This window comes from Salvelinus alpinus, chromosome 15 (assembly GCF_045679555.1).
Source record: "Salvelinus alpinus chromosome 15, SLU_Salpinus.1, whole genome shotgun sequence".
NCBI classification, from domain to species: domain Eukaryota; kingdom Metazoa; phylum Chordata; class Actinopteri; order Salmoniformes; family Salmonidae; genus Salvelinus; species Salvelinus alpinus.
The window spans coordinates 22,230,243-22,302,165 of NC_092100.1; the positions used below are offsets into that span (position 1 = coordinate 22,230,243).

General features: G+C 43.4%; 3 protein-coding genes across 26 annotated transcripts; 1 reads left to right on the forward strand and 2 right to left on the reverse strand.

The window, feature by feature from the left end:
- Window positions 1-12,245: 12,245 nt before the first annotated feature.
- Window positions 12,246-17,198, forward strand: LOC139539296 (duodenase-1-like). Its single transcript, XM_071342137.1, has 5 exons — window positions 12,246-12,300; window positions 13,109-13,271; window positions 14,584-14,692; window positions 14,915-15,142; window positions 15,861-17,198. The coding sequence occupies exons 1-5, from the start codon at window positions 12,246-12,248 to the stop codon at window positions 15,993-15,995; spliced, it is 690 nt and encodes a 229-aa protein (XP_071198238.1). The 3' UTR covers window positions 15,996-17,198.
- A 1,751-nt stretch (window positions 17,199-18,949) lies between these two features.
- On the reverse strand, window positions 18,950-24,023 carry LOC139539734 (cold-inducible RNA-binding protein B-like). Of its 10 annotated transcripts, none has more exons than XR_011668003.1 (9): window positions 23,914-23,932; window positions 23,753-23,843; window positions 22,769-22,883; window positions 22,491-22,597; window positions 22,208-22,379; window positions 21,679-21,769; window positions 21,343-21,407; window positions 20,574-20,682; window positions 18,950-20,013 (listed from the first exon to the last, which is right to left on the reverse strand). XR_011668003.1 is itself a non-coding variant. In XM_071342951.1 (8 exons), exons 3-8 carry the CDS (start codon window positions 22,866-22,868, stop codon window positions 19,994-19,996), a joined length of 525 nt encoding a protein of 174 aa, XP_071199052.1. In that variant the 5' UTR covers window positions 22,869-22,883; window positions 23,753-23,843; window positions 23,914-23,928; the 3' UTR covers window positions 18,950-19,993. The 10 variants fall into 10 exon arrangements, 6 of the variants coding, with proteins under 6 accessions (XP_071199052.1, XP_071199053.1, XP_071199050.1 ...); XR_011668005.1 differs by having other exon boundaries at window positions 22,229-22,379; window positions 23,914-23,930; XR_011668004.1 differs by lacking the exon at window positions 23,753-23,843 and having other exon boundaries at window positions 22,229-22,379; window positions 23,914-24,023.
- A 307-nt stretch (window positions 24,024-24,330) lies between these two features.
- Window positions 24,331-30,130, reverse strand: LOC139539732 (cold-inducible RNA-binding protein B-like). Of its 15 annotated transcripts, none has more exons than XR_011667995.1 (9): window positions 30,018-30,130; window positions 28,857-28,965; window positions 28,633-28,739; window positions 28,406-28,547; window positions 28,081-28,261; window positions 27,841-27,908; window positions 25,593-25,684; window positions 25,128-25,214; window positions 24,331-24,638 (listed from the first exon to the last, which is right to left on the reverse strand). XR_011667995.1 is itself a non-coding variant. In XM_071342945.1 (7 exons), exons 2-7 carry the CDS (start codon window positions 28,954-28,956, stop codon window positions 27,409-27,411), a joined length of 612 nt encoding a protein of 203 aa, XP_071199046.1. In that variant the 5' UTR covers window positions 28,957-28,965; window positions 30,018-30,130; the 3' UTR covers window positions 26,507-27,408. The 15 variants fall into 15 exon arrangements, 4 of the variants coding, with proteins under 4 accessions (XP_071199046.1, XP_071199045.1, XP_071199044.1 ...); XR_011667994.1 differs by having other exon boundaries at window positions 28,382-28,547; XR_011667992.1 differs by lacking the exon at window positions 30,018-30,130 and adding an exon at window positions 29,786-29,815 and having other exon boundaries at window positions 28,382-28,547.
- Window positions 30,131-71,923: the final 41,793 nt, after the last annotated feature.

Here is a 71,923-nt window from a genome sequence, read left to right on the forward strand (position 1 = left end):
AATTCTAAATAAATCACTGACAGTGTCACCAGCAAAGCACCCCCACAACATCACACCTCCTCTTCCATGCTTCACGGTGGGAACCACACATGCGGAGATCATCTGTTCTCCTACTCTGTGTCTCACGAAGACACGGTGGGTGGAACCAAAAATCTCAAATTTGGACTCTAGACCAAAGGACAGATTTCCACCGGTCTAATGTCCATTGCTCGTGTTCCTTGGCCCAAGCAAGTCTCTTCTTCTTATTGGTGTCCTTTAGTTGTGGTTTCTTTGCAGAAATTCGACCATGAAGGCCTGATTCACGGAGTCTGCTCTGAACAGTTGATGTTGAGATGTGTCTGTTACTTGAACTCTGTGAAGCATTTATTTGGGCTGCAATTTCTGAGGCTGGTAACTCTAATGAACTTATCCTCTGCAGCGGAGGTAACTCTGGGTCTTCCTTTCCTGTGGCGGTCCTCATGAGAGCCAGTTTCATCATAGCGCTTGATGGTTTTTGCGACTGCACTTGAAACTTTCAAAGTTCTTGAAATTTTCCGTAATGACTGACCTTCATGTTTTAAAGTAATGATGGACTGTCATTTCTCTTTGATTATTTGAGCTGTTCTTACCATAATATGGACTTGGTCTTTTACCAAATAGGGCTATCTTCTGTATACCACCTCTACCTTGTCACAACACAACTGATTGGCTCAAACGCATTAAGGAAAGAAATTCCACAAATTAACTTTTAACAAGGCACACCTGTTAATTGAAATGCTTTCATGAAGGTGGTTGAGAGAATGCCAAGAGTGCGCAAAGCTGGAATGATTTGTTAATCCCTTTTTTGGTTACTACATGACTCCATATGTGTTATTTCATAGTTTTGATGTCTTCACTATTATTTTACAATGTAAAAAAAAGTGTAAAAATAAAGAAAAATCCTTGAATGAGTAGGTGTGTCCAAACTTTTGACCTTTAGTGTAAATATGAAATATCAAAACCAAATGGAAATCCCTTTGTTAATATGTTTTGGCAATAATTCACTTAATGGTGAGGCATGGAATAATATATATTTTGCGTATTGTTTATTAAAGATCAAATAAAATCCTACAAAATACCAACATGTAAAGTGTTGGGCCCATGTTTCATGAGCTGAAATTAAATATCCCAGAAATGTTCCATACAAAAAGCTTATTTCTCTAAAATGTTGTTCACAAATTTGTTTACATCCTTGTAACTATTTGTCCTTTGCCAAGATAATCCATCCACCTGACAAGTATGGCATATCAAGAAGATGATTATACAGCATGATCATTACACAGGTGCACCTTGTGCTGGAGACAAAAGGCCACTCTAAAATGTGTAGTTTTGTCACATAACACAATGCCACAGATGTCTCAAGTTTTGAGGGAGTGTGCAATTGGCATGCTGACTGCAGGAATGTCCACCAGAGCTGTTGCCAGAGAATTTAATGTTAATTTGTCTACCATAAGCCACCTCCAACATCGTTTAGAGAATTTGGCAGTACGTTCAACCGGCCATACGACCTCAGACCACGTGTAACCACGCCAGCCCAGGATCTCAAATCCGGCTTCTTTAAAAAACAATTTTTTATTTAACCTTTATTTAACTAGTCAAGTCATTTAAGAACAAATTCTTATTCACAATGACGGTCTACCCCGGCGAAACCCTAACCTGGATGACGCTGGGCCAATTGTGCCCGCCCTATGGGACTCCCAATCATGGCCGGTTGTGATACAACCTGGAATCAAACCAGGGTCTGTAGTGACGCTTCTAGAACTGAGATGCAGCGCCTTAGACTGCTGCGCCACTCACACTGAGACGAGCTACCCGGACAGCTGATGAAACTGTGGGTTTGCACAACCGAAGAATTTCTGCACAAACTGTCAGAAATCATCTCAGGGAAGCTCATCTGCATGCTCGTCGTCCTCACGAGTGTCTTGACCTGACTGCAGTATGGCATCGTAACCGACAAATGCTCACCTTCAATGGCCACTGGCACGCTGGAGAAGTGTGCTCTTCACGGATGAATCCCGGTTTCAACTGTACCACCATCACCTCATGTTTCAGCATGGTAATGCACCCATTGAGCACGTTGTGGATGCTCTGGATCGACGTGTACGACAGCGTGTTCCAGTTACCGACAATATCCAGCAACTTTGCACAGCCATTGAAGGAGTGAGACAACATTCCATAGGCCACAATCAGCAGCCTGATCAACTCTATGCAAAGGAGATGTGTCACGCTGTATGAGGTAAATGGTGTTCACTCCAGATATTGACTGATTTTCTGATCCACGTCCCTACTTTTTTTTTTTAAAGCACCCGTGACCATCCATAGATTTGTTTTTAATCACTTTACAGCATGTCAATTGACTTATTTCTTTATATGAACATACCATCCAGACAGTCTCGGAGGTAGCGGGGTGGCTTGGCTCATCTCCTGGTTTCTGACATATTGTAGGGGTGAGCGAATCATCACTGGTTCATACACACACACAGGGACATAGAGCCATAGAAACTGTTGCGGCCGCTAAGCGCCTTCACAACCCTCGCGGTGTTACCATGGTGAGGAGCAGAGATCTAGCTGACTCGGCTGAGTGGGTCTGGCACAAAGGCAGGTGGATTGGAGAGTTTATCACAGATAAGCTTTGGAACTATTGCCTCTGCCAATTCCTTTACTTCATTATTTTCTTGACAGTGTTTGTAAATAATTTCAATGAATATACGATGTGTTGTAGTGCAGCCCGTAAACTCGTCACAATAAATGTTTAAAGTGGATGGCTCTTTTACAATGACACTTCCTAAGTGTATTACTCATCCGAATGCTTACAGATACTGAGGATGTACAGTATATTGCTTGCTGTGTGGTCCTGTCAGATAGAAAAACATAACGAGAGCACTAATGGTTTGAAATGACTTAAAATCATTTACAAACAAATTCCATTTGTGTTTGAGTGTATTGAGCCATGTGCATTATGGTTACATGACAGAATATACAGATATAAATATAGTTTATATATTTAGGAAGAGTAAGGCTTAAAGGCAGAAAGTGTTAAAAAAAATGTATCATGAAGATATACAGATATCAGCAAATGGTCAGTTCACATCAGAAGACATGCTTGGGTAACACTTCCTTTTAAGGGGTTCTTATTATAGCATTGTAATTAATTCTAATAATTCATAGTTACACTGAAATAACATGTAAATGGTAGTAATTGCAGTATGTAATTGCACAGGTGTATTAACAAATGCTAGTTACCATGCTTGTTACAAATGTTAAAGTTTCCGATAGCATCCCAACGCACAATATTTCAGCCTGCACAAGTTTTAGCAAATTGGAAACTGACCAACTCATTGACACAACTCTGCAATAAAGGGCTCTGGAGTCTAATTACATTGTACTTATGCAGATATAACATGTACTCTGTGGGATACTAGTGCGTTTATCCTCCCAATTGGATGGTACGTCCGGAAGCCTTAATTAGGGCCAGGTTGTCAGGATGGCTAATGTACTATATAAGAACATATTCATTACAAGTAAGTAATTACACTGAAATAAGGACCCCTTAAATTTAAGTGATACTGAAACTTGTTTTTGAGCGCAGTGCAGCTCACCAGTCCCAGATATTATATGATGCTTCTGTTCAGTTCAAACATTCAAAACAGTTCTGTGGACTAACCCTAACGCAGCAATGATTGCGTGGCGTGAGGAAGATAGAAGATCTACATTTGGCCTCGACATGTGAAAAGAATCACAGGGGACCATATGTTGCATAAGTTTTATGTTGGCAGGTATGACTATTTAGAGGTGTCAATTTCGTTTTTTGCCGCTGTCATAAAAGGCTCATAAAAAATATCACAAATCAAATTCGGCTTGTCACCAAAAACACTCACAAACTTCTACAGATGCACAATCGAGAGCATCCTATCGGACTGTATCAACGCCTGGTACGGCAACTGCTCCGCCCACAATCGTAAGGCTCTCCAGAGGGTAGTGAGGTCTGCACAACACATCACCGGGTGCAAACTACCTGCCCTCCAGGACACCTACACCACCCGATGTCACAGAAAGGCCAAAAAGATAATCAAGGACAACAACCACCCGAGCCACTGCCTGTTCACCCCACTATCATCCAGAAGGCGAGGTCAGTACAGGTGCATCAAAGCTGTGACCGAGAGACTGAAAAGCAGCTTCTATCACAAGGCCATCAGACTGTTAAACAGCATTCACTAACATAAATACATACTGACTTTCACTTTAATAATAAAAAAATTGATGTAATAAATGTCTCACTAGCCACTTTAAACAATGCCTCTTTATATAATGTTTACATACCCTACATTACTCATCTCATATGTATATACTGTACTCTATACCATCCACTGCATCTTGCCTATGCCGTTCGGCCATCGCTCATCCATATATTTTTATGTACATATTCTTATTCATTCCTTTACACTTGTGGGTATAAGGTAGTTGTTGTGAAATTGTTAGATTACTTGTAGATATTACTGCATGGTCGGAACTAGAAGCACAATCATTTCACTACACTCGCATTAAGATCTGCTAACCATGTGTATGTGACAAATAAAATTTGATTTGATTTGGTTCGAGTCCTGAATGCTGATTGGCTGACAGTCGTGGTATATCAAACCATATACCACAGGTATGACAAAACATTTATTTTTACTGCTCTACTTACGTTGGTAACCAGTTTATAATAGCAATAAGGCACCTTGGGTGTTTGTGGTATATGGCCAATATACCACGGCTAAGGGCTGTATCCAGGCACTCCGTGTTGTGTCGTTCGTATACCTTGTGCCTTATTGCTTAAATATACAATGGCTGTCACCCAATCAGCATTCAGGGCTGGAACCACCAAGTTTATAATCCAGTGTATGTGCCTTATAGAATGTTGACCAATGTTTCTCCCCCCTCTTCTAAATAACAGCATCTAGACTTTAGATATTAATTGTATGTCTCTTGATTTTTACTTTCTCAACCATGAATCCCATAGACAACACAGCTGTCACGTGAACAGCTTCAGAGAGCACGCTTGACAAGTGTTTTGAGGATTACTTCTATAATGAACATTGCATGGTGTCAGACAGAGGCTGGAGGCATTGTAGCTAGTTATCTGGACAGACCTATCAGAAAGGAGCTGATGGAGGACTCAGGAAGTCAGCCTTTAGTTCCCCTCCATCCTATCAACACAGATCCAATCATGTGTTTCTGGGTGTAGACTTCTTTATGACATGATCATACCACAGAAATAACGCCACATATATTCCCCCCCAAGCAGACACATAGATGGCCCTGAACGAACTTTATCTGACTCTTTGTAAACTGGAAACCACACACCCTGAGGCTGCATTCATTGTAGCTGGGGATTTTAACAAGGCTAATCTGAAAACAAAACTCCCTAAATTCTATCAGCATATCGATTGTGCTACCAGGGCTGGTAAAACCTTGGATCATTGTTATACTAACTTCCGCGACGCATATAAGGCCCTCCCCCGCCCTCCTTTCGGAAAAGCTGACCACGACTCCATTTTGTTGCTTCCAGCCTACAAACAGAAACTAAAACAACAAGCTCCCTCGCTCAGGTCTGTTCAACGCTGGTCCAACCAATCTGATTCCACGCTTCAAGACTGCTTCGATCACGTGGATTGGGATATGTTCCGCATTGCGTCCAACAACAATATTGACAAATACGCTGATTCGGTGAGCGAGTTCATTAGAAAGTGCATTGACGATGTCGTACCCACAGCAACGATTAAAACATTCCCAAACCAGAAACCGTGGATTGATGGCAGCCTTCGCGTGAAACTGAAAGCGCGAACCACTGCTTTTAACCAGGGCAAGGTGACCGGAAACATGACCGAATACAAACAGTGTAGCTATTCTCTCCGCAAGGCAATCAAACAAGCTAAGTCCCAGTATAGAGACAAAGTAGAGTCGCAATTCAACAGCTCAGACACAAGAGGTATGTGGCAGGGTCTACAGTCAATCACGGATTACAAAAAGAAAACCAGCCCCGTCACGGACCAGGATGTCTTGCTCCCAGACAGGCTAAATAACTTTTTTGCTCGCTTTGAGGACAATACAGTGCCACTGACACGGCCCGCTACCAAAACCTGCAGGCTCTCCTGAACTGCAGCCGAGGTGAGTAAAACATTTAAACGTGTTAACCCTCGCAAGGCTGCAGGCCCAGACGGCATTCCCAGCCGCGTCCTCAGAGCATGCGCAGACCAGCTGGCTGGTGTGTTTAAGGACATATTCAATCAATCCTTATCCCAGTCTGCTGTTCCCACATGCTTCAAGAGGGCCACCATTGTTCCTGTTCCCAAGAAAGCTAAGGTAACTGAGCTAAACGACTACCGCCCCGTAGCACTCACTTCCGTCATCATGAAGTGCTTTGAGAGACTAGTCAAGGACCATATCACCTCCACCCTACCTGACACCCTAGACCCACTCCAATTTGCTTAACGACCCAATAGGTCCACAGACGACGCAATCGCAACCACACTGCACACTGCCCTAACCCATCTGGACAAGAGGAATACCTATGTGAGAATGCTGTTCATCGACTACAGCTCAGCATTTAACACCATAGTACCCTCCAAACTCGTCATCAAGATCGAGACCCTGGGTCTCGACCCCGCCCTGTGCAACTGGGTCCTGGACTTCCTGACGGGCCGCCCCCAGGTGGTGAGGGTAGGTAACAACATCTCCACCCCGCTGATCCTCAACACCGGGGCCCCACAAGGGTGCGTTCCGTTCTGAGCCCTCTCCTGTACTCCCTGTTCACCCACGACTGCGTGGCCATGCACGCCTCCAACTCAATCATCAAGTTTGCGGACGACACTACAGTGGTAGGCTTGATTACCAACAACGACGAGACGGCCTACAGGGAGGAGGTGAGGGCCCTCGGAGTGTGGTGTCAGGAAAATAACCTCACACTCAACGTCAACAAAACAAAGGAGATGATTGTGGACTTCAGGAAACAGCAGAGGGAGCACCCCCCTATCCACATCGACGGGACAGTAGTGGAGAAGGTGGAAAGTTTTAAGTTCCTTGGTGTACACATCACGGACAAACTGAATTGGTCCACCCACACAGACAGCGTTGTGAAGAAGGCGCAGCAGCGCCTCTTCAACCTCAGGAGGCTGAAGAAATCCGTCTTGTCACCAAAAGCACTCACAAACTTCTACAGATGCACAATCGAGAGCATCCTGTCGGGCTGTATCACCGCCTGTGACGGCAACTGCTCCGCCCACAACCGTAAGGCTCTCCAGAGGGTAGTGAGGTCTGCACAACGCATCACCGTGGGCAAACTACCTGCCCTCCAGGACACCTACACCACCCGATGTCACAGGAAGGCCATAAAGATCATCAAGGACAACAACCACCCAAGCCACTGCCTGTTCACCCCGCTATCATCCAGAAGGCGAGGTCAGTACAGGTGCATCAAAGCAGGGACCGAGAGACTGAAAAACAGCTTCTATCTCAAGGCCATCAGACTGTTAAACAGCCACCACTAACATTTAGTGGCCGCTGCCAACATACTGACTCAACTCCAGCCACTTTAATAATGGGAATTGATGGAAATTATGTAAAAATGTACCACTAGCCACTTTAAACAATGCCACTTAATATAATGTTTACATACCCTACATTACTCATCTCATATGTATATACTGTACTCTATGATCTGTGATCTGTACTCTATACCATCTACTGCATCTTGCCTATGCCGTTCTGTACCATCACTCATTCATATATCTTTATGTACATATTCTTTATCCCTTTACACTTGTGTGTATAAGGTAGTAGTTGTGGAATTGTTAGGTTAGATTACTTGTTGGTTATTACTGCATTGTCGGAACTAGAAGCACAAGCATTTCGCTACACTCGCATTAACATCTGCTAACCATGTGTATGTGACAAATAAAATTTGATTTGATTTGACATCCACCGACTATACAGTAGACAATGAATGAACCCCCGGCCTACCACTGTTACGTTCGTTGATGGAAGGATCGGACCAAGGTGCAGCGTGGTAGGCGTACATTTTAATTTATTAAATGAACACCGAAAAAACAACAAATACAAAACGTAACGTCTAGTAGGGCTAAACAGCACAGTACCAAAAACAAGATCCCACAATCTACAGGTGGAAAAAGGCTGCCTAAGTATGATCCCCAATCAGAGACAACGATAGACAGCTACCTCTGATTGGGAACCATACCCGGCCAACAAAGAAATAGAAAACATAGATTGCACACCCTAGTCACACCCTGACCTAACCAAAGAGAGAATTTAAAGGATCTCTAAGGTCAGGGTGTGACAACCACATATGTGATTTCGAATTCACCGTGATGTGCGACACAATGATCAAGGTCCTCCTTTTATTGTTGTCATTTTCCTTTCTTCTTAATAAACATGTAATTTTAGCCATTATTGATGGATTTTTATGACTATCATTACTTTCCCCTGCTTTCTACCGCAATGGCTGATGGCTAAACCGGGCGGCGCTCAATCCCCGCAGTCCCAATAAAGCTGACAAGCTGACGATAAAGGCCTCTCCTGCTGGGCTTCCTCTCTGTTCAGTTCCTCTCTGCCTCCTGTGATTCCCATTACGTCATCACACAGCTCCCAGAGACCATTCACTTCTCTTATTCGCTTTCCTTCTCACAAAACCCACTGTTGCACACTATTCCAATCAATTAGAATAAAAGGCTTGTGGTTCAGGTATGAAAGGGGGCATTATTCAGTCTAGACTCTGGAAGGTATGTAATAGACATACCTGGGGCTACGCGGTCAGTTTATATGCTTACCAAAAACAAAGGGGTACCCCTTTTTAGCCAAGGGAAATAGGTTGTTTCTGGTTTGTAGGTTTTATACACCCCATGAAGGAATATATCTTGAGCAGTTTAACTCACCCCATGATGTTGACATCTGATATGAGGACAAGAAAGGTAGACAGGAGGGTCACATAAGGAGAAAGGAGGGTCATCTGGTGAGAAAGTATCAGAAAGCAGACCTTTGGTTTAGGTTTGCATGGTAAACAGGAAGCAGCATCCCTTTGTGTGGGTGTGAGACAGCCGACTAATAGATGTAGATATGTTCACACAGGCCATAGGGAGAAGAGAAGCCAACTGTTTCATTGCTTTGTTGGTATATATAAATATATTTTTTACCTTTATTTAACTAGGCAAGTCAGTTAAGAACAAATTCTAATTTACAATGACAGCCTCCCGGGGAACAGTGGGTTAAGGGGCAGAACGACAGATTTTTACCTTGTCAACTCAGGGATTCAATCCAGCAACCTTTCGGTTACTGGCCCAATGGTCTAACCACATGCCGCCTGCTATTATTATGTTTTGAACTGAAATCTACTGAAGTAAGTAGAAACAAATTGCACTATGCAGAAAGGGGAGAAATGCAAAATGTGTAAGATTAATGGTGGTGGGTCGTGTTTCAGAGGACGCATAGCTCTCGACCTTCGCCTCTCCCGAGTCCATACGGGAGTTGCAGAGATGGGACAAGACTGTAACTACCAATTGGATATCACGAATTTGTGGAGAAAAAAGGGGTAAAAGTAAATAAATAAAAAATGGAAATTCCTCAAAGTGATTTAGACTTAAATCCTTGAGTCAGAATGCTCTGATACTTGTGTGACAGTCCATGATCCAATCATTGACCCTGAAGTTCAATTACAATCCAAAATTACTTTTCCACTTGAATAAATTGTACATCAACCTCCAAAGATGATTTTAAAAAAGAATACAGATGTTGAGCGATGGTATTTTACGACAGAGGGTACCCATAACTTTCAAGTCAGTTTCTCCTTTTGCCAACCCGAAAAGAGCCTTTTAGAACCCACAAGCTTCCAAGATACATCATTATCTGATTTTGAGATATGCCTCACATGAATGTCTAATAGTGGTATCATTTTATTTCCATTTTTGGTTGAAGTAGATTGACTGACCATGATGATGAATTGATGAATTGTAAATGCTTTTTAAATCAGGTGTGTGTGCTGGCAGTAGAGGGCAGTGTTTAGCTATATTTGTTATTGTCTTTGTCTACAGATTCACTCCTACCTGATGCATCTTATTGCCTGTTCATTGTAAAAGGGAATGTGTTCTCAATAAACTACCTGATAATACATGAACTCTTATGGTCAGTTTGAGTGGTTCTGAAGCCTGGACGTACTTTACTTCTGACATGACACTGTCGTCTGTGCAGGTTAATATAATATAAGAGAGTCTAGTCACTTGATCCTTTAGTTTTCTTCCCAAAGGACTTTAATGCCTTCCCCATACCAGACAAACCTATCGGATCACAAAGCACTGGGTACAATGAACCCTAAAACCAAACAATTCCTATTTCGATACTCTCTTGACTGGGGTTAAGTTTAAATAACGTTATCTGGGGTCCGATGGCAGAAAAAGAGACTTGTAAGAGCCATGACCTTGAACAGGGAATGAGAATCTTCAAGGCTGTCTGCTGTTTTTACATGAGAGGCATTAGATTGTACATTTTGACAGATGTACAGTATGTGCATCACAGGCCACCATATGGCTTGATTTATGCTAAATTATGCACCAGTAGACTAAATTACGAGTCAGCCTTGGGTCACACACAAGAAGCGACTTTCACATCATATAAATCTTCAAAAGATAAATCACAGGATATTTGTTCAATGTCACCCAAAGGCATTTATGTTCTTTCCTTTCAGTTCCATGATGCTCTGAAAGACCCCTACAGTCCATAACTAGCCTAGCTATAGTTTCAACATTACTACTATTGGTGTCTTGCTTGTAGTGCTTCGAAGGCAGTAAATGCAAATATATCAACCTCAAATAAATGACATGCACACAAAGGGAAAGGGTTTAAGCTCTGTCATTCATCACTCTCAGTGTCAATCACTCAAAATATATGCATAGATGATTAGTTCCTGGTCTCCTTCAAGGCCTATTTAAAGCTGAAATGTAAGAGGAGACAGTGAATGACATTTCTCACAGGTCTCCAATCACATCAATTGCTCAGCTGAAGTCCATTCACTATGGGCATTCCATTGAACCTTGGTACTCTGCTCCTGATACTCCTCTTCTACACACAAGGTAAAAAAAAAAAAAAATACCTAGACTGCACATGTACAGTGAGCTCCAAAAGTATTGGGACATTTGTTGTTGTGGCTCTACTCCAGCGCTTTTGATTTGAAATTATACAATGACTATGGAGGTTAAAGTGCAGACTGTCAGCTTTAATTTGAGGGTATTTTCATCCATATCGGGTGAACCGTTTACAGCACTGTTTACAGAGACCCCCAATAAAAATGAATGGAAAATAATGTATTGTGTCATTTTGGAGTCACTTTTATTGTAAATGAGAGTAGAATGTTTCTAAACACTTCCACATGAATGTGGATGCTACCGTGACTATGGATAATCCTGACTGAATTGTGAATAATGATGAGTGAGACAGAGGCATAAACATATTCTATTTTTATTTACAATAAAAGTGACTCCAAAATGACACAATACATTCTTAACCATTCATTTCTATTGGGCACAAAATAATCAGAAACAACCAAAACAAACAGCAGATGCTTCCAACAAATGTGTAGTCACAAGCTTGATGTAGTACTTGCGTGCTATGAATATGGGACCAAATACTTTAAGTAGTAAAGTTACGGTAAATTTGTCCCAATACTTTTTCTCCCTTAAGTGCTGTAATTTTTAAATGGTTCACCTGATATAAACTACCGTTCAAAAGTTTGGGGTCACTTAAATGTACTTGCTAATGAAAGAAAAGCAAATTTTTTGTCCATTAAAACAACATCAAATTGATCAGAAACACAGTGTAGACATTGCTAATGTTGTAAATTACTATTGTAGCTGGAAACGGCTGATTTTTATGGAATATCTACATAGGCGTACAGAGGCCCATTATCAGCAACCATCACTCCTGTGTTCCAATGGCACGTTGTGTTAGATAATACATGTTTATAATTTTAAAAGACTAATTGATCATTAGAAAACCATTTTGCAAATATGTTAGCACAGTTCTGGTTCTGATTAAAGAAGCATTAAAACTGGCCTTCTTTAGACTAGTTGAGTATCTGGAGCATCAGCATTTGTGGGTCCGATTACAGGCTCAAAATGGCCAGAAACAAATAACTTTCTTCTGAAACTCAGTCTATTCTTGTTCTCAGAAATGAAGGCTATTCCATGCAAGAAATTGCCAAGAAAGTGAAGATCTGGTACAACGCTGTGTACTACTCAGGTTCACAGAGCAGCGCAAACTGGCTCTAACCAGAATAGAAAGAGTGGGAGGCCCTGGTGCACAACTGAGCAAGAGGACAAGTACATTAGAGTGTCTAGTTTCAGAAACAGACGCCTCATAAGTCCTCAACTGGCAGCTTCATTAAATAGTACCCGCAAAACACTAGTCTCAACGTGAACAGCAAAGAGGCGACTCCGGGATGCTGGCCTTCTGGCAGAGTTGCAAAGAAAAAGCCATATCTCAGACTGGCCAATAAGAAGAAAAGATTAAGATGGGCAAAAGAACACAGACACTGGACAGAGGAACTCTGCCTAGAAGGCCAGCATCCTGGAGTCGCCTCTTCACTGTTGACTTGGAGACTGGTGTTTTTTGCAGGTACTATTTAATGAAACTGATAATGGGCATCTGTACGCCTTTGTTGATATTCCATTATCAATCAATTTTATTTTATTTCAATGCACTAAAAAAAGAGCTTTTCTTTCAAAACAAGGACTTTTCTAAGTGACCCCAAACATTTGAATGGTAGTGGAGATGGAAATACCCTCAAATTAAAGCTGACAGTTTGCAATTTAACCTCATAGTCATTGTATCATTTCAAATCCAGAGCCAAAATAACAAAAGAATGTGTCCGTCCCAATACTTTGAGCACACTGTATGCATTGATTCAGGGTCTTGTACTTTTGCAGTCTACTACTACTAATCCAATCAGGTATTATGCAAGGTGGTATCAAATAAGAAAAATCCACAACATTTGGTGTTTTAGATATTATGGGTTGAGAGTGGATCCTGATTGCTGATGTTGTCACAGTGCACGCAGGGCGTATCTATGGGGGCAAGGAGGCTGTGCCCCACAGCAGACCCTACATGGTTCTCCTGGAGAAAGCTGTCGCCAACAACCTGAAGCCAGGAAGCTGCTGTGGTTTTCTAGTGAGAGAGGACTTTGTGATGACTGCCGCCCACTGCAATGGGGGGTCAGTAATGTCTGCTTATCTAGTGAGGGAAAACCAATAGAAAATATGTGTGGAGCCCATTGGCCTCCATTATCTGCCCTATAAATGCTTCAACTGTTTCTCCTTGATACTCACTACCTTATAGCTCTATGCCTAGAATTAGAATGCATGCTGGTCAAACTACTCTTTCAATTGGATTTTTCCTGCAATCTCACCAACAACATTTTAATAGGGTACCATTTCAATGTCTCTAGGTTTTTCACACTTGAATATCTTTACTGTTTTTAGCCTAGGGCTATCCTACCCCATGCTTCACATAGCTCTTCCTAATGTTGTATTTACACATTTTAACAATGTATTTCTAACGTCCCCTTTGGAGCATTTAGACGTGAAACACAGCTTAGCCCAGGGCTAAGACCTCCAATAACCAAAGGCTGAGATAAAAGGTGCAGTATGGAGAACCTACCAATAAATGTAGTCATGCACCATTAAGATATATTGCAGAAAAAACATGAAATCATGTGAAACGTGTTTTTGGAACACTTTATGTGTGTCACGTTGAATAAATGATTGGAGACAGGCACAGTAATAAGGGGGGGGGGGGGTTAATACACCACCCAACATATACAACATGCCATGAATAGGCATGGGGACGAAGCCCAAAACAAACACGTATCCAAAAATATTGAGCTGTAACCCAAACCAAAGAGTGAGGTAAAACCTCTAATAAATACACGGGGCGAGACCCGTAATAACAAATGCACAATAGCAATGCACAAATGCACGCAGCATGAAAGCCGAAATAACAACGCAGAGGTACTCCCAGACCAACAGACATGGGAACAATAACCAACAAAACAATGGTGAACAGAGGGCGCATATATAAAATTACTAATCAGGAATATTGTAATCAAGTGTGCGTAATGAAACAGTTCAGTGACGCCTAGAGGCCGGTGACATAGACCTCCGGAACTGGTGCCCAGAAGGAGCAGCAGTACCGGGAAGAATCCGTGACAACATGTTTTCACGTGTAGTTTCATGTTATCACATGTTGCTTTACATGTTGTCACATTAACTTCCCATAAGATCACATGATCACATGAAAACGTGTTTTCGGAACACTTCACATGTGATCACGTGAAATTAATGTGGTTTTTCTGTAAGGGAAATGTCAGTGCACATGTTGAACCAAGCGGGAATCAAAGGATATACGGTAGATTGACATTACGTTTTCAATCAGTGTCTGAGTTAGTCCACTACGGTCAGTTGCAGATATGTGTAAGACTACAGTATATTCCATTGCGTTGTGCCTCTGTCTGTGTGTATGTTACAGATCCATTAAGGTCAGGAAATGTCAGGAAGGTCAGGAAATGCTTGTGAAACAGGCATTTCCGCATCCAAATTATGATGAAGAATATAATAATGATATCATGCTACTCAAGGTAAAACTCCATGCTAGGAGCTAAAGCTGCACATATTGTTTTTATTTTTACCTACACAGGTGAAATTGTGCATGCACATTGTCACTACAATGTCAAAGTATGAAATTGATTGGTAAAAAACAGTTAACCACCATTAAATTAACTACCAGGCTTGCTGAATGGACTATAGAACCAACGATGTAAGTTGTAACATTCAACAAACCTGCTCTCTCTGCCTCAAAGCTGGAGGAGATTGCCGTTTTCACCGACCATGTGAGACCCATTGGCCTCCCGCTGACAAAAGATGAGGAGGTGCCCAAGGAATGTCTGGTGTCAGGCTGGGGACACACTATCAGGAATCTAAAGCAAGGCTCCCCTGTGCTTCAGGACCTCAATGTGACACTGGATGAGAATCAACTTTGCTCTGACAACCATCAAGTCTGCTCATCAGGACTAAATGGACCTGCTCAGGTAAGTGGCGTCTGAAAGTATGTCATGTTAAAGGGGAAATAACATGAGAGGAATGAAAGGAAATTATAATTTTGCTTTGGTTTGAGGACATGAATCATTCCAAAGGAAATGTGCCTTTTCATTTGCCTGGCTACCTAAACTCCTTGCTTTGGCCAAACGCTACGCCACGCACACAGACGTTAATTTGTTCTCGGGGAGGTACTCCGTAATGAGTAGCTCCCCGATGATTTCTAAAACGCAAATACATTCTAATCGTTCTGATTGGTCCTAGAAAACGATGGGTTGAGCTAAAACACACGTGGGTAAAGAGGTGTTTTGAATACCCGGAATTAGCTGTGATACTCAAATTCAGTGTTTCTTAATCCTGGTCCTGGGGAACCAAATGGGTGCACATCTTTGTTTTTGCCCTAGCACTACACAACTGATTCAAATGATCAACTCATCGTCATCTTTGATGATTTGAATCAGGTGTGTAGTGCTGAGGCAAACACAAAAATGTGCACCCCTTTGGATCCCCAGGACCAGGATTAAGAAACCAATCGCTGATGACTTTGTTTTGTACAACATTCCTAATTTTGACGTCACCACAAACAACTTCAACTATGGAAGTCTCAGACTGAAGTATGTAGTGAACGTAGAGCAGCGGAAGAATTCACTTTGAGTTGCCAGGCAACCTTTTCATTTGTTCGGTATTGTGGTCTATGTGTGTTACTTCCAGGGAGACTATGGTGGTCCATCAGTCTGTAACGGTGTGGCCTATGGGGTGGTGTCTACCAAGACTAGAAACAACACCTACATCTACATGCGCATCCCTGACTTCCTGGACTGGATCAATGACACCATGAAGAATTGATATGTCACTGACCAGAAACATTTTGTTCATTTGGTCAACCAGGTGCCTAGAACATGATTATGATACTGTGAAGAATCCTAATGTGCTTATGATGCTTTCTGATTGATTTACCAGTGCTGGTTAATGTCTTTGCCCAGAGCTGCATGTTCCTATACGGATACTTTTTTTGCTGTTTTGTTTTTGTTTGTTTTTTCAGTGGGGGTCTCAACTTACTGATGAGAGTTTGAAAAGTAGAATACACAAGGTGCCATTTTGAAATTTGGTTGTGCATCAGCAGTTTTTTTATGTCAGTCACTAACAGTCATTCAATTAACCCATGCTAGCTAAACAATTTGTATTGCTAGGTAAGGTAGGCTACCAGCTATCTAAACCTTGTAGATGGCCTTATCACCAAATTACCGACCGGGCACGTAGGGCATGCCCAGGGGCCCTGACCTCCAGGGGCCCCCATTGATTTGTTAGTCACTCTCACACAGATATCACATTTTTGTATGTGTATTTATTAGGGATCCCCATTAGCTGTTGCCAAGGCAGCAGCTACTCTTCCTGGGGTCCAAACACATTAAGGCACTTACATTACACAAAACAAAAGATAAAACAGTACTTCATATAACATTATTACACCACTACATATCTACAATATAAAATGTATAATACAACAATATTACAACGTACATGTGTGTAGAGTGCATGTGCTAGCGTTTGTGTGCATATGCGTGTCTGTACTTGTGTGTGTCTCTTCACGGTACCTGCTGTTCCAAAAGGTGTATTTTCATATATTTTTTAATCTGATTCTACTGCTTCATTTACCTGATGTGGAATAGAGTTCCATGTAGTCATGGCTCTATGTAGTACTGTGCGCCTCCCATAGTCTGTTCTGTACTTTGAGACTGTGAAGAGACCTCAGGTGGCATGTCTTGTGGGGTATGCATGTGTGTCCGAGCTGTGTGCTAGTAGTTTAAACAGACAGCTCAGTGCATTCAGCATGTCAACACTTCTTACAAAAACAAGTAGTGATGACGTCAATCTCTTCTCCACTTTGAGCCATGAGAGATTGATATGCATATTATTCATTCATGTTAGCTCTCCATGTACATTTAAGGGCCAGTCGTGCTGCCCTGTTCTGAGCCAATTGCAATTTTCCTAAGTCCCTCTTTGTGGCACCTGACCACACGACTGAACAGTAGTCCAGGTGCGACAAAACCAGGGCCTGTAGGACCTACCTTGTTAATAGTGTTGTTAAGAAGGCAGAGCAGTGCTTTATTATGGACAGACTTCTCCCCATTTTAGCCACATGCTGTATTAACATGTTTTGACCATGACAGTTTACAATCCAGGGTTACTCCAAGCAGTTAAGTCACCTCAACTTGCTCAATTTTCACATTATTCATTACAATATTTTTTCAATGATTTGTCCCAAATACAATGCTTTTAGTTTTTGAAATATTTAGGACTAACTTGTACCTTGCTACCAATTCTGATATTAACTGCAGCTCTTTGTTGAGTGTTTTTATATCAGACATGAATTATAAATCATAAACCTCATTTGCACTCACTGTATATAGACTTTTTGTTTTCTTTGTTCTACTGTATTATTGACTGTATGTTTTATTCCATGTGTAACTCTGTGTTGTTGTATGTGTCGAATTGCTATGCTTTATCTTGGCCAGGTTGCAGTTGTAAATGAGAACTTGTTCTCAACTAGCCAACCTGGTTAAATAAAGGTGAAATAAAAAAATAAAAAATATGAGACATAAATCATGGAAAAACGTGTAGAATTGCAGGAAATTAGCCATCTATGCTCCTACATGCAGTAACAATTGAAACCTCTGAATTTCCATCTGTCAAACAATGCTTTCAAGTCCTGTTCTGTGCTGCAGCAGTTTTAAATCTTCAATTATTTACTGTGGGATTAAACAGTAGAGTAGGGTGATGTTATTGGACACATGTATTTTGTGAATATCTGAGCAAACTGATAAGATGTGCTTTTATCAAGTTGTCCCTTCACCAGTAAGGCAACAATCATAGTTCTGGTAAACGGTTCATTTTATTGAGCAGTAAATTGAAAATATATAGTAAAATACATTGAACACACCAAAGATCTTTGAGACAGGACTGCCCCCTTGTGCACATCTGGATAACATACTGTCCATGTAAAATACATTAAAACAGTCTGGAATGTATTTTGAGGGCAACAGGAAAGAATGTCTCATGATGACTACTATTGAGATTACTAATATTGTGACAAATAGAAGAGATGAAAACACCTGAAGGTCAAATATGAGATTCCCTAAAAACTGGTTAGGATAATTAGGTTAAGGTTAGGATAAATAGATTAAGGTTAGGAAAAGGGTTAGAGAAAATGCTCTCCTAAACTGCTATGAAAAGTCACTTCCGGCTGTAATGAATTGGCGTTTTTATGTAGTTCCATTGTTTAATGCAGCATGATAGCAAAGCATCCCTCCCTACCTACCTAACCTACATCATTTTGAGACATTATATCAGTCCTGCCATGCCAGTCCTCTAGATCTGTTGAATACTGGCGAGTCATTGGTTTGATCGGACCACAGGTAGACGGGATACTCCTTAGTTTCAGTCTACACGTGCATTGTATTTTTCACAGAATAGAGAGCCCCCTGCTGGAATTGTTTTATACTGGCATGGCCTATAAACCCTATAGCTGTAGTTTCATCCACAACTTATTACCAGACTTTCCAGAAAATAATGATATCATGTGGGGCTGTTCCAATAGCCAGCATGACTTATATTTATATTCATTAGCAGGTGTGAGTGTACCTTAGACAATATAATTTCATTTCTACCCAGATACTCCTTTCAATATCATCTCATAAATGTATATCTATCACTTCACCTCTTTTTGAAACACATGCAACTGAGAAAAGAATATGGATATGCCTATGTAATGTGGTCAATATCAAAACCAGCACCAGAGATTTGTAAAGGTTTTTTTATTTAGGAAAAATACAACCATGAAGATACAGAATGCTTAAAAAAAAATCAAATACAAAACCAATCTGATGCTATGATGAGAACAGTTGTGAAATCACTCCATTTGTACCCTCATAAAAAGTAGGTTTGTTGAAAAGAGCTCATAAGTAGTAGTTACCTTCAAGCACTGGCCCGCTTCACATTAATTCACCGCTGTGTACTCAACTGTCATGTGACAGCTCCTTATTCAAAATGTGCAGCTAATAAAATAAAAACCGTTCTCAGTAGAAACCAAAATAAATTAGACAAGAACCTGCCATAGATAGGTCAGTCAAACAACAGATCAGTGATCCAGAAAACAATTGAGCAGGCCCTCTTCATTTACCGGAACCCACAGCGATCCTAACAAGCCCAGTGGACTAGAGAACGTCTCCACCATCCCTCCCTCTGTCAGGTAGAACAGTGCAAACATGATGGTAGTGATGGAAGGTTTCAGACCTTTGTGTACATTTCCCTCATTCAGACTCATCACCATTAATGGGTGGCAAAGCAGTCACAATCAAATCAACCAAAATAAGTGCAAGCATTTTCGTACTTTGTTACAGAGCAGAGCTTTGAAACTACAACAGCATTACCATTCTCTATCCAAGATACATTCCCTGTCTCTCAGCTTGTGCCTCTTCCGTGCACAGCCCAAAGTGAGGCAAAGGCCTACAGCACATGAGCCTTGCTCTTTCGAGCTCCCCACAAAAACTGTAAATGAAAATTTCGTTCTCTGCGGTTTTCAATAACAAATAAGGAGGATCAGAAAGTAAAAAACAAAAACTTGGAACAGACCGGTGGTGGGTGGCTCGGAGTGCAAGCCAGCCCTCCCCGCACTTATCCAGGACTGCTCTTATCTACATGGTGGGTTTCAGAAGAAGATTTAAAGTGTCGCGGAGCAGCAGGCGCTGGGCTAGGACCAGGCCAGGCCCGCCGTCATCGGGATGGGGCCGCCGGTTCGGGGTGAGGGGCCGTGCCCAGACGACAGGCATCCGGACGCCACTGTCCTACCAGCCACCCTCGTCACCTGCAGAGAAGTTGGAAAGACACACAGGTTACCTTGATTCTGTGGATGGTAGGGGGCTCATCTCTCGAAAGGGGCCCTGCTGCTACTGAACGTTAATTCCTTTTGAAGATACTTAAGAGGTGGTAGCAAATTATGCTGGAGTGAATTACATTTTCTGTGACAAATACTCTATCTGAAGGCAGGCCATCTGATTGAGAACCTTTTTGTTTCCATTTAGCAAGCGCAGTCAAACTCCGCTCGATGAAAGCAATATTACGCCGGCTTCATCCATGGATAGAAAACTTTCAACAACAAAACTACAGAGCAGACAGACAAGGCAATCCTGCTACTACTATATGCAAATGACGTCAACAAGAAAGGTGACTGGCTCCATTGTGAGTGTGTGTGCAGATCCTTGTACTGCAATGCAAAAAAGCAAAGGAAAATACACCTCTACAAAAAAGCTGCTACAAGACAGAGAGAAAAAGCTTATGACAAGAAAAGCAGGAAGTAGAGAGCTAATGCTATGACCCCTGTAGGACAGCTCACGCCAAGACAGTTGCAGACCGAGGTCAGCCTACCTTGGCTTTCTGCAGTGCTAAACTGGGCCTTCAACATATTGTTTCTTCAGTTCAACATATTTCAACTACAGGAGTCAGCCTCACTGTGCGCCACTGACAACAGCACCGCCTGTTCAGAGAAGAGAAAGCCCAGTGGTTAATGACGAGGTCCCAGGTTCTCCAACAAGGAGGGAAACACAAGTACACTAAGGCCCATCTGCAGACCCTCTCTTCCACTGATGCTCCCTAAAAAGGAATGGATGCTGAGCTGAAGTGGTATATTGAGTCTTTCCTATACCACATACCTTTAACACCAAATGACTCCTATTTTCCAAAACTAACCTGGTAGGGCATTCGTTTGTAGGAAATACCTAGTGTCCACCACTAGGTTCATTTCCAACTTCTCTTTATTCTTGAAGATGAATTATGTACCACATATTGTGAAACACCAAAAGTGTAACTTGGGAGGGTGTATTTCTCAATATGGTCAGGAAAGAATGGGAATAGGGAACCCATTTCTCCATTACACATGACTAAAGGCCTCATGCATTGAGAAAATGACTAATTTCACTGATCTTTTCATCCATCAGTTGGTCCAAGACCATAGGGAGCAACCCCGCTCTGAGAGGAGCCCATCCAGCTGCTATACAGGGCAAGAACCTGCCTCGGCACTGGTGTTGATTGGCCGATTCCAAATCTATGGTAGCTTTCAGGGATGTTGCTGTCCAGGCACCAGATTGGCTGCCTATCCTGACTCTCTACACTTGTGTAAGCTTATAAGAAGCCTCACCATAGCTATCGTAGCTGTCTCTGTACGAACCTCCTGAACGATCTCCATATCCTCCTCCTTGCGCTCTGTGGACAGAAGAAGAAATGTACATCAGTAAACAAGAATTGGACGAGCAGAAGCAAGTTGAGTAACATTAAATTTAAAATGGTCTTCCTAAAAGTGCTTGCCTACTGTCAAAATGGGCACATAGCTTCTTAAAATGCATTGTGATTTACCGATAGGATCTATACCCTTCAGCTTTCCTTTGTCTTCCCAAATTCTATCAATTGCCTAACATATAGTAGCTATACATATGCAAATGTGACTTTATGTAGCTGAGGTGGTATCACTATTCACCTGTCTTTGTTGTAGTAGCCTCTTTCTGATCCGTATGAGCCTCCACTTCTGTTGTCGTAACGTCCACCACCATATCCCCGGTCTCCACCACCTGTAATATAACGTGTGGTTAACAGCTGACTCAAAGGAATGCTAAAAGCAGCCATGCACTCATCTTATGGTTAAATGTGTTGATAAGAGAATATCGAACACCACTCTTCAGTTTGGACATGCTATCAGTAGCCCAACAGATGTCTCAATCAAACCTCTACAGCTACTAGTCAACAGCAACAGTCACTGCAAAACAAAAAGACATGGGAACATAGGAGTGGTTATTAAGGATGAGGGACCAGAAGGGAGGGTCAGAGCGCGGGGTGCACGCATACGCACTGACTACTTCTGGTTAGTTCTGCAAGCCACAGAATCCCAGGCTAGCGCAGGTGTGAGGACATCTTTGTAGGGTTGGGACTGGGGTGTCAGTCACTCCAAGGCAAACGAGGGAGGAACACTCAAAGTCAGGATGCTGTAGGATAGAAAACAACAAACTTGCCTCGTGAGAAGCCACGCCCACCTCTTCCACCACCACCACCTCTGCCTCCACGGAAGTATCCTCCTCCACCTCCTCTGCCGCCTGAAGAGCCCCCTCGGAATCCGCCTCCGGACCTGCCACCACCGCCAGATTTGCCAGCCTGGTCGACACGGATCTGTCTGCCATCAAGAGACTGACACAGAAATGGTTGGGAGAGATAAAATAAAGAATACACCATTAATATCGTCGTTGCACAGTCAAAACAGAGTTGTGTTTCAGGGCGGAGTTTAGGTTTAATTGTCACCTTGCCGTTCATGGCCAGCATAGCATCCTTGGCCTCATCTGGGTTCTCGAAGGTGACGAAACCAAAGCCCCTGGACCTCTGAGTTTCTCTGTCTTTAATTACAACAACTAGACAGAGACATTTTATTTAAAGACTATAGAGACACAAGGCAACCTTGCAAGACGTGTATCATTCAAAGCATGTTCAAATAGTGGACCACCAGATACATATATATATATATTTTTTTAAATATATAGATTTTTTACATTGCACCCAATATCCAACAGTTAGTTGCTTACCTTCAGATATTTGCCCATATTTGGAGAATACATCTTCTAATGACTGTTCATTAGTGTCAAAGCTGAGGCCACCCACAAAAAGCTTCCCTTCGTCAGACATCCTTCCTTTTCACCACTGCAGAAGGGAAGAAATAACATGTTTATTATGGTTGCAATGATTTATTTGCAATGAACTGTTAGCAGCCGGGCTGGAGATTTTTGTTTAGCTAAATCTGATTAGGTGGGCCTGGCAGTGCCTACGCCACTGGATAGCAGGTTATTATTGGATGCAACCCTCTGTTCATGTTCTATTCTTGCAATGGAGCATTTACACACGCAATAACAAAATTATTTTTAACAGTTGTTTGGCTTGATTCTGTTTTGTATTTTTACCCAATGCCAAGTATGTTGTATTACCAAAATGAAAGTAACCTAGCAAGTTTAATAAAAACCAGTCAAGTGCCAGCGAGTGAAGAACAAATGCGTATGGGGGGGCTTAGCTCATAAAGGCCCAAGACCATCCTGCCCCCTGGTAGCTAGCGCTGCCTTCTCGTCCTCTTTCCCAATATAACGCTACCGTAGCTAGCTAGTTTACGGTAGCTAGCCAATGAAATTTGCGTTTTCGCAACAAAAAGCGGTCCTCGCTCCACAAGCAGATGAGTGCGTGCGATTCAGCTCCGTTTTTAGTACAATTCAGTAAGCGACATCGTCTTCCCCGCCCCCTCATGTCCCAGGCCTAGATGTGCACCTCCCTTTGTTCAACATTGTCCAACAACCACAACGGCGCCATTTATGATAGTGCTAATGGACCCCGACTAGCCAGCTATCACTGCGTCATTGCATCGAATAACGTTACTGAGCACGCTCGCTTGTATAGTAAAATGTGGGCATAGGCATTATGGCGAATGCAAGAACGTTGGTCTGTTCCGCACACCACAATATAATTGTCCATTAATTCGGACATCGAACACAATTTAGTATCATGAGGATGTTATCGTTGGCTACCTGCTCGCTAGTTAGCTGCATCTTGAGCCACCTTCAGACTCCTCCTTGGGTGATGTCACACTCATTTAGCCTGCCACAATCTTGGTAGCTCCTGTCCCGAATTAAATAAAATACGTTTACGAACACAAACATTTATGAAAACGGTTATTACAATAGCTTACCTCCGACAAAACAGAGAATCTCTTGCGACCGACCTGCAGCAGATGGGAATGAATGAGATGCGGGGCCTCCCGGTATATGTATTGATGCGTCCCTTGCAGTTACGCCCAACTTATGAATATTAAGCAGATAAAACCCTCCACGGCTCAAGGAATAGCATTTCAGATTTTATTTTTAAGTACATTTTTCAGATAACAAATTTACTTTTTTTTTTTTTTTTTTTTTTACGTTGGAGGTTCAACTACAGCCAACTGTCTGTACATTTGCCCATATTTGGATCAATACATGCACCGACTCCAATGAGTAGTCCTGAATGAAAAGTCTATTTACCATCAGAAATATATGTTCTTGTGTGCACTGTACTACAACTAAAATAGACATTACAAGAATGTCCTATAAAATGTGCAAGAGACAACCAATATGAAAAATAGATTTAATCCACTCCATTTCCAAGACGTTCATTTGAGTACTTCAGAAAAAAATACAAATAAAAAATAAAGTGTATACTGGTAATACAGGTGCTGCATTGGCACGCCAGAATGACAACCAGTTTGGTAAACATCATGGATATATAAAATCTGGTTCAGATATGCACTCCCATTCCAAGGCAGGTCTTGACTAAACGACAAGTCCAGTTCAGCAGCACATCTCTAGTTCAGTCTTAAAGATATCTCCTGGTGACGATTTTCCAAGGAGCCGTTTCAGGGCAAACCATCCTGTGGTGAACCTGGAATAAAGTTACAATTAGTCAGAAGAAATACAGTAAAATGACAGATGAGTTTACAATTCTAGCAGTGCACTCAAGTCAGTTGTACCATACGCTACTGTTAATAGTCAGAACAGCATGCATCCCCAATTCTCACCAAGTGTGTACTTCTCCCCACATTTAAAAGCATTGGATTGGTGTACGCATATTCTGTAGGGAGTTCCCACAAGGTCGTAGACACTGGGATTGACAAAAAAAACATGTCCATCCTTTGACGGATGCAACTCTTCTGAACACGTCCAAAAGTTGACTTGTATACTGTAAATATTAACCCTTCCTTGAGTGATACCTGATCTTATCTGACTAGAGGACAGGTAAAAAGCAGGGCTCCACAACACTGCCTTCGACAATAAAATGTGTCAGATCAGTGAAGATATCATTTAAGGGGAACGCAAACAGGGCCCATGACTTCAGCTCGAAGGCATTCAGTACACATCAGAGAATACCCACCTCCAAGGAAGCACTGGAACGAAACAGTCAGCGTCGAAGTCCAACCCCGTGTTAAAGCAGGCTTTCACATCCAACGCTTAGTTTAACCTGATCGAGTAACAAGACTGTAATTAGTTGAGTACAGCTTTTGAGGGCAAGAATATGACATGCATTTGCTTATCATTATCAACATGAACTACAGATGTGCTAAACAGCATCAACTTCCAGCATTAGACAGTGTTTATCCTATCAAAGTTGATTGAACGTTAAGATGTTTACACAAAACAAATTACATAGTGATAAACTTGACAAGCAAAAGTAGAAAGGTGATAGCTGTCTAGAATTTAGGTAGATTCAGCGATATGACGCACATGCAGAAAGTGAACAGCATAGTGGGTCAATTTCCACAACTACTAGACATATTGAAGCACAAGGCGCAACAACTTCACTGTTTTGGTGCCCTGGCTAAAATGCTGTGAAGCGAACCTGTGCACAGATATTGTGTGACCAAGTAGTCTCTTGCGTCCCAATCAATGTCTGCACTTCTGCTTGTGACAACATCATTTTGCTGAGTCCACCTTTAAGATGAAGACATATTTTGCAATCACTGGGAGAACAGTACTTGTAGTTTCACAGATCAAAACTGGGAGAATCTTGTTTTACACTAGGGATACTTGAGCCATGACAACTTATGAAATTTTCAAAAGCTCAATGGTCATTTTCAGAGTCTAGTAGTCCCAATGGTCTATGGGGACAGGGTGAAAATTCAACAAAAAAAAACAGGATACGCTACTGGACGTACTCATGCAACTCAGGGTTCTGAACAGTAACGGCTAGGGCCTGAGGAAGTGACAGCGGTAGTTGGGTAAAGTTGAAGGCAGTTAAGATGGACATCAAAATGAGAACTTTGAGGGATGCGAACAGGAGAGCAAAAGTCTTTACCTCACATTACTGGCCTATTTCCACTTATGAACTAGCCAAGAGAGCAGCATTCACCAGAGCGGATTCACGTGTCGGTAGGCACAACACTTCATTCTCCAAGGACTTTGTTGAGTTCCAAAACGATAGTAGAGCTCTTGGGCGCAATGAAGCATTATAAAAGAACCAGTGCCAGCACCAGGATGACATTTCATTTCTATTCTGCTTGCAACACACCCAGGCCCCCCAACCCCGCACAATGACTAGCTTCAGGTTAGATCTTTTAGCATCTTCTGAGTATTAATTCAGCCACCCTTCCAAAATGAGATCCCACCTTTCAGAATACCCTTTCCAGCTGAGACTATGCTATCATTTCTCTCAACCCACTTACGACATCTCTCCCTACCAGACTCGCATTGCATAACATTCAGCTGGCTTAGTGTGAACAGGCTTAAGTTCTTTGAAGGCACAAGAAATCAGAGCATTTTCAACGGATTGTTTAATAGGCTTCATGAAGCCAGGATATACAAAAAAATTAGGGGTGTTTGTACACAGAACAGAGAGCACATATCCTTGTAGTAACATTGAGTGATCGTGAATGTTGAGTCCATCATTATGCACGTTTGAGAAGAGCAAAGTACCCTAGGCCAACTGCAGAAGGCTGCAAACACCTAGTATACCTTTCAATGAAATCGTTTCGCCAGTCAAAGTCATTCACTCTTTGGATACTGAGTATTTACAAATCTTTAGCAATATCAAGGTGGTCTGCTGGAAACCAGTGCTCCCACGGCATTCCTACCTTGTTACACTAAAGGAATGCATTACAGAACTGAAGGAGCACACCACAGCTTGTCAAGCTTCTAGTGTAAATTTCACAGATTTTTTTTTTTAAGTCCAGAATTCACAACGGCAGTGAAAATAAGCTTAAATGGAAACATTTTACTACTGATATTTGAGTCTTCCGATTGAGCAGGAACATGGTCAAGACTGAATTTGTCGTAGAAGCTATCAGGCTGTGTTGAACAGATAACGAGTCAACGGTGGAAACAGGTTTCATTGCAAATAAAGCCATTAATTATCAAATTTGATTCTCCCTGTGTCGACTCTTCCTGCAACACCAGAAGGGCATACTGAACTTAAGGTATTAAGATCCTTAGTGAGCGTCAAGGCTTACAATAATTAAATTAAACGCTACAGGATTACTGCCATGACAGATCCTGTAGAACACAACACAAAAAAATCTAAAGATACTGCCAAGATTGTTAAAGAAAACACTAGCACCAGATACCACAAACAGAAGAAAAAAAGTGTCTTCGAAGAGCGCATCTTTTAAAAAACAGCCAGCGAAGGGACGATCTTGCAATCAGGAAGTTTGTTTTTGTTTTTACTCGTGTGTAGCTGAGGACAAGAAGAAGCCACAAGTGTAAAGGCACTGCAGCATTCGGACATTTCTCACACAGTAGACTAGAACCTATTCATATTTTGTGCCACAGTTCTCATAAGGTTCTCATTGCAACAGTAAAGCATCAGGGCAAGGGGCATTGGATGTGAACTTATGCCTCTTCAAAAGAAAACTGACTCAGTGGAAAAAAATATTGAAATGTCTTTCTGCTTCTGGGTGGGTGGCAGAGCTGGATTTTTGAGCAGACCTGGGTATTTTAACATGCTAATCCAAGAGGGCACAGGCTTTCGGATACTGAGCAACAAGTCTTACAGGGCCATTCTGGGAGTCTATGCAATCATGTCCAGTCCGTACTAAACATTTCTAGTCCATACCAACAGTGAGATCATGGCAACTAGGCTACATCAAACGTACCATAGCTGTCATAGCTGTCTCTGTAGGATCCCCCAGAGCGGCCACCATAACCACTTTCACCACCACTCCTAAAAATGTGCACATATGAATGCTGGTTAACGGAAACCAAGGAAAAGTACATGATTATCCTAGAAAGACAACATATGAAGCTAAAAGCCTATTAATGTTACTAAAACCAGCTGACCGATCACTTAAAAGTCAACACTTTAGAGAAAATAAAAACATTAAATTAAGTCTTACCTGGCCTCTCTGTAACCTCCGCTGCCACCCCCAGAGGAGTATCCTCCACCACTCCTGTAGCTACCACCATAGCTTCTGTCTCCTCCACCACCATAGCTTCTGTCACCTCCATAGCTTCTCTCTCCTCCACCATAGCTTCGGTCACCACCATAGCTTCTGTCTCCACCACCATAGCCACCACCTACGTCAAAAATAAGAACATTTCAGTCAAAGGCCCTTCAGTTTGGAGCAAGGTAAAATAAAAAGAGGGGTGTGACTTATAGCAAACGGAAGCTAACCACTTCGCAATGCCAGCCCTTACCTCCTCCTAAATAACCATGCCCACCTCTTCCTCTGCCTCCTCTGAAGCCACCAGAACCACCCCTGAAGCCACCAGAACCACCCCTGAAGCCACCAGAACCACCACGGTCAGATCTTCCTCCCGACTTGCCAGCTTCATCCACACGGATCATCCTGCCATCAACAGACTGAAGGAGGAGGGGGGTAGAAGTTAATACCAGTGATTTATATCAGTCGAAGATCTGCATGTGTCCGTGGAAAGAATCCCCTCACCTTGCCATTCATTGCAGCCATTGCGTCTTTGGCATCTTCAGGGTTTTCAAAAGTCACAAAGCCGAACCCCCTGGACCTCCGAGTCTCTCGGTCTCTTACAACATCAACTGCGGGGGGAATTAAAAAAATAAAAAATAAAATCAACCACCCATATGGCCGAAGCCCACTTGAGGCGACAAGCAACATTGCCAAACTGCTAACCGGGTCCTGGAGATGCTACATACCTTTAGCAATGTTGCCATACTTGGAAAACGCCTCTTCCAGTGAAGTTTCATCCGTGTCAAAACACAATCCTCCAACAAAAAGCTTTCCTTCGTCAGACATCTTTATTATCTAGAGATAAAAATAATAATAAGCGCCTGGCCTACACACACTGTTTAGAAGACATTCACTGTTTTAAGAACTGAAGGAAAAACAATTGTGAGAAAAACAATTTCACATAAGGATGGCACCAGAAGCGCTAATTGCTATGAAGCCATACATTTTAGGCGATAAGGCAATTTTCTTCCACCATTAGTTTTCAAATGCGTGCAGCAGCCGTGTTTTAACCAGTGCAATAAAGTTACCTAACGTCATGCACTCGCTATAATTTAGCAGGCCAATTTACTAACGTTAGCTAAATTAACTAGTTACCTGGGAATCTATGGTAAAATTATCAACCATGGCGACTAACCAAACAGGCAAGTACCCACCATAACCTTGAGCTGATGTTAGCTAGAGAGGCGCTAGCCAAAAAACAGGCAGCACACAAAGGATTGCAAACTAGCTAAGCGTTAGCAGGCGAACTAACAATAAACGAGTCACGTTAGCCATTTCAATCCACACAGTAAACACGACCTGGCCCAGATTTGGCCTAACCTGCAACGTCAGCTAGCGTATTATCTGGTAATTCGTTTACGTTAACTAAACAGCGGCAGTAAAATAACATGTTGCCACGCCGACGTCCAAAAGATATCTAGCTACTTTACGGTTAATGTTAGCTAGTGAAACGTCCATTAGCGGACGGCCATTTTGTAGGTAAATAACGTTACCAACGACGTTGTTAGCAAGTTACTAGAACGAATTTGGCTTAGAAATACAACCCAGTTGTAACGGCAAATAACGTGAAAAAACATGTAAACATTGGCACTCGAAATAGAATAACGTTGCATACCGAGTAGTTACACATGACGGGGGCCTAAGGAATAATCATGGCTAACGCTAGCTCTTTAACGTTATAATCGCTTCAATCCCTTCACCGACATGAACACGTTTGCTTGCCAAATCGCAAAGCGAACGTTGATTAGAAAGTAAATGGTCAAAGTCAATTATTTTCCATAAGAAATTAAAAGGCATTGTGGTACATTTACCCGGTAATTATTAGAATTGGTTGAGTAAACAGTTACCTTTGTGTGGTTTGGCGTCGTCTGAGAAAGATGTCAAAATGGCTCCAATATATGAGCATCTGCGTGAGTCATGAATAAATAGCAAAAGGGGCGTGCGCATCACTGAGGTAAAGTAAGAACCGTGTGCATGCCGCGAGTAGTTTTTGCGCAGTCCACCTGACGGCGGTAAAGCATCGTAGTGGACAGGGAGGCCAAATAAAATAAAACAAGTGTGGGTAGGCTAGGTATACTGTATTTTCATGTGTGGTATTATTTCATGATATTCCGACTACACTTGGTGAAAGATTTGGACTGACACTTGCAGAGTTCGTGCAAAGATTATTAACCCAATATAGGACATCTGCATCGTTTTCAATGGCAGCAAATGGCCACTGTACTCCCAAATTCGCTGCGCTGGTGTCTGGATTGGGATGTTTTCTGATAAACCAAAACTACTGTACATAGGCTACATTAAGTATACATACCAAAGGTTTTCCATTCAAAATTCCTATACACCAGACCGGTCTGAACAGATTTACATTTTTGCAGCCCCTCTGATGTTGCTGTTCTTGCACTAGACAAGACAGAGGAGCATATTGGTGCCGACCACAGCCAGGCTATAAATACCAGAGCTAACAGGCCAACGTGAGTGCTGCTATCCTCTGCCTTACCTCCTACACACAAACGCTCTGCGGCTTCCTGTTCGTTACCACAGTTTTCCACCCAGCGCTGACTGCCTCACCGCCTCCTCATATTCTCTCTAAGCAAAAAGCCATCCTTTCCACCCAACTGGATGACAGATGTGCGGGCCACCGCCATCTCTCTCTCTCTCTCCCTTTCTCCGGTTTACAATGTCCCATTATTCACTCAGGGCCTCAAACCATTACTAATAATTCAAATTATGTGAGAGAAGAGTAAGGAATGCCAAAAAAACGTGCACATTTAAACTTGTCTAGTATGTGTGTCTGTGCAACCTCAATTAATGGTAGCCTATGTAATGCAGATGAGGTCAACATATTATTTAATTCAAGTAAAGCTGCGCTAACATACAATCAGACAGAGGGGGACGCTGTAAGTGCATGTTTTGATGGCCGGATGGCACCTGCCTTCTCATAGTGCTGGCTGGACCAGTGCTTCCACAGAGGTTCATTGACTGCAGCAGATATTGCTGTGCCCTGGCAGTGGGCTCTCTGTTAGATGTTGATTGCTATTCTATGGATGCAGCATTTCAGAGGCAGTGTGAGCCTAGATGTGTTCAGCCTTGGCTGCCATGGCATGTTGTTTATCTCATATGATTATCCCACAAAACAATCCATTAAATGTATTTATGAAGCCCTTTTTACATCATCAGATGTCACAAAGTGCTATACATAGAGAAACCCAGCCTAAAACCCCAAACCGCAAGCAATGCAGATGTAGCAGCACGGTGGTTAGGAAAAACAACACAGATGTCTGCCCTGGTTCTGAGCACCCTTGCCAAGCCCAAAACTGACAAGCAGAGCAAAGCAATACCTCTGCTAAAATAGGACAGCAATGGACAATGGGATTTTGTGGCACTATGATATATAATTTTAAAGATTTGCTTTGATATGTTGTGCAATCAGAAGTCACTGTACCTAACAAAAGTACTAGCCCCAACCACATAAATAGCAAGCCTTTCACATTCACTTCCCTTTTAAAGCAGTATAACACTGACCACGCCTACCAGAAGAGAAGAATACATCTACCTATGTTGAAAACATTCAGAGAGAAAGCTGAAATAGCAGCTCCTGACGCAATGGCCCTGTGCCTTTAAGAGGTAAAATAAGATCACATTGTTATTCTGGGTTTGTCCACACACTGATTGTGGAGGTGGATGTATAGTGGTGGTGACGAGGGTGGGGCGATGTGTAGGAGTCTCGAAACATGTGTCTCTGGAGGCCAATATGGATTAGGGAGAGAGGGAGGGAAGGCGAGAGAGAGAGAACGAGAGAGAAATGAAGACAGCAAGAGAAAGAGAGGATAGTCCTTTGAGTGGATCCTCTGATTTACTGCTCTTCTATGATAGGAATGTATCATTTCCCCAATTTCCTCTAATTCTGTCATTATGTTGAGACCACAGCTGATGCCTCAGATGCTATACTTCTCAGATTTCAGCACTGCGAGGAGAAGTTGCGCTCGTCATTATAAAGCTAACCTCTCTCAACCATTGTTTTTGAGATGTACAGTGAGGGAAAAAAGTATTTGATCCCCTGCTGATTTTGTACGTTTGCCCACTGACAAAGAAATGATCAGTCTATAATTTTAATGGTAGGTTTATTTGAACAGTGAGAGACAGAATATCAACAAAAAAATCCAGAAAAACGCATGTCAAAAATGTTATGAATTGATTTGCATTTTAATGAGGGAAATAAGTATTTGACCCCTCTGCAAAACATGACTTAGTACTTGGTGGCAAAACCCTTGTTGGCAATCACAGAGGTCAGACGTTTCTTGTAGTTGGCCACCAGGTTTGCACACATCTCAGGAGGGATTTTGTCCCACTCCTCTTTGCAGATCTTCTTCAAGTCATTAAGGTTTCGAGGCTGACGTTTGGCAACTCGAACCTTCAGCTCCCTCCACAGATTTTCTATGGGATTAAGGTCTGGATACTGGCTAGGCCACTCCAGGACCTTAATGTGCTTCTTCTTGAGCCACTCCTTTGTTGCCTTGGCCGTGTGTTTTGGGTCATTGTCATGCTGGAATACCCATCCACGACCCATTTTCAATACCCTGGCTGAGGGAAGGAGGTTTTCACCCAAGATTTGACGGTACATGGCCCCGTCCATCGTCCCTTTGATGCGGTGAAGTTGTCCTGTCCCTTCAGCAGAAAAACACCCCCAAAGCATAATGTTTCCACCTCCATGTTTGACGGTGGGGATGGTTTCTTGGGGTCATAGGCAGCATTCCTCCTCCTCCAAACACGGCAAGTTGGGTTGATGCCAAAGAACTCCATTTTGGTCTCATCTGACCACAACACGTTCACCCAGTTGTCCTCTGAATCATTCAGATGTTCATTGGCAAACTTCAGACGGGCATGTATATGTGCTTTCTTGAGCAGGGGGACCTTGCGGGCGCTGCAGGATTTCAGTCCTTCACGGCATAGTGTGTTACCAATTGTTTTCTTGATGACTATGGTCCCAGCTGCCTTGAGATCATTGACAAGATCCTCCTGTGTAGTTCTGGGCTGATTCCTCACCGTTCTCATGATCATTGCAACTCCACGAGGTGAGATCTTGCATGGAGCCCCAGGCTGAGGGAGATTGACAGGTCTTTTGTGTTTCTTCCATTTGCGAATAATCACAGAAACTGTTGTCACCTTCTCACCAAGCTGCTTGGCGATGGTCTTGTAGCCCATTCCAGCCTTGTGTAGGTCTACAATCTTGTCCCTGACATCCTTGGAGAGCTCTTTGGTCTTGGCCATGGTGGAGAGTTTGGAATCTGATTGATTGATTGCTTCTGTGGACAGGTATCTTTTATACAGGTAAGAAACTGAGATTAGGAGCACTCCCTTTAAGAGTGTGCTCCTAATCTCCGTTCGTTACCTGTATGAAAGACACCTGGGAGCCAGAAATCTTTTTGATTGAGAAGGGGTCAAATACTTATTTCCCTCATTAAAATGCAAATCAATTTATAACATTTTTGACATGCATTTTTCTGGATATTTTTGTTGTTATTCTGTCTCTCACTGTTCAAATAAACCTACCTTTAAAATTATAGACTGATAATTTCTTTGTCAGTGGGCAAACGTACAAAATCAGCAGGGGATCAAATACTTTTTTCCCTCACTGTAGGTCTATGCTGAAAAAACCTGAATGCATTTTTTTTCACTCACCATAGAAAGCTCATTCACAGCAGGCTCAATGCAATAAATCAATGTATTAAGTGTTAAGTAACATGCTGCAGTCCCTACACCTAAGCGTTAGACTAGTGATTAAAGTTAATTGTAATTATTGAAATGCTCTATGGTGGTGCTAGAGTGAATTGAAGGGCTCACACAGATGAAGGGGGGAGAGGCTGGAGAGGGTTGGCAGTACTCCAGGTAGAGAGGAGGTGAGTCATGCCCAACTCAGACAGACTATCAGCGAGTGTGTGTGTGTATGTGCAGTCTAAAATCTGTACATGCGTATGTGTGTGTGTGCTTATTCCCATTTGAGTGAGGATGTTTGTGTGAGCATGTGCCAGACATAGTGACTATAGCCTTCTTTATCACCCTGCGCCAAGTGCTCTCCAGTGCCCAGTGGGAGTCATGGTTCATGTGACCTAGTATCAAACTGCTTAGTGGATGGAAGGAACCTGTAAAAAACACAGAAAGGTTTCAGGTTATTCTGATTAGGAGAGGAGATGAGTTTATGAGTCACTCACTGCACACACACACACACACACACACACACACACACACACACACACACACACACACACACACACACACACACACACACACACACACACACACAAAAAATTACACAAGCAAATTTGGGTAGAGTAAGATTTGAATACCCATCAGTGAGCATGTCAGTGACTCTCTGGTCCAATCCCAAATCGACCCATAGACCCTACACCCTATGCACTTGTAAAGATCTGAGGATTTGACAGGTGTAAGCAATTTGGTAATAGTTCCAACTTGCCCTCTGATAGGCTACAAGTGCATAGGGTCTGGGGATCTATTTGGGATTGGGCCAGATATCTTCCTCGGCCTCTATCTAACACCACCCAAAGGCACAGAGCACACACTGAACCATGAAATGTCCCCTCTTATAAACACCAACACTTCTAGAGAAACAAAACCTATTGCTGATACTCTGCTGCTCAGTCATTCTGGAAGTGTGAGCACCAAAATGGAAACATCTATTGATTCTATCAAGACAATGACTGAACCCAAGACCAGGAAGCCGCAGAGTGTGTGTGTAGGAGGTAAGGCAGAGGCTAGCAGCACTCACATTGGCCTGGCATCTCTGGTATTTATAGCATACACACACGTTTGTTTTACTCTCTTTATGGGGACCAAACAATTTTCCCCAACCCATGGGCTCCCGAGTGGCGCAGCAGTCTAAGGCCCTGCATCTCAGTGCTAGAGGTGTCACTAATAAAAACATGCATCTGTCTGAGGGGGACAGAAAGGTGACTTGGAGATGTATGGCCAAATATGTTCCTCGTCACCCACACAGATTTACCACTCACCCCCAGGTGCTGTGTAGAGGGTCTGTCTGAATCATTCTGGGGCATTGGAGAGTCATGCCAGTGGCTGGGCTTTCTGGCACAATAATACGAAGACTACTACCTTAGGCCCATCTGTCCCCTGCTCCTCAATAGCATTAGTCGTGTACCACAGTGTAGGAACTCTGACCCTCCTCAACAAAGTCCAGACCTCATTCACTGAGCCCCTCTATCCTGGGTGCTTTGTATGGGATGTGTCTGTGAAGAGACTGACAACCAAACAGTGAAGAACTTTGATAAGAATACAAACATGCATGTATGACATGCTCAAGTATCCTAAGGTCTAAGATTTCAACCTAAAACCCCTTAATCAATTGATTTGAATAATTTACGAAGTTTAAATACATTTGTGCATGGATAATCAAGATTATGTTGTTCTTTCTTTTAAAACTCCAAAGTCCAAGTCTTCCACAGTCAGCATCATCCCTCGATCAGAGAGGAACACAGGTATGTACCCAGCAAACATGCCCACATTGGCACAATGTGGGTCCAATGCAAGCTGAAATATTGGCCCCATGTAGGCTCAGTTGATAAATCATGGCACTTGCAATGCTAGGGTTGTGGGTTTGATTCTAGTATGAAACATTTATTAATTCACTACTGTAAGTCGCTCTGGCTAAGAACGTCTGCTAAATGACTAAAATGTAGAATGTAGGCTGCCCACATCAGGGCAATGCGACTTTGCTAATCGACTCCATATTGGCCCCAAGGCATTGGTCCAGAGTGGGCAGCTCATTTCTGGTGAAGGCAGCTCGCACGTGGCCTGAAATAAGCCCACCCTTTGGATGGTTTGCCTTTATTGGGCCTCAATATGAGCTCATGGTATTGGCCCTATGCCAACTAATCAGTTTCTTTATTATTTATTAGGAATAATTTTTTTTACAATTTAACTCAATGCATACATTTTATCATTTTCATTGTTGTGTGTTATTACCTGCTGTATGCGGTCATGTTATCTGGTTGTATGATGTGAAAATGGTGTTTGTATGGCTCGGCATAGTGGTCAAAAAAATGTCCCGCTGTTCTGGAGCTAGAGCACTATACTCAAATCAATGTCTATTGGTCGTGTACACTGATTTGCAGATGTTATTGCAGGTACAGCCAAATGCTTTTGTTTTTATCTTCAACAGTGCAGTAATACAGAGCAATGCAAAATAATACACACATAATCAAAAATGTAATAAGAAAGAAATTAAGAAATGCAATGCACAGTAGTAGTAATATTAGAATAAGCTATGTCAAAAATAAAGTATATCAATACACAATACAAAACCCCATAGAAAAATGTATAGAATTGCAGTAAATAAGCTTTCTGGACCTGAGTCCGGAATATAAATAAAATATACAGTTGAAGTCGGAAGTTTACATACTGTAACGATTTTCTTCTTCTTCCAATGAGGAATATGAAGGATCGGACCAAAATGCAGCATGGTAAGTGTCCATGTTAAATTTATTAACTGAACACGGGAAAAAGACAAAAATAACAAAGTGAATGACAACAAAAATCAAAACAGTCCTGAATGGTGAAACAAACACAAAAACAGGAAACAACTACCCACAACCACAGGTGGGAACAGGCTACCTAAGTATGATTCTCAATCAGAGACAACGATTGACAGCTGCCTCTGATTGGGAACCATACTAGGCCAAACACAGAAATACAACACATAGAACAAAACATAGAATATAGAACATAGAATGCCCACCCCAACTCACGCCCTGACCAAACCAAAATAAAGACATAAAAAAGGAACTAAGGTCAGAACGTGACACATACGCTTAAGTTGCAGTCATTAAAACTAGTTTTTCAACCACTCCACAAATGTATTGTTAACAAACTAAAGTTTTGGCAAGTCGGTTAGGACATCTACTTTGTTCATGACACAAGTAATTTTTCCAACAATTGTTTACAGACAGATTATTTCACTTTAATTCACTGTATCACAATTCCAGTGGGTCCGAAGTTTACATACACGAAGTTGACTGTGCCTTTAAACAGCTTGGAAAATTCCAGAAAAGTATGTCATGGCTTTAGAAGCTTCTGATAGGCTGATTGACATAATTTGAGTCAATTTGAGGTGTACCTGTGGATGTATTTCAAGGCCTACCTTCAAACTCAGTGCCTCTTTTCTTGACATCATGGGAAAATCAAAAGAAATCAGCCAAGACCTCAGAAAAAAATTGTAGACCTCCACAAGTCTGGTTCATCCTTGGGAGCAATTTCCAAACGCCTGAAGGTACCACGTTCATCTGTACAAACAATAGTACGCAAGTATAAACACCATGGGACCATGCAGCCGTCATACCGCTCAGGAAGGAGACGCGTTCTGTCTCCTAGAGATGAACGTACTTTGGTGCGAAAAGTGCAAATCAATCCCAGAACAACAGCAAAGGACCCTGTGAAGATGCTGGAGGAAACAGGTACAAAAGTATCTATATCGACAGTAAAACGAGTCCTATGCCGACATAATTTGAAAGGCCGCTCAACAAGGAAGAAGCCACTGCTCCAAAACCGCTATAAAAAAGCCAGACTACGGTTTGCAACTGCACATGGGGACAAAGATTGTACTTTTTGGAGAAATGTCCTCTGGTCTGATGAAACAAAATAGAACTGTTTGGCCATAATGACCATCGTTATGTTTGGAGGAAAAAGGGGGAGGCTTGCAAGCCGAAGAACATCATCCCAACCGTGAAGCATGGGGGTGGCAGCATCATGTTGTGGTGGTGCTTTGCTGCAGGAGGGACTGGTGCACTTCACAAATAGATGGCATCATGAGGATGGAAAATTAGGTGGATATATTGAAGCAACATCTCAAGACATCAGTCAGGAAGTTAAAGCTTGGTCGCAATGGGTCTTCCAAATGGACAATGACCCCAAGCATACTTCCAAAGTTGTGGCAAAATGGCTTAAGGACAACAAAGTCAAGGTATTGGAGTGGCCATCACAAAGCCCTGACCTCATCCTATAGAAAATGTGTGGGCAGAACTGAAAAAGCGTGTGCGAGCAAGGAGGCCTACAAACCTGACTCAGTTACACCAGCTCTGTCAGGAAGAATGGGACAAAATGCACCCAACGTATTGTGGGAGCTTGTGGAAGGCTACCTGAAACGTTTGACCCAAGTTAAACAATTTAAAGGCAATGCTACCAAATACTAATTGAGTGTATGTAAACGTCTGACCCACTGGGAATGTGGTGAAATAAATAAAAGCTGAGATAAATCATTCTCTCTACTATTATTCTCACATTTCACATTCTTAAAATAAATTGGGGATCCTAACTGACCTAAAACAGGGAATTTTTACTAGGATTAAAAGTCAGGAATTGTGAAAAAATGAGTTTAAATGTATTTTGCTAAGGTGTATGTAAACTTCCGACTTCAACTGTATGTCAGTATGTGTGAATGGTGTGGTTTTGCATGTGAATAGAAATAGTCGTTATATAGGATGAGCCATGAGTACAATACAGCATATACATGTAAAGTGGGTAAAACAGTTTGTAAGCATAATTAAAGTGACCAGTGTTCAATTACTATATTCATAGGGCAGCAGTCTCTAAGGTGCAGTGTAGAGTACCGGGTGGTAGCTGGCTAGTGACAGTTTCTAAGGTTCAGGGCAGGGTACTGGGCGGAGGCCCGGCAAGTGGTGACTGTTTAACAGTCTGATGGCCTGGAGATTGAAGCTGTTTTTCAGTCTCTTGGTCACTGTACAACCAACCAACAGTGTGCTTTAAACCGGAGATCCGTGGCAGTTAACTATGTTGTCATGTGTACTCATAAAATATGCCTCCTCTGATATTTGCTATCTACATGGGATGCTAGCTGTAGCACAAGCTAGCCTACAAACAGGCTAATAGGTTAATATAACACCACAGTAAAACAATATATATTTATTATTTGAGAAATGTACGTTTCTAATTATGTCACATACCTATGTTTTTTTAAGACATCAACAAGTAACATGGTACCTTTTTTGGCATGACATAATAGAACAGGCTGGGGGTAGTATTGAGTAGCTTGGATGAATAAGGTGTCCAGAGGTGCCCAGAGTAAACGGCCTGCTACTCAGTCCCAGAAGCTAAGATATGCATATTATTAGTATATTTGGATAGAAAACACTCTGAAGTTTCTAAAACTGTTTGAATTATGTCTGTGAATATAACAGAACTCATATGGCAGGCAAAAACCTGAGAAAAAATCCAACCAGGAAGTGGGACATCTGAGGTTTGTAGGTTTTCAACTCATTCCCTATTGAAGATACAGTGGGATATTGGTCATATTGCACTTCCTAAGGCTTCCACTAGATGTTAACAGTCTTTCGAACCTTGTTTGATGCTTCTACTGTGAAGTGGGTGCAAATGAGAGGGGAATGAGTCAGAGGTCTGCCAGAGAGCCACGAGCTGGACACGCTCGTTCACGTGAAAGCGAGCTCTGTTCCATTGCATTTCTACAGACAAAGGAATTCTCCGGTTGGAACATTATTGAAGATTTATGTTAAAAACATCCTAAAGATTGATTCTATACTTCGTTTGACATGTTTTTACGACCTGTAATATAACTTTTTGGACTTTTCGTCCGTACTTTCCGCTGGACTTGCACGCGCGTCGTGAGTTTGGATTTGTTTACCAAACGCGCTAACAAAAGGAGGTATTTGGACATAAATGATGAACTTTATCAAACAAATAAAACATTTATTGTGGAACTGAGATTCCTGGGAGTGCATTCTGATGAAGATCATCAAAGGTAAGTGAATATTTATAACGCTATTTCTGACTTCTGTTGACTACACAACATGGCGGATATCTGTTTGGCTTGTTTTGGTCTCTGAAGGCCGTACTCAGATTATAGCATGGTTTGCTTTTTCGGTAAAGCTTTTTTGAAATCTGACACAGCGGTTGCATTAAGGAGAAGTTTATCTAAAGTTCCATGTATAACACTTGTATTGTAATCAACATTTATGATGAGTATTTCTGTAAATTGATGTGGCTCTCTGCAAAATCACCGGATGTTTTTGGAACTACTGAACATAACGTGCCAAAGTATACTGAGATTGTTTGATATAAATATGAACTTTATCGAACAAAACATACATGTATTGTGTAACATGAAGTCCTATGAGTGTCATCTGATGAAGATCATCAAAGGTTAGTGATTAATTGTATCTCTATTTCTGCTTTTTGTGACTCCTCTCTTTGGCTGGAAAAATGGCTGTTTTTCTGTGAATAGGCACTCACCTAACATAATCGTTTGTGGTGCTTTCGCCGTAAAGCCTTTTTGAAATCGGACACTGTGGTGGGATTAACAAGAAGTGTATCTTTAAAATGGTGTAAAATACTTGTATGTTTGAGGAATTTTAATTATGAGATTTCTGTTGTTTGATTTGGCGCCCTGCACTTTCACTGGCTGTTGTCATATCGATCCTGTTAGCGGGATCTCAGCCATAAGAAGTTTTAAACTGGAACAACACTCAGTAATGGTTGCACAAAACAACCTGGACTCAGGGGTAGACGTAACATAGTCAACAAAAATACAGGCTACATATGATATGGTACAAATTCCAATGTGTTATGGCTAACATTAGCTAGGCGTCTAACGTTAGCTAGGCGTCTAACGTTAGCTAGGCTAGGGGTTAGGGGTTAAGGTTAGGGTTAGGAGTTAAAATAAAGGGTTAAGGTTAGGGTTAGGGGAAGGGTTAGCTAGCATGCTAAGTAGTTGCAAAGTAGCTAATTAGCTCAAATGCAAAATGTATCTGTGATGAGATTCAAACACACAATCTTTGGGTTGCTAGACATTTGCATTATTCACCTACCCACCCACCCTGACTAACCACTCTACTTTTGTTTTTGACTTAAAGGAATAATCCATTCAAAACCACACATTTCTTTGATTTACATTGTTAAATTACTCAAATATGTGAGAACAATATATGTTGTGAAAAAAACAGGCATATCGCCATTATAACAAGTTAGGAAGCAACGTGAAAATTGTTGTGAAAATCTGCAGAGTTCAAGTCAAATACAATACCCACAATGCAATGGTCTCTCTAGAAAGGCTGTCTGTCTAGCTAGGTAGTGCAGCAAGCTAGAAAACTTAGCTACACACAATAATACCAGTCAATATCTGCATGTGAAGTAGTTAGCTAGTTGTAAAATCCCTGAAACAAACTGCAGTATCCATTCAGGAGTTACAATCTCACAATTTTCAACCTGTAAAGATTGCGTTTCTAGCCCAAAGCTTTGTGAGTCAGGTTGCTATGGCAACGCACAAGGCCCCTGCGAGTCTGCAAGCAGGGAGACAAGAGGAGAAAACCGCTTTGCACCATGGTAGTTAAAGAAAGGATATTAATCTGGCAGCGCACTGTGAACTTTGAGGACATTTGAACAAAATATATACTTTGTCATGATGATATACTGTAGACAAGTATGCCCATACCATCTATTGTCTGGAGTACAGGTAATCTCCCGTAATTATAACTTTATCATAATGATGTATCAAGTCATATTTCATGTCTAGGGTGGATTATTCCTTTAACCCTTAGCCTACAATGGTCACATCCCGCTAAAATCTAATTAACATAATAAAAACATCTGCGTCAAAATCAGTCTGTTTAAGCTAGAGATATCAGTTTTTTTTTGCATGGGCTGCATCTCAACCCACCGCATCCGCCAATGTCGCCCTGCCGCATCTGCGGTGAATGGTGGCAGAGCTCGAGCGGTGTTTGTCAGACCATGAGACATCCCGAAAATCTGTCTTCTCACAGAATCGTATGTAGTATCCAACCTATCATCTATTGAAAGATGACACTCTCACGAACACGATGGTGTTCTCCGTTTTGCTCTAAGCCTCACAAGCCTCACAAGACTCCTCTGACGTTGGTGCAACCTCTTTTGCCAACTTCTGTCTGTAGGGTCTGAAGGTTGGTACCAGTTAAAAAAACGAATGTAAGTATACAGTGGGGAGAACAAGTATTTGATACACTGCCGATTTTGCAGGTTTTCCTACTTACAAAGCATGTAGAGGTCTGTAATTTTTATCATAGGTACACTTCAACTGTGAGAGACGGAATCTAAAACAAAAATCCAGAAAATCACATTGTGTGATTTTTAAATAATTAATTTGCATTTTATTGCATGACATAAGTATTTGATACATCAGAAAAGCAGAACTTAATATTTGGTACAGAAACCTTTGTTTGCAATTACAGAGCTCATACGTTTCCTGTAGTTCTTGACCATGTTTGCACACACTGCAGCAGGGATTTTGGCCCACTCCTCCATACAGACCTTCCCCAGATCCTTCAGGTTTCGGGGCTGTCGCTGGGCAATACGGACTTTCAGCTCCCTCCAAAGATTTTCTATTGGGTTCAGGTCTGGAGACTGGCTAGACCACTCCAGGACCTTGAGATGCTTCTTACGGAGCCACTCCTTAGTTGCCCTGGCTGTGTGTTTCGTTTCGTTGTCATGCTGGAAGACCCAGCCACGACCCATCTTCAATGCTCTTACTGAGGGAAGGAGGTTGTTGGCCAAGATCTTGCGATACATGGCCCCATCCATCCTCCCCTCAATACGGTGCATTCGTCCTGACCCCTTTGCAGAAAAGCATCCCCAAAGAATGATGTTTCCACCTCCATGCTTCACGGTTGGGATGGGTTCTTGGGGTTGTACTCATCATCCTTCTTCCTCCAAACACGGCGAGTGGAGTTTAGACCAAAAAGCTCTATTTTTGTCTCATCAGACCACACGACCTTCTCCTATTCCTCCTCTGGATCATCCAGATGGTCATTGGCAAACTTCAGACGGGCCTGGACATGCGCTGGCTTGAGCAGGGGGACCTTGCATGCGCTGCAGGATTTTAATCCATGATGGCGTAGTGTGTTACTAATGGTTTTCTTTGAGACTGTGGTCCCAGCTCTCTTCAGGTCATTGACCAGGTCCTGCTGTGTAGTTCTGGGCTGATCCCTCACCTTCCTCATGATCATTGATGCCCCACGAGGTGAGATCTTGCATGGAGCTCCAGACCGAGGGTGATTGACCGTCATCTTGAACTTCTTCCATTTTCTAATAATTGCGCCAACAGTTGTTGCCTTCTCACCAAGCTGCTTGCCTATTGTCCTGTAGCCCATCCCAGCCTTGTGCAGGTCTACAATTTTATCCCTGATGTCCTTACACAGCTCTCTGGTCTTGGCCATTGTGGAGAGGTTGGAGTCTGTTTGATTGAGTGTGTGGACAGGTGTCTTTTATACAGGTAACGAGTTCAAACAGGTGCAGTTAATACAGGTAATGAGTGGAGAACAGGAGGGCTTCTTAAAGAAAAACTAACAGGTCTGTGAGAGCCGGAATTCTTACTGGTTGGTAGGTGATCAAATACTTATGTCATGTAATAAAATGCAAATTAATTACTTAAAAATCATACAATGTGATTTTCTGGATTTTTGTTTTAGATTTCGTCCTTCAAAGTTGAAGTGTACCTATGATAAAAATTACAGACCTCTACATGCTTTGTAAGTAGGAAAACCTGCAAAATCGGCAGTGTATCAAATACTTGTTCTCCCCACTGTATATGGAGATAAGGGGATAAAATAAGGGGATAAATACATGTAAAAATATATATTTTTGTGTTTCCTGATCTTTCTTATCTTTCAGCTATAGAACAAACACTTCAGAACACTTTTGTTTGACTGTCTGTTGTTCCATGTAGTGAATCTGTTATTCAATGCATTTCTATTGGCTAATAGCAGTAATGCCAAATTCAATGTTTTATCCCCCCAAAAAATAATATATATATTTTTATTACCTTAAGGGGTCTTGACATTTCTAAATGGGTTAAGTAACTTTCTGTCTGATGTAACCATACCAAATGTAATATCACACTAATTTCAGCGTCCCGGGTTTTCGTTTACTATGTTACGTCTAGTCTAGACTAGTCTGCACAAAAAGACCTGTGTGCAAACCAATACCCACAAATATTCTAATAAGCACCTGCCTCTACATTATGAAGTAGCTGGACTTGGTATGGCCTAGCCCATGCTGGACTTCGTGTGGGCTAGTCCGTGCTGGGCTTGGTGTGGGCTAGTCTGTGTTGGGATCCGTGTGGGCGTGCCTGTGCTGGGCTAGCCCATGTTGGTGTCACGTTCCTGACCTGTTTTCCCTTGTTTTTGTTTTTATTTAGTATGGTCAGGGCGTGAGTTGGGTGGGTTGTCGATGTGTGATTTTTATGTTGGGATTTTGTGTGTTCGGCCTGGTATGATTCTCAATCAGAGGCAGCTGTCAATCGTTGTCCCTGATTGAGAATCATACTTAGGCAGCCAGGGTTTCACGTGTGTTTTGTGGGTGTTTGTTCTTGTGTCAGTGTTTCGCCACACAGGACTGTCACGGTAGTTATTTTGTATCGCATATTGTTTTTGTTATATATTAAATCACTATGGAAACTAACCACTCTGCGTATTGGTCCGATCCGTCTCGCCTCTCCTCGTCCGAGGAGGAGGAAGAAAATGACTATCGTTACAGAAACACCCACCACCAAAGGACCAAGCGGAGTGGAAAAGGGCAGCGACAGCAGCAGCAGCAGAAACAGACACAGGACTCCTGGACTTGGGAGGAGATCCTGGACGGCAATGGACCCTGGGCTCAGCCAGGGGAATATCGCCGTCCCAAGGCGGAGTTGGAGGCAGCGAAGGCAGAGAGGCGCTGGTATGAGGAGGCAGCGCGGCGACGCGGTTGGGAGCCCGAGAGTCAGACCCAAACATTTCTTGGGGGGGGGGGGGGGGGGGGGCACACGCGGAGTGTGGCAAAGCCGGGTAGGAGACCTGAGCCAACTCCCCGTGCTTACCGTGGAGTGAGAGGGCGTCGTACTGGTCAGACACCGTGTTATGCGGTGGAGCGCACGGTGTCCCCAGTACGCGTGCTTAGCCCAGTGCGGGCTATTCCACCTCGCCGCACTGGTAGGGCTAGGTTGAGCATCGAGCCGGGTGTCATGAAGCCGGCCCAATGCATCTGGTCTCCAGTGCATCTCCTCGGGCCGGCGTACATGGCACCAGCCTTACAAATGGTGTCCCCGGTTCGCCAGCATAGCCCAGTGCGGGCTATTCCACCTCGCCGCACTGGCAGGGCTACGGGGACCATTCAACCTGGTAAGGTTGGGCAGGCTCGGTGCTCAAGAGCGCGTGTACTCCTTCACGGTCCGGTATATCCGGTGCCACCTCCACATACCAGTCCTCCGGTGGCAGCCCCCCGCACCAGGCTGTCTCTCCGTCTCCTCCCTACAGGTGTACCTGCCTGTCCAGCGCTGTCTGAACTGCCTGCCTGCCCAGCACTGTCTGAACTGCCTGCCTGCACAGCGCTGTCTGAACTGCCTGCCTGCCCAGTGCTGTCTGAACTGCCTGCCTGCCCAGCGCTGTCTGAGATGCCTGCCTGCCCAGCGCTGTCTGAATTGCCTGCCTGCCCAGCGTCATCTGAGCCGCCCGTCTGTCCCGAGCCATCAGAGTTGCCCGTCAGTCCCGAGCCGTCAGAGCTGTCCGTCTGTCCCGAGCCGTCAGAGCTGTCCGTCTGTCCCGAGCCGCTAGAGCCGTCCGCCAGACAGGAGCAGCCAGAGCCGTCCGCCAGACAGGAGCAGCCAGAGCCGCCAGCCAGCCAGGAGCTGCCAGAGCCGCCAGCCAGCCAGGATCTGCCAGAGCCAGCCAGCATGGAGCTGCCAGAGCCAGCCAGCCAGGATCTGCCAGAGCCGCCCGCCAGCCAGGATCTGCCAGAACCGCCCGCCAGCCAGGATCTGCCCCTCAGTCCGGTGCTACCCCTTGGTTCAGTGGGGTTGATATGGAGGGTGGTTGTGGTTAGGAGGCCACGGGGGCGATTAAGGAGGCGGGAAAAAACATTGTTTAAGTGGGGTCCACGTCCCGCGCCAGAGCCGCCACCGGGGACAGATGCCCACCCAGACCCTCCCCTAGAGTTTAGGAGGTGCGCCCGGAGTTCGCACCTTAAGGGGGGGGGGGGTTCTGTCACGTTCCTGACCTGTTTTCCCTTGTTTTTGTATTTATTTAGTATGGTCAGGGCGTGAGTTGGGTGGGTTGTCGATGTGTGATTTTTATGTTGGGATTTTGTGTGTTCGGCCTGGTATGATTCTCAATCAGAGGCAGCTGTCAATCGTTGTCCCTGATTGAGAATCATACTTAGGCAGCCAGGGTTTCACGTGTGTTTTGTGGGTGTTTGTTCTTGTGTCAGTGTTTCGCCACACGGGACTGTCACGGTAGTTATTTTGTATCGCATATTGTTTTTGTTATATATTAAATCACTATGGAAACTAACCACTCTGCGTATTGGTCCGATCCGTCTCGCCTCTCCTCGTCCGAGGAGGAGGAAGAAAATGACTATCGTTACAGTTGGGCTGGTGTGGGCTTGATGTGGGCTAATCCATGCTGGGCTTGGAGTGGGCTAGCCCGTGCTGGGTTTGGTGTGGACTAGTCTGTGATGGGCTTGGTGTGTGCTTGCCCATGCAGGGCTTGGTATGGGCTAGCTCGTGTTGGGATTCATGTGGGTGTGCCTGTGCCTCTGTTGGGCTAGCCCGTGTTGGGCTGGTGTGGGCTAATCCATGCTAGGCTTAGTGTGGGATAGCCCGTGTTGGGCTTGTCGTGGGCTAATCCATGCTGGGCAAGCCTGTGTTGGGCTCATGTGGAATTGGTGTGGGCTACCCATGTTGGGCTGGTGTGGGCTTGGTGTAGGCTAGCCTGTGCCCACTTCGTCCACCAAATACCCACACAGGACCAATGTGGTCAGGTTTGCTGAGGTATTTGTGCTGAAGAACAAGTGATGAGTCGGTCAGTTGGGAGGGGTGTATATGAGCTGGCTTCCACCCCCGCCTGCCCAACCCAGCGCACCAACCTATCTCTTTGCCTAATAACTTTGGCAGACCCTCTCCTCTACAACAACGCCATTGAGGAAGCACAAATAAAAATATGTTGTCATGGAAACCTGCCGTGCCCTCCTCCTCACCCACCCAACTCTCACGTCTGTAGTCAAGAGGACAGAGGACATCAAGAGGAAACACAGATACAGTGCAAGGCTGGCACACTGCAAACTCTTCAGGTACAAGTAAAATGTTTTATGTTGACATTTTGGTCATTTAGCTGACACTCTTATCCAGAGCAATTAGGGTTAAGTGCCTTGCTCAAGGGCACATCGACAGAATATTCACCTAGTCGGATCAGGGATTCAAACCAGCAACCTTTCAGTTACTGGCCCAACGCTCGTAACCACTAGGCTACCTGCCTCTGTCCATATCCCTATCAAGGTGGTAAAACAACAGTATGGATTTAAATAACTACATCTCAATTACAAATAAGACATGGCATAGAGACAAAGATTCCTTGATAGAGGTTACAGGAAATAAAATCCTGGCAGGAGGCCAGGGTGTCTGTCTAAACAGCACAGGGAGGAGCTGCTATGTTGTTGTGGTTATGTAGTCCTTCCGGTGAGAACATAAGAGTCTTGTAGGAAGCCAGCCAGCCAGCGTCAGTGTCAGCTTTGCCATATCCTGGCACAAGGGATACAAACAGCCCTGTTTGCCGTGGGAATGTCCTGGCTGCCTGGCGGGCTGACGCACTTCCACTCCTCCCCTACGCTCCTGGGAGAGAAGCCTCATGTTGCCCCTCAGGTCTCTATTCATTCAAGGTGAGATGCAGCTGACATGACAAGAGGGCTGCCATGGCAACCGTTGTGGGTACAGCAGAGCAGCATGCACCTACACGTCAGATAATGAAGTTTCTCAGCTCATACTCCCTATGCTCTTACCTCTTACTGGCCTCCTTGGGTTGGCTGACTATCTATGTATCTCTCTGGATCTCTCTGTGTTGTGAAGGTGGTTGGATACATGAGGATACAGTTCAATGTTGATCAATGCTATATGTAGTTAAATGCTAGTTAATGCTGTCATCATTTAATTACTAATCAATATCTAATTTATTCTGTATTGTTTATTCAAAATAAGGCTGCTACACTTCTGCTTGTTCAATGTGTTCGGGTAGAAGCAGTAGTAAATACAGACTCATTGCCGTACGTAAACAACAGACATATTTCAATGCTGAATTAAGCTGGGGTGGATGAGGCAGCAATTCTCCACACTTCCCTCTGATGCACGGAGCAGCATGATTGGCACGTGAGAAAAAAGCTTACATGAAACAGAAGAACAAAGTGTTTGGAAAATTAGTCGATCACCCCCCCAACAGCTAGTGTATTTGATATGGTAATTAAGTTCATGTGTTTATTTGTTTTCCAGCAACTTGTCAGACTAATTAGAGTTTAACAAGCCAATTTGGCAGATGTTTGTAGGGGTGAAGATTTAAAGCACTTCCCTTTTTTCCAGTGAGTTGGGATGTTGTTGTTTTGGAATAATTGATGTTAATTTGATGCCAACCACCACAGCCTTGTATTGATATGCTCTTCTATATCATAAGATTGTCACGTTTGATACCAGCCCCTAATGGTAGTACTTTTGGCGATATATTTAGTTTTTGTAAATTCATCAAATTTAATAATAGAGCATTGTGCACCATAGCAGGTGACAGTTATGTTTTTCAGTATTCAACATGACTTGGCCTGTTGAAACGTGATGAAACAGAAACAAGTCTCTTCAACTCAAATTAAGACCCTATAACCTCCCTCTCTCAAACCCCCTCTCCTTCTCTCATATAGAAACATGTCCCAGCCAATGCTCTATAAACACATAACAACACATCTTTCCTTCTAAAATGGTCCTCTAATGGTGTTTTCAATGGACCCACCGCAGCCCTTTAGATGAGAGGATACCTTCCCTGTGACATTCAAAAGCAGTCACTACCCCTCATCCACCCTTCCATTGTGACCATCTTCTGTGCCCTATAATGAGTGTGTGCACGCCCAGGCCATTATAAATAGCCAGTGTCCTGGTTAAAAGCAACACCTCTCTCTATGTGCCGTATAATTGGCCTGCATGATTCACCATGATTCATGCCAGTACATGTTCTGTTCTCTGAGCGCGCTGTCATGTGTGTGTGGGGGGAGGGTTTGTTTGTGTGTGTTTGTGTGTGTCTGGGTTTTGTCAACCCACATTGGTTCACACCCTCACAGCAATCAGGACAACTCACAGACATACAAAAAAGCATTACATCAAAAGAAGAAGAAAATAAATGCACAGGGCAAGACAGTTTGATTGTCTGTAGACACAAATACAATATGTGGTCCAGGAATTTTATGCATAAGGTGTGTGTGTGTGTGTGTATGTGTGTGCGTGTTCATGTGCATGCATGAATGTGCGTATATTTGTGGTTCAGGTGCAGGCAGCGGAGGTGTGACAGGCCCCATTGTCACTGTGTTGGTTTTTTCCTGCCTTACATTCCGTCCCTCGTTAATGGTGATAGACAGAGTGACTGAGTGATGGAAATGTTATTAATTGCCACCTGCTGTCTCTGCCCTATGAGCCAGCTAGGTAGGTGGGGAGGGTAATAGCTGAAGAGGAGATGAAATATGAGGCATCTCCAAGCGGACACAAATACATGCATTTTGAACAGCCTAATGCGCTGGATGCCTATTTGGCTATAATTATGTGTGTACATCATTGGCATCGGTAAATGTGTGTGTGCTTGCATCAGTGTGTACACCCCTGTGCATGTGTATGTGTGTTTATGCACCCATTGTACATGTGTGTGCTCCCAACAGCACATGTGGGTGTATGGTGGGTAGCTGAGAGTTGCAGTAATAACCTGGGGGCAGGGAGTGAGCAGTGAGGAGACAGGAAAAGGAAATACAGTTCACTGGTCGCCCACCACTTCCTGTGTCTCTGTCTCCTACTCATGCAGCCCACGGACCAGCACTGCATCTAAAACCAGTTTGTTTGGAGGCACTGATATAGAGGCTTTAAGATAAAAACAAAGTGAGAGAAGGCTTTCGCTCTGGCTGTCATGCCACTGCAGAAAGATTATGCAAGAAGACATTATCCAGTCCAAAACAGAATCATGTTTATCTCTGGCTAGATCTGTAGACTGAGGCGGGTGAATCAGCAAACAGATCGCCCAATCAATGTATCATTTATGCTCCATTGTTAAGAGTGATTAAGTCTGCATTGCTCAGCTGGCTTGTCTTGATTGTTGCAATTAGGTGACCAGACATGCAATGAGACTGTAGGCTGACTGACTACAGCTTTCTTAACATGCAGACCCAGATGAGTCACCTTATGATTCATAAATACGATAAACTGTTTTGATCAACATACCAATATACCAGATAACTTAAAGTCATATAACATCTGTCACTTGTCTCAATATAAGAATCTGGACGTCTAAATTTCAACAGTCTGGTTTCACAGACTAGACGTAACATAGTAAATGTAAATCCAAGACATTTAAATTAATATGATACACTATACAGTGCCTTCGGAAAGTATTCAGACCCCTTGACTTGTACTATTTAGTTATGTTACAGCCTTATTCTAAAATTTATTTTTAAAATGTTTTATTCCTCAAACTACACACAATACCACATAATGACAAAACAAAAAAATGTTTTTAGACAGTTTGCTAATTTATTAAACTTTTTTTATTTAACCTTAAATTAACTAGGCAAGTCAGTTAAGAACAAATTCTTATTTACAATGACGGCTTACCAAAAGGCAAAAGGGTTGGGAGCTGGGATTAAAAATATAAATAAATTAAATACAAATATAGGACAAAACACACAAAACTACATAAACTACATAAAGAGACAACATAGCATGTCAGCAACACATGACAACACAGCATGGTAGCAATACAACATGACAACACATGGTAGCAACACAACATGGTAGTAGCACAAAGCAGGATACAAACATTATTGGGCACAGACAACAGCACTAAGGGCAAGAAGGTAGAGACAACAATACATCACACAAAGCAGCTACAACTGTCAGTAAGAGTGTCCATGTGTCACGTGTGCTCCCTGTATTCACTCCCTGAACTTGCTTCCCGACTCCCAGCGCATACGTTACAGAATGACGCCTCACCAAAGGGAAGCATCAGGGGGTGTTTTTTTTCTGTGTGTGTTGGAGGTGAAGGTGGGTCCGGGTATTCTAACCGGAGCTACCTGGGATGCCTCGGCGGGTTCAACGGGTTCCCATTCCTCTGTCGGATTCGACGGGCTCCCATGCCTCGGCGGGCTCGAGGGGCTCCCATGCCTCGGCGGGCTCGAGAGGCTCCCATGCTTCAGCTGGGTGAACAGGTTCTCGTGCTGCGACCAAGGCAACCGGGGAGGTCTCAGCCGGCTCATCAGGCCCTCACGCCTCAGCCGGTTCATCAGGTTTCTGCGTATCAGCGGACGCAACAAAGTCCGCTCCTGATCCCCGGGATCGTCCCTGTGGTTGGCGTCCGGCGGCTGGAGCTGCGCGCCGGGGAGGGGGTACTGTCACGTAAGCGCTCTCGCCGGTGCTCTAGGTCGCCATGCTCCCACGCCTCAGCCGGATCGACAGCTTCCCGTGCCTTAGCAGAGGTGACCGGTCTGTTCCTGATCCCCGGGATCTTAATTTAGGTCGGTGTCCTGCGGCTCGAGCCGCGCGTCGGGGAGGGGGTACTGTCACGTGTGCTCCCGCTCTGGCCTCTGGGTCACCAGGCTGCTCGTTATGATGCACACCTGTCACCATCGTTGCGCACATCAGTATATAATGACACTCACCTGGACTCCATCACCTCCTTGATTACCTGCTCTATATGTCACTCCCTTTGGTTCCTTCCCAAGGCGTCATTGTTTCTGTTTCATGTCTGTGCGTTGTTCGTGTTTCTTGTTTTGTTAATTCATTAAATGTATTCACTCCCTGAACTTGCTTCCCGAATTCCAGCGCACACGTTACACCATGATTGAGTCTTTGAATGAAGAGAGTGAAATAAAACCATCCAGTTTGAGTGTTTGTTGCAGCTCATTCCAGTCGCTAGCTGCAGCAAACTGAAAAGAGGAGCGACTCAGGGATGTGTGTGCTTTGGGAATCTTTAACAGAATGTGACTGGCAGAACGGGTGTTGTATGTGGAGGATGAGGGTTGCAGTAGATATCTCAGATAGGGGGGAGTGAGGCCTAAGAGGGTTTTATAAATAAGCATCGACCAGTGTGTCTTGCGACAGGTATACAGAGATGACCAGTTTACAGAGGAGTATAGAGTGCAGTGATGTGTCCTATAAGGAGCATTGGTGGCAAATCTGATGGCAGAATGGTAAAGAACATCTAGCCGCTCGAGCACTCTTACCTGCCGATCCATCTAGCATGGGATGGATGGTCATCTAAATCAGGGTTAGTTTGGCAGCTGGGGTGAAAGAGAAGCGATTACGATAGAGAACACCAAGTCTAGATTTAACCTTAGCCTGGAGCTTTGATATGTGCTGAGAGAAGGACAGTGTACCGTCCAGCCATACTCTCAAGTACTTGTATGATGTGACTACCTCAAGCTCTAAACCCTCAGAGGTAGTAATCACACCTGTAGGGAGAGGGGCATTTGTCTAACCAAACCACATGACCTTTGTTTTGGCGGTGTTCAGAGCAAGGTTAAGGGCAGAGAAAGCTTGTTGGACAATAAGAAAGCTTTGTTGTAGAGTGTTTAACACAAAATCCGGGGAGGGGCCAGCTGAGGATAAGACTGTATCATCTGCATATAAATGGATAAGAGAGCTTGCTACTGCCTGAGCTATGTTTATGTAAATTGAGAAGAGTGTGGGGCCTAGGGTCGAGCTTTGGGGTACACCCTTGGTGACAGGCAGGGGCTGAGACAGCAGATGTTCTGACTTTATACACTGCACTCTTTGAGAGATGTAGTTAGCAAACCAGGCCAAAGACCCCTCAGAGACACCAATACTCATTTGCCGGCCCACAAGAATGGAATGGTCTACCGTATCAAAAGCGTTGGCCAAGTCAATAGAAATAGCAGCACAACATTGCTCACAATCAAGGGCAATGGTGACATCATTGAGGACCTTTAAGGTTGCAGTGACACATCCATAACCTGAGCGGAAACCAGATTGAATACCAGAGAGAATACTATAGACATCAAGAAAGCCAGTCAGTTGATTATTGACAAGTTTTTCCAACACTTTTGATAAACTGGGCAAAATAGAAATAGGCCTTTAACAGTTAGGATCAGCTTGATCTCCCCCTTTAAATAAAGGATGAACCGTGGCTGCCTTCCAAGCAATGGGAACCTCCCCAGAGAGGAAAGACAGATTAAAAAGTTCTGAGATGGGCTTGGCGATGATAGGGGCAGCAACCTTATAGAAGAAAGCTGCATCACCGTAGGGATGGTGCCAGGGTTCCTCCAGACGTGACGCTTGGCATTCAGGCCAAATAGTTCAATCTTGGTTTCATCAGACCAGAGAATCTTGTTTCTCATGGTCTGAGAATCTTTAGGTGCCTTTTGGCAAACTCCAAGCAGGGGCTGTCATGTGCCTGTTACTGAGGAGTTGCTTCCGTCAGGCCACTCTACCAAAAAGGCCTGATTGGTGGAGTGCTGCAGAGATGGTTGTCCTTCTGGAAGGTTCTCTCATCTCCACAGAGGAACTCTGGAGCTCTGACAGAGTGACCATTGGGTTCTTGGTCACCTCCCTGACCAAGGCCCTTCTCCCCCGATTGCTCTGTTTGGCTGTGCGGCCAGCTCTAGGAAGAGTCTTGGTGGTTCCAAACTTCTTCCATTTAAGAATGATGTGTACTTGGAGACCTTCAATGCTGCAGACATTTTTTGGTACCCTTCCCCAGATCTGTGCCTCAACACAATCCTGTCTCGGAGCTCTATGGACAATTCCTTCGACCTCACGGCTTGGTTTTTGCTGTGACATGCAGTGTCAACTGTGGGACCTTACATAGACACGTGTGTGCCTTTCCAAATCATGTCCAATCAATTGAATTTACCAAAGGTGGACTCCAATCAAGTTGTAGAAACATCTCAAGGATGATCAATGGAAACAATGCACCTAAGCTCAATTTTGAGTCTCATAGCAAAGGGTCTGTATACTTATGTAAATTAGTTTTTTTTCTGCTTTTTAATACATTTGAAAGAAAATCCCAAAACCTATTTTTGCTTTGTCATTATGGGGTATTGTGTGTAGATTGCAGAGTATTTTTTATTTATTTAATCCATTTTAGAATGAGGCTGTAACCTAACAAAATGTGGAACAAGTCTAGGGGTCTGAATACTTTCAGAAGGCACTGTATATACAAAAGTATGTGGGCACTCTTTCAAATTAGTGGATTCAGCTATTTCAGCCACAAACATTGCTGACAGGTGTAAAAAAAAAAATATTGAGCACACAGCCATGCAGTCTCCATAGACAAACATTGGCAGTAGAATGGCCTTACTGAAGAGCTCAGTGACTTTTAACGTGACACCGTCATAGGATTTCACCATTCCAACAAGTAATTTTGTCAAATGTCTGCCATGCTTGAGCTGCCCCGATCAACTGTAAGTGCTGATACTGTGAAGTGGACATGTCTAGGAGCAACAACGGCTCAGCCATGAAGGGGTAGGCCACACAAGCTCACGAAACGGGACCGCCGAGTGTTGAAGCGCGTAGCATGTAAAAATCGCCTGTCCTCGGTTGCAACACTCACTACCGAGTTTCAAACTGCCTCTGGAAGCAACGTCAGCACAACAACTCATCGTCAGGAGCTTCATGAAATGAGTTTCCATGGCCAAGCAGCCGCATACAAGCCTAAGATCACCATGTGCAATGCCAAGTGTCAGCTGGAGTGGTATAAAGCTCACCGCCACTGGACTCTGGAGCAGTGGAAACGCGTTCTCTAGAGTGATGAACCACGCATCACCATCTGGCAGTCCGATGGATGAATCTGGGTTTAGCGGATGCCAGGAGAATGCTACCTGTACCAATGCATGGAGGAGGAATAATGGCCTGGGGTTGTTTTTCATTGTTCGGGCTAGGCCCCTTAGTTCCAGTGAAGGGAAATCTTAACACTACAGCATACAATGACATTCTAGATGATTCTGTGCTTCGAACTTTGTGGCAACATTTTGGGGAAGGCCCTTTCCTGTTTCAGCATGACAATGCCCCCGTGCACAAAGAGAGGTCTATACAAAAATGGGTTGTCGAGATTGGTGTGGAAGAACTTGACTTGCCTGCACAGAGCCCTGACCTCAACCCCATCGAATAGCTTTGGGATTAATTGGAACGCTGACTGCAGGTGTAATCGCCCAACATCAGTGCCCAACATCACTAATGCTTGTGGCTGAATGGAAGCAAGTCCTCACAGCAATGTTCCAACATCTAGTGGAAAGCAAAAGTGGGGACCAACTCCATATTAATGCCCATGATTTTGATGAGATGTTCGATGAGCAGGTGTCCACATACTTTTGGTAATGTAGTGAATGTTACCTTTGGCATGGTTACATAAGACAGAAAGTTACTTAAAGCAAAAACGAAAGTAGGGTGGTTGGTCGGGGTGGATGGGTAGGAGTATAACACGAAAGTTTAGCAACCCAAAGTTTCTGTGTTCGAATTTAATATTTTAGCCAATTAGCAATTTAGCAACTACTTACTACTTTTTAGATACTTTGCAACTACTTAGCATTTTAACTAACCCTTCCCCTTTAACCTAACTCCTAACCCTAACCTTAACCCTCTAACCCTTAGCCTAGCTAACTTTAGCCAAACAATTTGGAATTCGTAACGTATCATATATTTTGATAATTTGTAACATATCAAGTGATATCGAATGGACACCCACAAATACCATACGAAATTAAACATATTTTACTAATTGGAGCGTCTTTGATTTACATTCGCTATGTTACGTCTACCTTTGAGTCCAGGTTGGTTTCAAAGAAAACAGCGTGATCTCAGCAGAGCTGCTGTAGCGCTTAATGTCCAGCAGGGGTCCTCCACTCATTAGCTGACGACTGACTGTGACTGTCCTCCCTATCCCAGAAGAGAGAGATAGGGAGAGAGAGAGAGAGCAGCTGATCTGTTCATAGTGGCTGAACTGCAGCACTTCTCTGTCCAGTGATCCCAGTATGGATGAGCAGTCTGGGGCACATTTCAGTCCCTCTGCACCCCTCAGGGCTTCGAACCACCATACAGTCTAGTCACTCACTTTCACTCATTGGAGCAAAGTGGCCTTGCAGAGAGGAGAGAGATGGGAATGGCTGATAAAACGTGTCTCTCTTGTTGAACAGTGAACAGCGAACCCCATGCCCTTTTGGGCTCCTACATCCCCAATGAATCTTCCGCCCACTCACTGAGGAATGTGGAGAGAGCAGGGAGGGGATACAGGGAGGAGGGGAAAGAGGGAGGGAGACGGAAAGGGAGCAAGGGAGAAGGAATACAGAGAATGAAAGGGGAGGAATAGCGATGCGAGAGAGATATAGGGGGAAAGATATAGAGGGAGATAAGAAAGGGAGACACGTTATGAAACATGTTATGCCAAGCGCTGACACCTGAGCCATCTCATCTCATCTGCTTGCTGGGTCATGTGATATGAGCCCAGGGCCTGTATGTTTCACTGTGTGTCTCCCAACAAGGGATTTATATAGGCTTACATGGCCATATTTGGGTTGAGAGCTTCCTCCTGTGTTTACTGACTAGGTGGAGATTGTCAAAGAAGAGCATTGGAGCAGGATGACAAACACCCACAATGACAAACACCCTGCTGTGAATCAAGGGCTGGTATCTGGTGATGTTTCACTGTCTGTATGGGATGTTGTTTACCTGGAGTACAGCAATGCATAGGTGACATCACCCAGGTGGGGTCACACCTGGGAGGCGGTTACAAAGCAATTGGAATGAGGATTGTGTAGAAACACAGAGGTGGTGGGTTGTGAGATGAGGTGTGTCAATGAGCAAAGCTGAACTAAACTCATTTATCACAGGACAGTCTGATCTGAATGGCCTCACTGTGTTGTAACTAACAACATAAAACCTGTTTATGACTCATGACATCATAAGATGCCCTGAGGTGTTTGATTCACTTTGTTTATATCACCTCTCTCTTGTCAACAAGGCGCTAATATCCTCTCTGTCTTTGCCAACTGGGCAACAGTTCTTCAAAGCACATTGGCATTGCTGAAAAAAGGGCTGGATATTGGTAGAATGGTGTTCATTGAATGTGGAATTCCACTGCCGGCACGGCGTAAAGTGTGGCATTGTTGATAAAAGGTTAGAGCTGTTTCAAATTCCAGAAATGAAAGGAGCTCCTCTCCAGTGGCTGCACTGAAATAATGGTGACATTTTGGTTGCATCAGCTGTATCTTTAATGTGGCAGAAGTGAAATGCCAAAATGATCAAAGCCAAATCCAGAGAATAATGAGCTCCTTTTCTTTTTATCTACAAACAAACTTCAATCAAAAAGTCCCTCAAATAATAATTAGCTGAATAATCATCATTAATGATAAACAAAACTGTTAAGAGAATTCCGCTGGAGGGAATAGCATCTGCTTTATGGGCTCCTGACCAATTGTGCTATTTAGTGTTTTTTTGCCCTGATCTTAACTTTTATGAACATAATGCTTTCGCCATAGTTTCCTATGACTGAAAAGAGCTATTAGATAGAACAGCGATAACTAACCTTGATTTGGAGGAGGATTTCTACTTCAATGAGATGGCGGTGAAAGGACATACCGTACGGCTCATCCCGGACCAGGCCCAAATCCCGTACACTCGAAAAGGAAGAGGCAGTGCTATAGAGGCCATGGTGTGCAATACCTGACGAGACTACGTCGGCAAGTGGATAAACTGCCTTTACCCTCCGTTCTAATGCCGAACGTGCAATCACTGGAGAATAAACTGGATGAGCTCCGTTCGAGACTCTCCTATCAACGTGATCTGAAGAACTGTAATAACCTGTGTTTCTACGAGTCGTGGCTGAACAAGGACATATAAATCTAGCTGTTTTTTCTATACATCGGCAGGACAGAACGGCATCGTCGGGTAAACTCAAGGGGGGTGGTGTGTGTGTCTTTGTTAACAACAGCTGGATGTCAATCTCTAATATTAAGGAAGTCGAGGTTCTGCTCACCTGAGTTAGAATACCTCATGATAAGCTGTAGACCATACTATTTACCAAGATAGTTTTGATCTATATTTTTTGTAGCTGTCTATATACCACCAAACTGACTAGCTGTAAAGGGCCATAAGCAAACAAGAAGATGCTCACCCAGGAGTGGCGCTCCTAGTGGCAAGTGATTTTATGCAGGAAAACTGAAGCATGTCACCTGTGCAACTAGAGGAGAAAAAAAACTCTCGATCACCTATACGCCACACACAGAGACGCATGTGTGATGTACACAAATATGTATGGTCATATTTATAATGTACTATGACTGCCACTTGAGGGGAGTGGTTCTGCAACCCGGTGACAGAGTCCCTGTACGAAACCTGAGCGAGAGAGGTGGTCCTGGAAAGTTAAGGTCATACTGGGGAAGGACAATATACATAGTGAAAGAGCAAGTGAGTGACAAACCAGTGTACAAAGTCTGTCCCAAGACCGGGGGGGAACAAGACCCGTACCTTGCACTGGAATCTCCTGCAACTAGGTCAACGACATGCTTGCAGACTTAACGCGGCAGGCCACACAGACTAACACATCTAAAGAAAAAAGAGAAAGAGCTGACCCAAAACAGTGATAGAACAGACCGAATAAAGCTCAGGAGCACATCACTGGTTGCGAATACCTGTAAAAAAAAAAGACCAAAGAAGAGACAATGTGAGACTTACCTGTGATCCTCAGAGAAATCCAGCCTGTGTAGGACCCGCATAAGATGCTGTACCTACCTGAGTTGTTGCACCTGAAAAATAAATCTGAAGACCAGAAGAGTCCGAAGAAGGAGAACAAGTAGAGGAATACTTACCTGCTGAACAAGCATGGTCAGACACAGAAGTGGGAAATGGACAAAGAATACCTGTAGAAGAGGAAAGACACATAGTGAACCCCTTACTAGTTGACACAGATTGAACAGGCTAGGATGTCCACACGTGAGAGAAGGCCTGCACAGATGCTTACTTACCAGACGCTAGATCAGCCATCCTTCCAGCCACACACTGCAATCAACACTGTAGAGGTTTATGGGGTACCACCTATGACAGTCTGGTAAATTACACCGTACCACATTCCACAACCTTACCAAATACCCCACACTGTGTTTTTTTTACACTGAAGAAAAGTAGAGAGTGAGAGCTACAAAATGGTATATCATACACTACAGTTGAGGAACATGGGAAAGTAATTCTGCTTTGAAAGTTGATAAACTTGTAACCCCACTTTTGAGAAAATGGCCCTTGAATATTTTAGTACACCTACTGGAGAGCTCTTCTTTGTCTACACCCATTCAGCATCGTTCACACCCTCTTAAGCCTTAGCCTCATGTGAATCCTTAAAGAGATGGGTGGGGCTATGTGCTAATCAGAGTGAGTAAGGTAGTAGTAAACGATCAAAGATTTCAAGACTAAAAGTGTTTTAAGTAGTATCCTACAATAAGGAAAAACTCCAGGTAAAAATACACTTCATGTAGTCCTTGGCCTATATCCTAATCTGACTTTGAAAGTGTCCAGATAAAAATATTGTGTCAATATTAGATGATGCTTGCCTGGAGACTTGTCTAAATTGATGGGCCATGTGAAAGAAATGCTACAACCCCCCCCCCCCCCCCCCCCCCAGCTAAGTGGATTGTCACTCTTGTCTAGACATGTACACATGTTCAGGAAATACAATAGATGGCTGTAATCAACCCCAGACACACCTGGCTAACTTGATGGGTCGTGTAATCATTCTCTACTTTTGTTTTGACATGTAGCTAGCTAGCTAAACAATCTACCATTATACCAAACCATAGCTACAGTACAATCAGAGTGTCATAGCTAGCCACCATGCATGAAATGCTGGAGTATGAATCTGCAGGTAGCTAAAGCTAACCAACTGGGTTCAGTGTTAGCTTAATCCATAACTAGCAATGCAAATGGACTTCTGAGATAAGAATAAAATTACTACACAGATCATAGACGTAAAATTAACTAGCGAGCCATCAAGCTAATGTTTGCTAGCTAGCTAACAGTACCCTTAAACTGGCGATGAAAACTACTTTCTGACAAAATTTGAAGTGTATAATATCTGAAAATACATGGATGAACGCTTCACTGCAGTGTGTCTTTTCCATTTGGTTTGTAGCCTGTTGTTGTGTCAAGTCACCCCGGTTCACACTGACCGTGTGCAGAAAGTAGTCCATCACTACAGCCACGGTTGCAAGGATTATCTACACATACTGAGCAGCTCATGTTATAGAAAGAAGTGTGCTACATGGCAGACCAATCCGAACTCATCTCTCAGCATTTCCAGCTCATTTATTATCTCAGCCAATCATAGCTAGCAGGAAGGTTCCTGACTTTTTCCATGGCTAAATCAACTAGGCTCGTAACAATTGTATTCATATTTACAGATGGTATACAAGTTTGTTATAAATGTTATTATAAATTTTTTTTAAACGTTAAAATGCTTCTCCTGTGTGACGTGCGACATACTTCTTGAAACGGGTCACATATTCCCATTTCTATGTGCTAGGAAAGTAAGAAAGAATCTAAAGTGAAACAATTATATTTGAGATGTAAAAGAATTATTAAATGTCAGGAGCAATTTCATGGCTATATGTATGGCCATATTTTTTATGTTTTATTATTTTTATTATTTTATGTACTCATCCCTTGTATAATTTTCTAGGTCTCCCAGTTATTGCATTGAAATGTATATGATTACTGCCACCAGTGGGAGCTGTGAGGTATTGGATGTTGCTTCTTCAATCTTGGAGAATGCCTGCTAGTGAACACTACTAACTTTTCTATGTCTCATCATTCCACCCTGTTAATTTAAGTATGTAATGCGCAAAAGTGCAATATGACTCACGGAATACTGAGATAACATGGTTAACTAATGGTTTATATGTAAGAAAAGAGAAAAAGATGCCGTCCGAACTTTTTGTGCTTTTTTCAATAATGTTTTTAGCTCCTATTTGTTTTATTTTCTATGAACAAAGGCAGTTTACTGCAGGTAAAATATGTGCATATGCGATGTGACAATAAAATGTGTTATGTGTTTATATTTGTAAGAAAAGAGCATTTAACAGTTCGTTAGCTTTATGCTAACCAAATTTGACCTTCCTAACCGCTAGCTAGCTCTAGGCTATTGGGTTTCAGATAGTGTTAGCTCACGTATTGATGGTTTAAAATGTAATGGTTGTAGCATTGTTTAGCACATGTCTCCAGTCATTTGTAGCTTTATTGAAATTGACACTGCTAGTACAGTGAGCTCCATATAATGTAATGTATCCTCTTATGGTACAATTTTATGGTTTTACATGCCAATTAGCTTTTGTTGCTAGATGCTAAATACTACTGATTGAATAGCCTCAGGGTTATATGCACTATTAGTTTGTGTCACGTTTTGACCTTTATTTCCTTTGTTGTGTCTTTATTTAGTATGGTCAGGGCGTGAGTTGGGGTGGGCAGTCTAGTTTTGTATTTCTATGTTTTTCCTATTTCTGTGTTTGGCCTGATATGGTTCTCAATCAGAGGCAGGTGTTTTGTGTTGTCTCTGATTGGGAACCATATTTAGGTAGCCTGTTTTGTGTTGGGTTTTGTGGGTGGTTGTCTTCAGTCTTTGTGTGTCTGCACCAGATAGAACTGTTTCGGTTTTCACGTTTGTTGTTTTGTATTTTTGGAAGTGTTCAGTTTTGTCTTTTATTAAACATGATGAACACTAATCACGCTGCGCTTTGGTCCTCTCCTTCTTCCACAGAAGAAAACCGTTACAGTTTGACTATTAGTGAAAGGTAATAGGTGAATGTATTTGAATGTGTAGATGTATGGAGATAACTTTTTGAACTTGATTCTTTTATTTTAGATACTCAAAATGGAATTTGAAAATACTTAATACTACAATGCAGTTGTAATGCATAATTGATTTTGGCAACATAAAAAAAGATTAACAAAAGAAAACTATGTAAATGTTGGAGAATGCCTAATACTGAACACTACTGACTTTTCTGTCTCATCATTCCACCCTGTTAAATTCAGGGCTATTATCTGCTTACCACGTCTCAGTTTGAGACGTGTAACACATACAAAGCTCTTCCTCATCTTCCATTTGGCAAATCTGACCATAACTCTATCCTCTTGATCCATGCTTACAAGTAAAAAGTCAAACAGGAAGTACGAGTGACAAGCTCAATATGGAAGTGGTCCGATGAAGCGGATACTAAGCTACAGAACTGTTTTGCTAGCACAGACAGGAATTACGTTCCGGGATTTATCCAATGGCATTGAGGAGTTTACCACATCAGTCACCGGCTTAATTAATACGTGCATCGACGATGTCATCGTACATATCCCAGCCAGAAGCCATGGATTACAGGCAACATCCTTACTGAGCTAAAGGCTAGAGCTGCTGCTTTCAAGGAGTGGGACACTAATACAGTCACTTTTAAGAAGTCATCAAACAGTCAAAGAGACAATACAGGACTAAGATTGGGTCCTACTACAGCGTCTCTGATGCTTGTCGGATGTGCAAACTATTACAGATTACAAAGGGAAACCCAGCTGCGAGCTGCCCAGTGACGCAAGCCTACCAGACAAGCTAAATGCCTTATTGTCTTACTTAGAGGCAAGCAACACTGAACCATGCATGAGAGCACCAGCTGTTCCAGACAACTCTGTGATCATGCTCTCTGTAGCCGATTTGAGTAGTAAGATTTGATTTGAGACCTTTAAACAGGTTAACATTCACAAGGCCAGTCGGCTAACCAGGATGGGTACTCAGAGCATGCACTGACCAACTAACAAGTGTCTTCACTGACATTTTCAACCTCTCACTGACCCAATCTGTAATACCTACTGTACATGTTTCAAGCAGACTAACATAGTCCGTGCCCAGAAACGCCAAGTTAACCTTTTTAAATAACTATTGCTCCGTAGCACTCACATCTTTACCCCTACCTAAATGTACAAATTACTTCAATTACCTCGATTAACCAATACCCCCGCACATTGACTCGGTACCGGTACCCCCTGTTTATAGCCTTGTTATTGTTATTTTATTGTGTTACTTTTTAAAACTTTTGTTTATATATATTTTCTTAACTCTATTTTCTTAAAACTGCATTGTTAGATAAGGGCTTGTAAGTAAGCATTTCACAGTAAGGTCTACCTACACCTGTTGTATTCGGCCCATGTGACAAATGAAAATGTATTTGATTTGTAGCCATGAAATGCTTTGAAAGGCTGGTCATGGCTCATATCAGCACCATCATCACAGACACCCTGGACCCACTCCAATTTGCATACCTCCCCAACAGATCCACAGATGATGCAATCTCTATTGCACTCCACACTTCCCTTTCCCATCTGGGCAAAAGGAACTCCTACGTGAGAATTCTGTTCATTGACTACAGCCCAGCGTTCAACACTGTAGTTCCCTCCAAGCTCATCACTAAGCTAAGGACCCTGGGACTGAACACCCCCTCTCCAACTGGATCCTGGACTTCCTGAGGTGGTGATGGTAGACAACAACACATCCACCACGCTGACCCTCAACACGAGGGCCCCTCAGGGGTGCGTGCTTAGTCTTCTCCTGTATTCCCTGTTCACCCACGACTGCCTGGCCATGCAAGACTCCAACACCATCATTATGTTTGCTGACGACATGTGGTTGGGTTGATCACAGACGACGATGTGACAGCCTATAGGGAGGATGTCAGAGACCTAGCAGTGTGGTGTCAGGACAACAACCAACCTCTCCCTCAACATTAGCAAGACAAAGGAGCTGATCATGGACTACAGTAAACGGTGGGCCGAGCACACCCCCATTCACATCGACGGGCTGTAGTGGAGCAGGACGAAAGTTCCTTGGTGTCCACATTACTAAGGATCTATCATGGTCCAAACACACCAACACAGCTGTAAAGAGGGCACGACAACGCCTCTTCCCCCTCAGGAGGCGGAAAAGATTTGGCATGGGCCCTCATCCTCAAAAAGTTATACAGCTGCACCATTGAGAGCATCTTGACTGGCTGCATTGCCACTAGGTATGGCAACTGCTTGGCATCAGACCGCAAGGCGCTACAGAGGGTAAAGCGTACGGCCCAGTACATCACTGGGCCGAGCTCCCTGCCATCCAGGACCTCTATACCAGGCTGTGTCAGAGGAATGTTCCAATAATCTAGACTCTAGCCACCCAAGTCACTGTTATCTCTGCTACGGCACGGCAAGCGGTACCGAAGCATCAAGTCTGGGACCAAAAGACTCCTGAACAGCTTCTACCCCCAAGCCATAAGACTGCGGAACAGTTAATGAAATGGCTACACAGACTATTATCATTGACACTCTTTTTTTTGTTGCACTGACTTTCTAGCACTGGGTCTATGCACACTCACTGGACTCTACCTACACACTCACATATACTACACTGACACTCCTACACACACACACACACACACACACACACACACACACACACACACACACACACACACACACACACACACACACACACACACACACACACACACACACACACACACACACACACACACACACACACACACACACACACACACACACACACACACACACACACACACACACACACACACACACACACACACACACACACACACACACACACACACACACACACTTCACATACACTGCTGCTATTCTGTTTATTATCTATCCTGATTGCCTAGTGACTTTTACCCCTACCTACATGTATACTGAACACAAATATAAACGCAACATGCTACAATTTCAAAGATTTTACTGAGTTACAGTTATAAGGAAATCAGTCAATTGAAATTAATTCATTAAGCCCTAATCTATGGATTTCACATGACTGGTAATACAGATATGCATCTGTTGGGCACATAAAGTTGAAGTCGGAAGTTTACATACACTTAGGTTGGAGTCATTAAAACTCGTTTTTCAACCACTCCACAAATTTCTTGTTAACAAACTATAGTTTTGGCAAGTTGGTTAGGACTGTCACGCCCTGACCATAGTTTGCTTTGTATGTTTCTATGTTTTGTTTGGTCAGGGTGTGATCTGAGTGGGAATTCTATGTTGTTTGTCTAGTTTGTCTATTTCTATGTGTTTGGCCTGATATGGTTCTCAATCAGAGGCAGGTGTTTGTTGTTGTCTCTGATTGGGAGCCATATTTAGGTAGCCTGTTTTGTATTGTGAGTTGTGGGTGATTGTTCCTGTTTCTGTATTTGTTCACCATACTGGACTGTTTCGTGTTCCTTAGTTTATTCGTTATTTTGTTTGTTTGTTTCAAGTATTCTAAATAAATATGAATACTCACCACGCTGCGTATTGGTCCGATATCTCCTACTCCTCGTTACAGAATCACCCACCACCAAAGGACCAAGCAGCATGGTAACGGGCAGCAGCAGCGATCACAGGACTCCTGGACCTGGGAGGAGATTCTGGACAGCAAGGGACCCTGGGCACAGGCTGGAGAGTATCGCCGCCCCAAGGCTGAGCTGGAGGCAGCGAAAGCGGAGAGGCGGTGGTATGAGGAGGCTGCACGAAAGCGCGGCTGGAAGCCAGAGAGGCAGCCCCAAAAATGTATTGGGGGGCGGCACACGGGGAGTGTGGCAGGCTCGGTAGGGTTGGGCAGGCTCGGTGCTCGAGACCTGTACGGTCCGGTCTCCACGGTCCGGTCTATCCGGTGCCTTCTCCCCGCACCAGCCCTCCTGTGGCAGCCCCACGCATCAGCTCTCCTGTGGCAGTCCCAGTTCCTGCTCCCCGCACTCGCCCAGAGGTGTGTGTCCCCAGCCCGGTACCACCAGTTCCGGCACCACGCACCAGGCCTACAGTGCGCCTCCAAGGTCCAGTATGCCCTGTTCCTGCTCCCCGCACTCGCCCAGAGGTGCGTGTCCCCAGCCCGGTACCACCAGTTCCGGCACCACGCACCTATTCGTGGTCCGACATATCTTACTCCTCGTCAGAGGAGGACGAAGACTACCGTTACAAGGACATCATCTTTGTGCATGACACAAGTAATTTTTCCAACAATTGTTTACAGACAGATTACTTCACTTATAATTCACTGTATCACAAATCCAGTGGGTCAGAAGTTTACATACACGAAGTTGACTGTGCCTTTAAACAGCTTGGAAAATTCCAGAAAATGATGCCATGGCTTTAGACGCTTTTGATGGTCTAATTGACATAATTTGAGTCAATTGGAGGTGTACTTGTGGATGTATTTCAAGGCCTACCTTCAAGCGCAGTGCCTCTTTGCTTGACATAATGGGAAAATCTAAAGGAATCAGCCAAGACCTGAAAAAATAAAATTGTAGACCTCCACAAGTTTGGTTCATCCTTGGGAGCAATTTCCAAATGCCTGAAGGTACCACGTTCATCTGTACAAACAATAGTACACAAGTATAAACATCATGGGACCACGCAGCCACCATACCGCTCAGGAAGGAGACGCGTTCTGTCTCCTAGAGATGAACATACTTTGGTGCGAAAAGTGCAAATCAGTCCCAGAACTGATAGAACTGTTTGGCCGTAATGACCATTGTTATGTTCGGAGGAAAAAGGGGGAGGCTTGCAAGCCGAAGAACACCATCCCAACCGTGAAGCACGGGGGCGGCAGCCTCATGTTGTGGGGGTGCTTTGCTGCAGGAGGGACTGGTGCACTTCACAAAATAGATGGCATCATGAGGATGGAAAATTAGGTGGATATATTGAAGCAACATCTCAAGACATCAGTCAGGAAGTTAAAGCTTAAATGGCTCTTTCAAATGGACAATGACCCCAAGCATACTTCCAAAGTTGTGGCAAAATGGCTTAAGGACAACAAAGTCAAGGTATTAGAGTGGCCATCACAAAGCCCTGACCTCAATCCTATAGAAATCTTGTGGGCAGATCTGAAGAAGCGTGTGTGAGCAAGGAGGCCTACAAACCTGACTCAGTTACACCAGCTCTGTAAGGAGGAATGGGCCAAAATTCACCCAACTTATTGTGGGAAGCTTGTAGAAGGCTACCCAAAACGTTTGACCCAAGTTAAACAATTTAAAGGCAATGCTACCAAATACTAATTGAGTGTATGTACACTTCTGACCCACTGGGAATGTGATGAAATAAATAAAAGCTGAAATAAATCATTCTCTCTACTATTATTCTGACATTTCACATTCTTAAAATAAAGTGGTGATGCTTACTGACCTACGACAGGGAATTTTTACTAGGATTAAATGTCAGGAATTGTGAAAAACTGAGCTTAAATGTATTTGGCTAAGGTGTATGTAAACATCTGACTTCAACTGTACCTTAAAAAAAGGTATGGGCGTGGATCAGAAAAACAGTCAATGTCTAGTGTGACCACCATTTGTCTCATGCAGCGTGACACAGCTCCTTCGCATAGAGTTGATTAGGCTGTTGATTGTGGCCTGTGGAACGTTGTCCCACTCCTCATCAATGGCTGTGCGAAGTTGCTGGATATTGGTGGGAACTGGAACACGTTGTCGTAAATATTGATCCAGAGCATCCCAAACATGCTCAATGGGTGACATGGAATTGTGTACAGATCCTTGTGACATGGGGCCGTGCATTATCATGCTGAAACATGAGATGAAGGTGAATGGCACAACAATGGACTTCAGGATTTCGTCCTGGTTTCTCTGTGCATTCAAATTGCCATTGATAAAAATGCAATTGTGTTCATTGTCTGTAGCTTGTGCCTGCCCATACCATAACGCCACCGCCACCATGGGGCATTTTGTTCACAAGGTTGACATAAGCAAACCGCTCACCCACATGACACCATACACGCTGTCTGCCATCTGCCTGATACAGTTGAAACCGGGATTCATCCGTGAAGAGCACATTTCTCCAACATGCCAGTGGCCCTCGAAGGTGAGCATTTGCCCACTGAAGTTGGTTACGGCGTTGAACTGCAGTCAGGTCAAGACCCTGGTGAGGACGACGAGCACACAGATGAGCTTCCCTGGCTGATGAAACTGTGCAAACCCACAGTTTCATCAGCTGTCCAGGTGGCTGGTCTCAGACGATCCCGCAGGTGAAGAAGCCAGATGTGGAGGTCCTGGGCTGGCGTGGATACACGTCGTCTGCGGCTGTGAGGCCGGTTGGACGTACTGCCAAATTCTCTAAAACGACTTTGGAGGTGGCTGATGATAGCATCAGCATGCCAATTGCACGCTCCCTCAAAACTTGAGACATCTGTGGTGTTGTGTGACAAAACTGGACATTGTAGAGTTGTGTTTTATTGTCCCCAGCAAGAGGTGCATCTGTGTAATGATCATGCTGTTTAATCAGCTTTTTGAGCTCTGAAGCTCCGCGATCCAGCTCAGGTGGCCACTGCCCGAGCGTCTCAGCTCTTAGAGATGTCCACTGAGAAAAAAGGAAGGAAAACTCTACCATCAAAAGGTGCTGTTAAATGGCAGGACATGAGAATATGACTCTTCCTTGACTTTCATTGTCACAGCCATCCATACAGGTCAGGCCTTTGAAGGTCACCTCTAAATTGTTAATTGTGAGGAAAAACAGGCAGTCTGTACCTAGAACCTGGCTGATGCCTCTATGCCTTAGTCCCGCAGTGACTCACTAAAGAACCAGGCTTTTAATATTTGTAACAATCTTAGGCGTAGTGGGTGCGGAGTCAGGTGCAGGAGGCAGAAAGTTCTGAAAAGAGCTTAAATCAGCACCGGGCAAAATAGTATATACAACGAAACTGAGCGTCATGAAACAAATGCCCAAAACAGGAACCAAAACAAGATACAAGGGAAAAATGGATCGGTGGCAGCTAGTAGGCCGGTGACGACGACCGCCGAGCACCACCCGAACAGGAAGGGGAGCCACCTTCGGTAGGAGTCGTGACAATATTGACTCCTCTTTCAAGCAACAGCTCTCTGATTGAGTGACTGGGAGTAGCCAGTCTAGCTTAAAGCTGGAGTCCTTAATGGTGAAATAGCCTGTTTGTGATACTACAACAACAAAAAAGTTACTGCAAACAACAAACACAGTTTTTTGCCCTCTGACATCATTGTACACGTGATAGAAGAGTATAATATGTACTGCACATTTTTTTTACCATGCTGTTTGTGACACTCCTCAGCTCAGCAACAAAAACTGTCATGCCCTGATCTGTTTCACCTGTCCTTGTGCTTGTCTCCACCCTCCTTCAGGTGTCGCACTTCTTCCCAATTAGCCCCTGTGTATTTATACCTGTGTTCTGTCTGCTTGTTGCCAGTTCGTCTTGTTCGTTCAAGCTAACCAACATTTTTCCTGTCAGCGCCTATCGTTTCTTAGCCTCTTTCCTCGTCCTCCTGGTTTTTGACCTTTGCATGTCCTGACCCTGTACCCGCCCGCCTGACCACTCTGCCTGACCCTGAGCCTGAGCATGCCTGCCGTCCTGTACCTTTGCTCCACCTCTGGATTACTGAACTCTGCCTGACCCTGACCCTGTTTCTCCCTGCCGTCCTGTACCTTTGCTCCACCTCTTACCTTGATTCCTGATTTAAAAAACCCCAATAACAACAGTGGTGGGGTGGCCAGTATAACCTGGTCTCTGAGCATTTTGTATTCTGTATGTGAATCTGAGATAGTCCATTTAGTATGATATGTTACGTTTCGTATGGTAGGTATTAATTTGTGGATGTCCATCACCCATTTTGTATGGAAATAAAGTTGCCGTGATGAGATTCGAACTTGCAACCTTTGGGTTGCTAGACGTTCACGTTATACACTAACCCATCCACCCTACTTTTGTTTTTGCCTTAAGTTAGGGAAAGGAAAGGGGGATACCTAGTAACCATCTGTCTTATGTAACCATACCAGATGTAACATATCATACTAATTTGAGTGTCCCAGATTTATGTTTACTATGTTACGTCTAGTCTATGATACCAGGCTGAGTATTTAAGCATTATCAAAGGGACATGATGTCCAATGCGAACTTCTATTTCCTGCAAGGGCTCCAGAGCAAACAGAGTGGATATATTTGATTTTCATGTGAAAATCAATGGGCCCAGACAGATTGCTGTTTGTTTCCTTGGTATTTACTCTCAGGCTCCATGACAAATGCCCCTCCTTCCCTCTTTCCCTCCTGTGTTGACGCACAGGTAAGCAAAAATATATCCTTTCCACCCAACTGGATGACAGATGCGCGGGCCTCCGCCCTCTCTCTCTCTCTCTCTCTCTCTCTCTCTCTCTCTCTCTCTCTCTCTCTCTCTCTCTCTCTCTCTGTCTGTTTCTCTCTCTCCTCTCTCTCAGCTACTTCTCTGGTGCTGACCTGTTACTGCAAATAGCCTTGAGCTAATTTGAAAAACACATGGAAAAGCGTCACATCTGCAAAGTAGGAACATACAGTATAAGCTAAATGCACATTGCACATCATATACAGGGCCTTCGGAAAGTATTCTGACCCATTGACTTTTTCTACATTTTGTTACGTTACAGCCTTATTCTAAAATGTATTAAATATATACTTTTTTCCCCCCAGCAATCTACACACAATACCTCATAATGACTAAACCTGGCACTATACCTACGGTGAAGCATGATGGTGGCAGCATCATGTTGTGGGGATATTTTTCAGCAGCAGGGACTGGGAGACTAGTCTGAATCGAGGCAAAGATGAATGGAGCAAAGTACAGAGAGATCCTTGATGAAAACCTGCTCCAGAGCACTCAGGACCTCAGACTTGAGTAAAGGTTCACCTTCCAACAAACAGGTCAATGACCCTTAGCACACAGCCAAGACAATGCAGGAGTGGCTTCGGGACAAGTCTCTGAATGTCCTTGAGTGGACCAGCCAGAGCCCGGACTTGAACCCGATCTAACAAATCTGGAGAGACCTGAAAATAGCTATGCAGCAACGCTCCTCATCCAACCTGACAGAGCTTGAGAGGATCTGCAGAGAAGAATGCGAGAAACTCCCCAAATACAGGTGTGCCAAGCTTGTACAGTCATACCCAAGAAGACTCGATGCTGTAATTGCTGCCAAAGGTGCTTCAACAAAGTACTGAGTAAAGGGTCTGAATACTTATTTAAATGTGTCATTATGGGGTATCGTGGGTATCATGTGTAGATTGATGAGGATTATATTTGAGGATTTTATTTAAAAAATAATTTTAGAATAAGGCTGCAACATAAGGCTGCAACATAACAATATGTAGAAAAAGTCAAGGGGTCTGAATACTTTCCGAAGGCACTGTAACTACATCACATTGTTGCACATTGCATCTGCAAAGTGTTTTGAATAGAAAATGTCAGGGGTTTATTCATAGTCATTGATAATTCATAGAGAACAACAGTAGGCAGTCTGTGCTGTCCAGCTCTGAGCCAGCACCAGGCATACAGTGATGAATAAAGCGATGGGTACTTATTCTAGCAGTACCCAAGGTGTATTGATCTATCTCATGCCTTCAAAAGGTTATCTTGACCCAGCTCTTGTAAGAGCATGGGCTGCTGAAGGGCACTGTGTGCTGTAGATAAAACAGTTTAACAGTCTTATTCCATCCTGAATCACGGAGTCGCCATTCTGACTCATAGAGACATGCTAGTAGGCACACTGGCTAATAGGCACACTGTGTCTGTGATTCTACCAGCACACCACTAGCTTAGTATTAGCATCAACGTTAGCTGAGTCTCTGGGTTTATTATGAACCGAAACCTCCAGCGAATCAGGCTTTTCCTCATCCTGCTG

What these genes read in the sequence shown, in the direction of transcription:
- LOC139539732 (XM_071342942.1), bottom strand. Translation starts at nt 29,295, where the DNA reads ATGGTTGATAATTTTACCATAGATTCCCAG. An exon ending in ATTTTACCATAGATTCCCAG is followed by an intron (nt 28,966 to 29,265) that starts GTAACTAGTTAA and finishes TTTTATCTCTAG; the next exon opens with ATAATAAAGATGTCTGACGA. An exon ending in GCATGGTTATTTAGGAGGAG is followed by an intron (nt 28,262 to 28,381) that starts GTAAGGGCTGGC and finishes TTTTTGACGTAG; the next exon opens with GTGGTGGCTATGGTGGTGGA.
- LOC139539734 (XM_071342948.1), bottom strand. Translation starts at nt 22,868, where the DNA reads ATGTCTGACGAAGGGAAGCTTTTTGTGGGTGGCCTCAGCTTTGACACT. An exon ending in TGGGCGTGGCTTCTCACGAG is followed by an intron (nt 21,770 to 22,207) that starts GCAAGTTTGTTG and finishes GTTATATTACAG; the next exon opens with GTGGTGGAGACCGGGGATAT. An exon ending in GGCTACTACAACAAAGACAG is followed by an intron (nt 21,408 to 21,678) that starts GTGAATAGTGAT and finishes TTCTGTCCACAG; the next exon opens with AGCGCAAGGAGGAGGATATG.
- LOC139539296 (XM_071342137.1), top strand. Translation starts at nt 12,246, where the DNA reads ATGCAAGAAATTGCCAAGAAAGTGAAGATCTGGTACAACGCTGTGTAC. An exon ending in GCCGCCCACTGCAATGGGGG is followed by an intron (nt 13,272 to 14,583) that starts GTCAGTAATGTC and finishes TGTATGTTACAG; the next exon opens with ATCCATTAAGGTCAGGAAAT. An exon ending in ATGATATCATGCTACTCAAG is followed by an intron (nt 14,693 to 14,914) that starts GTAAAACTCCAT and finishes TCTGCCTCAAAG; the next exon opens with CTGGAGGAGATTGCCGTTTT.